The following is a 60,948-nucleotide window of genomic DNA, read 5'->3' as shown; positions in this document are numbered from 1 at the left end:
TATTAGACAGATTCAAAATTACCATAAAACGAAAAATGACCAAAATCACTATAAAAGGAAGGTGATTAAAGAAAAGTGTCTGCGAATGTGGGTCTCCCCCAGGATTTATCTGTCACTCCCCAGGTGAAATATGAACACTCCCTTAGTCTGGTATAGATGAACGTCTATTTCACACAGTATTTTCTCTTCCAGTTTTTTGTGTTAGAATTGCATGGAGAGCTATGGGTATCAGACAGCGTTTTGTTTTATTACACATGCAACTTTGAGGATTGGCTTGACTGCTGGAGATCATAAGGAAGCCAAAAGTTGGGGCGGGTATATGTTTTCCTCTCTTTACAACACGGGGAATAATTGACCCCCACTCCCCTCCTCCACCTGTTTCCCATGCCTATACAACGTAAACACTGTGATGTCTGTGCTATCTGACCGAGCATTTGATATTTGCTGAGGAGATTGGATATTCAAGATATGCGATACCTTTTTATTTCATCCTTCATGTGACCGGGTGAAAACTGCTTTAAAGGTAACCATGTAGAAACTGCTTTGAAGGTAAGCAGGTAGAAACTGCTTTGATAGCAAAGCTGTGACCTTTGACCTGTCTTCTGTTTGTAACACACTTTCTTGTTCCTCTCTCAAAATCATGTGCGAGTACAAAACGTTCAACTCGTCGTAAGGTATGAAGTGCTTGTTGACAATACGAAATGTAAACCTGACTGGAATTCGTTCGTCAAGCATAACATTGCATATTGTATATTGATGACAGGTTATGGTTGTAAAACTGAAGTATGCATTTCAAAATATTTTATGAATTACACTAAAAGTTCTTCTTTTCTAAAAGCTAAAATGGTGACAATGTCATGAAAAGATGTAGCTATAGTGACAATGCATCCTCACTTCGATAGGTAATGTCATGCAATGTCTGTTACGTGTATACATGTCAGGTTCAGTGAACAGTGTTGTTTGTTGTAACAAAATGTCTTCCGCAATTTTTTTTTGATCGGCGAGCGGGCAATACTTCCTTATATCAGATGAGCGGAGATTGATGTATTGAGGAGTTTTTCTGACCAGCTTGGAGCGGGCAGATGACAAAGCTACTGAGTGGGAGGGGATTGTGTCGGCAGCTTTTAGCAGTAGTTTTTTCCCTCTGAATATATGTATTTGTTTAAATTATGTAAGAATAAAACGTAAACTTCTTTGGTCCTATGTGAAGCGTTAGCAACTTCCACCAAAAGATGAAATAAAAATATTGTACACAATTACACACTTTAAGATGATATATGAGCGATTTGTTATAGTATGGAGAACAGTGTCATAATAGTGTGCACTAAGAAATGTACTGTTCACTCAATTTATTATGAAAATAATATACCATAAATACATATGGTAAACTGTAAAGTTTGACGAAACAACCAAATGTACAACGCAGCAGTGATTGTTTTTTATTGCAGATTGAGAAGAGACTCATTACGCACTGCAGATGAGAGAGAGAGAGAGAGAGAGAGAGAGAGAGAGAGAGAGAGAGAGAGAGAGAGAGAGAGAGAGAGAGAGAGAGAGAGAGAGTTTTGCCCAACAACAACAAACTCAGATCAGTCGATACTGAAACACTGAGCAAGCTAAGGAACTCAAGATCTTATTACCACTGAAATTTTGCAGTGTTTACCTACGATTTGTTTACATTCGAATCTAAATATTTTTTTACACGAGATCACAGGCTAATTTGACGTATCTAAATATTGACACCGCGTCTAAAATTTCAATTAACCAGCATCACTAACATTCCGATCTCGTAATAACATTTGGACAGTGTATTACATTGTAGGCCGGCAAGACTATGGAAAAATAGCAAAGACTAATATGAAATATTGTATTATTCCTCAGAAAACTGCGACTCAGGACATACATCTTATACTTGAAGACACACGATTTAAATCAACGATTAATGATCCATATCGTTCCGGCCGGGTTCAGTGTTCTTGCGCTATCTGTGAAGGTTGGACGGGCTTTTTGCTCGTCTAAAGACTACGAAACCTATGCCAACATGACAACACAGTACTGTAGAAATTGCATGTATCCTCTACATAGATTGAATTAGAAAGTGCTTAGAAGAAGTACAACTTGTCGGTTTGACAGCCACAAAACACCCTGTGATTTACATCCACATGTTTTAACGCTGAACACCCCCCAAAATACAGATGTTGGAAAATGGATATCTACCGCGGGCATCAAGTACACATCTTACAATAGCGGTGTATATGCTATAGCCGACGAGACAGAAAACAGTAAAGGCCAGGAAGAAAAAATAAATTGTTCATCGGAATCGCCGCTTCTATTTTGGCATATTTGGAAATTTTTTTTTTTCGATCGCGGCAAATTCGTACTTCCGCATTACAAATATTTTTAGTACTGCCGATGGTGGCGCCCTACACTGTGTCGGGTTTTCGCGGGCACGGGATTTGAATGAGACTTCATTCGTGTTCGGACTTAGTTGTCCGCCAACACGTTGTTGTTACGTCTGAATTTAGCGAATCACGACGCAAAGTGGGTCGATTTGGCCAGAAATTACTCGTTTTGTAAAGGTTAGTACACGTCACATGAGTATTAATTGATCGCCATCATTCGACGTGATGGCCAACAGTTAGTTCCCGAGACGCTGTTCAGTGCAGTGTTTGTCCTGATATTACGTTCGGCGATTTGTTCAACAAGATCGTGACAGCAGATGGACGGTGCATCCGATTGAATGAAAATTGCATCGAAAGTATAAAAATTTACGGCAATGACAAAACACATGGTTGCGTCGATGTTAAAGTACGATCTGAATGATGACTCACAGTCGCTTGGTGGGTTATAATTCAATCAATCAATCAATCAATCCTTTATTACTCAACACACACTGACAGAGAGTGTGGTATGGTACATTTCAGATGAAAGAACAACATGTCCAAAACTTAACACTATTCTACCATAGACGAGTGTACAGAAGCGAGAAACACCTCAAGTTGGGTGTTTCTCGCTTCTGTACACTCGTCTATGGGTCGAATAGTCCCAGAGCTGAATAGCCCACCAAGTGACTTTGGATGACTATATAACTTCACTCCGATCACAATACAGTGTTGTTAGACCATTATGTAAAATGTGTATATATAGACAGTGGTAAAGAGGCCAAAACATGGGGTCAAAGTAAATGAAAAAACTCAGATGCTAGGTCCCACCAGGACAATATTAAAGGACAATACTGAATTGTTGAATTTCAGTGATTTGCTGTACATTTCAGTTTTATTCTGAGAGAATGTTGAAATGCTCAGAATATGTTGTGCAAACACTAACTGTGAATGTAATGGCTATGTTATTGTTGGGAAATATAGTAGGCCTATTGAATTCAGTTACCAGTATCAGTGTTTCTTGTCTGAGATATTTCTGGTAAAAAGGGAAACAATTATCTTGCCTTGTCTGCATCTGTGCAAAAATGCCAGAGGATCGCGTTTACCTTCGGCCTAAAAAAAATAAAAAAAAAATTTTCGCTCGCCGCTCCTGGGACTTGGTCCAAAAAATCCGATGAACAAGATTTTTTTTTTCTCTGGCCTAAGGGTATTTTACTCGGCATATAAGCTTAAGTATCAAAACATATAATAAATTAATAAATTGAAGGACTAAAAATCAGCAGACAGACAGACGCGCTTATGGTAGGCTGTAGCGTAGATCGTGGGGTGATCGCCTTGGCCTGCTAGTAACTCAGCTGCCAAGAAAGGCCGGGCGACTGGTAGTCTCGGTTACCCAGATTGCTCTGCGGGGCTCTCTTTCAGCCGCCCCGGAAGAGAGCCCCGCAGAGCAGTCTGGGTAACCGAGACTGGGCGACAGGCGGCCAGTCTACATATAAGTGGCAGAAGTGCTGAAAAGCCGTTAGCATCGATAGGGGACCGTTGATGATACCACAAAACATGCTCATGCTCATGCTTATCAGACAGTAGCACTTCGTTTACAGGTACTAATGTTTTTTATGAATAATTTGTATTATTGCAACATTCAACTATCTGGCACCTAACACCTTTGAGAAATTTTAAAAATATGAAAATCAAATTATCAAATTAGTTCCAATCGTGTTAGATCTACTTTGATTATGCGCAATTGCACTACGCCATGATAATCATGAACAGCCGAGATACGTAATATCACCCAAAATCTTGTTTTGAAACCTTACTTTTTGTTCCTCAAACAGTCGACTATTTAAATTTCCTGCGACCAATTTAAGGTATTATCGTAATGACATGGTCGGAATCCAGGGGTTTTAATATCAAACGCCAATAATTTCGTTTTCCATATGCGTTAAATTATCTACGATCTTTTACATTCAGGCTTTCATTTCAGTCTAAAGCTTTATTCTCATCGCCTAATTCTAAAATGTGCAAACGATACATATATATCGTATGCTACCATGTCTCAAGTGTGATTTAAAAATATCAAACTTTGGCTTTTATGAGTCGTCATCAGTTCACACCTTGACCGTACTGATATTAGACAGTTGCACTTCGTTTACAGGTACTTTTTACCACCGGGGAGCCCATCAGGCTTAATAAAGAATCACACGAAAATAAGCAAAAAACAACACACAGACAAGAGAAAAGAAAAAAATAAAAGAGAAATAAGAAAATACAAATAAAACAAAACCAATAACATTAATACAAATAAGATGAAAAGATAGACAAACGATGCGACAAATATGTAAACTAGGAAAAATATGTATTTCCCTGCTGCTGAATGGACGCTACTCTCTTTTGAAGAATTATTCTACGGAATGATTCCCATCTCTCTTTGTCATAGTGTCAATTTTCTTGATATCGACCAATTCAGAGACACTGTGAGCCGTGTGGTTCATATCTACCGGACGGAGAGATGAGAGTGAATAGGTAAATCAAACTTCAGTTTTCAAGACTCGTGTAACTTAAACATAATATAAATTATCTAACACAAGGCGAAGGGAATGTATTACAACTTCGTCCATCGAACCTCAAAGGATTTACCAAGAACGTTGTTCTCTACCCAACCCCATCCCCAAAAACGAACAGGTGAATCCTGCATAACACTATCCATATGGCAATAAACGCGGACCCAGAAAGACATTCGACTATAAAGACTCATACGCCGTCAAGGAGCAGTCTCTTTCATTGAAGATTGGGGCATTGAAGTAATGGAAGCCTTACCTTGTGAATGCGCAATAATCTATTACATCATCGAAAAAATAGAAAATAGAAAACTAGTAAATAACGCATGAATTACTTCGTGCCCATTGAGCACATTATGATGATAGAGGACAAAATGGGCACATCGACAGCAAACGTGTGGTACTTTGAAAAAAAACAAGAGCAATAAGATTTGTAGATATCAGAGGGCGCAAATGCAGATACCCTATTTGGATAAAGTTATAACGAACAAACGAACAGTAACCTTTGACATAGTATATAAAGCCACGTCTTGTTTACAATAAGATGTTTTCCCGAGATTTTAAACATTTTTTCAGCTGCATCAACTGCATTTTGGTTTAAATGGTAACAAGCAACGTCAGATGACTGGTTTTAGTAGTTGTTCGTCATCGAAGACACCCAATGGTGGATAGATAACTGTAAAAGTCGAAGGCCGACTGGAAAGCTTGATTCGGATGCACAGCTGCTCAGTCGTCTGTTCACAAAACACGTAAAATATTCAGGGAAGATTTCGATAATTACTTGTTGATAACATCATCGTTTTAGACAGCATTTATCGAAATGTTGAGGAGGAGGAAACAGACGTTGAAAGTTGTAAAAGAATTGGATGCATTTCCTAAAGTCCCTGAAAATTATCAAGAAAAATCATCGAGTGGAGGAACCGGTGAGTCAATAATGCTACGCAGTCAGTCTCTTCCTACCTCCATGGTCTATGTATGTCAACCCCCAACCCATCCAACTTCAGGGCATTGTGCGGGAGTTGGAAATTAGTCTTACGAAAATTGTCAAAAAATTCCCCACCCCTTTGGCAAGACAATCTGGAAAATCCCCACCTAAACAAGTAATCTCCCACATTTAATACCCCACCAAATGGGTGGGGCATTCATAAATTCTGCGCTTTCCATGAAAGCATGGAGGCTCCTACCACCTCCATGCATGAAAGTGACTAGGGGGATCAATATCAGGCAATTGCCCCACCCCCACCCCCTCAGGCATAGTTCATGGCAAACACGGTCGCTAATCCCCCACTTTTGTTGTATCACCTGAGGTGTGGTCTCTTGGGGAATATGCGACAGTCAATGTTAACCCCCCACCCTCCCCACCTCAGGGCATAGTGGGGGATTTGGAAATAAGTCGTATGAAATTAGTCAAAGACTCCACTCCCTAGGGCAGGACAATCTGGAATATCTCCACCTAAAACAAGTAAATCCCCAACTCCAATGGTTGGGGCATTCTTAAATTCTGTGCTTGTCTGTGAGAATGACTAGGGGATTAATATGAGGCAATTGCCCCAACCCCTCGGGCATAGTGTCATGACAAGCAGTCTAATCCCCCACATTTGTCCATCAAAATGTGTTCAATCATTGTCAATGTATAGCTGTTTTTCTAAAATCATTAATTATGCAAATGAGCAAAAAGTAAGTAAGCCACACCCACCAAAACTAATCAGTTCTTGCCATTTGCTAACTCAATCTATGTACCAGATTTGATTCTGATCTGATGAGCCATTTTTGAGATATCGGACCAACAGACAGACACACACAGACAGACAGACATCGCTGCGACATATACTCCACGTGTGTGAACACGTACATAAAAATGATGTTTTCCAGTCAGGGTGAACAATCCCTCTAACTGACAGCAATTGTAAATTGTTTTAGTCCACGCAGGTATGTACAATGTATTTCAGGTGATTTCTTCATGCCAATTTTTACCACTATTGCAATCTATAAAGTTAGCTTCAGTCGAAAGTAAAGTTTCTTGACAGCTAGTGAATTGACCAAGGGTAGATATCTAGGGATGAAACCATCGTATTAACCCTTTCACTTATAGTCTGGCTGAAACCAGTTGTCAACAATGGTGATTGTGAAACTGTTAGGATATTGGGCATGAACATGTTAAAGTATGCCAAAGATGTCTATGTTGTGAAGGGAAATGTACCAGTGTTTAAAAATGAATCTCTCTGTCAGTTCAGAACTGTAGACCATAGACACTTAAGAAGTGTTTCTTGAGAATCTACTGAAACAGAATTAAGAACTTGTCAAATGTTGTCATTCACAAATTACAGACTCGTCAAATGTTTCCATATTCAGACTTTGTGTTTCAGTGCACATATTTTAATGTTGCATATCATTAGATAGCATGTAGTAATTTTATGGAAATGTATTGCACATCCTCATCCAGCACATTGTGATTGTAATGTTGTTTTAGGACAGTTTTAACTTTATCTCCCAATATTGACACCCAGTGACCCACTGGACTTGTACCTACACTGTTAGTCTACATGTAGCTGCAATTGGTTGGTAGGAAATGTCCAGCGGTACATGTGTCAGCCCAGATACTAGTGTTTTGCTGTAATTCTCTGATGTTTGATACATGTCAATTACATTAAATGCATTATTTCTGTATTTTTTTTTGACAGTTTCCATCTTAACATTCTCACTGATTGCCATCCTGGTAATATCTGAGATTCGTTATTTTTTGGACACTACGATGAAATATGAATATGAAGTGGACACCAACTTGACCGGCAGACTGAAACTTAATGTTGATATCACTGTTGCCATGCGCTGTGAATGTAAGTTGTAATATTTTACAGTCAGTCTCTAGTTTCTTTCAAACATTGTCTTGCAAGTTGCATACATGTATGTTCTTTGAACATGCTGTGCCTTTTTTTTGAATAACAAATAGTCGTTGGAACTGCGCTCAAAGGTCGTATGGGACCCATACGACCCATGGCAACAATGTATCCAAGGCACAATGGTGATTGATGACAGTTAAAACATGTCTGTCATAATCTATCATCGTATAATTTAAATGTTGCAGCAATGATGATGAGGTGCATCTTGATATCGTGCACGAAATACATTGTTTGTAAACAAGAAACTCGCACAGGCGCAGTTCCGACGACTATATCCCAAATATTTAATAGACTACCAACTGTATGTTTTGATGAATTTTAAAGTATTCTTCTTGTATTTGAATAACACATGTTTTGTGGAACTCCCGAAATGATGTTACAATGCCTAGTGTTCAGTTTGTCAACTCAGCAGACAAAGCCCATCAAGATATTTGTATTCAATATGTCCAATGTTATTGTTAACCATTGAATTAAAGCCTTGATTGGAATTCACCATCAACAATACTATGGCATGTTGTAAACAATGGGTGGTGTTTGTGATGCTAATACTGTTCTTTTCAACTCAGCAATATACACTTGTTTTATGGCATGAATACAATGAAAATATTATCCCAAGAGATTTCTGTTATCCCTCAATAAATCAATATCACCAAGGTGTGTAATTCATACATTTTAATGTTCAACTTTACACAAATAAGCATCTGTGGTATCAGTAATTTTCTTATTTGTATCTTTCCACAGACATTGGTGCTGATGTTTTGGATCTAACAGGGGAGACTATTAGTGCCTCTTTCAGTTCTCTTAAAGAACAAAACGTATTCTTTGAACTTTCCAAGAGACAAAAAGCCTGGCAAGGGTAAGTTTACAACAACTATTTAGATTACCATGTCTTTCAGTTTGTTTATCATTACAGTCATTGTGTTTAGTTGTTTATTGTGAGTAATGAAGCTTTAAAAATAAGGGAGAAAATAATAAATATTTCCTATTGCACTTTGTGGTGTGCAATCGCAAATTAATTTTCTTAAACCTGACCATCACTGTTTCCTGAGTCTGACAGTCTCTGATTTTATACTACTCATTGCAAATTTATCTTTTTGAAGAACACTAGTTCAAAGGCCAGAAAGATTATATTTTAATGAAAAAAAGAAATATTTATATAAATACCGGTATTTAAATTCTTGTTGTTTATTTGTGGGCTGGGAGTAGGTACCACAGTTTTTGTACAGAATTACCATGGACTGTTCAAATTTACGAGTACCAACTTTGCAACTTTTCCTGAAATGGAAGGTCAAACGTCTGTATTGTTGCCAAATACTGATGCCAAAACTGTACATTTTCTTCAAAATAAGATATCCTGTATATTTGGAGTAAAAAAACATGTCAAGATCAAGAACAATAGTCAAAACTCTACACTGTATCAAACGTTATGTGGCTAAAAGTTTACATTTGGCAAAAAAGACTGAATTTAAAAGCTTTTTCAAAACTACAGTACTCAAATGTACATACATGTATAACCAACAAACTTTTTCTATGCCTGTGAAAAAAAAACCAGTAAATTAATCCCAGTACAGTGTATGATAGTGAAAAAGTGAAAAAAGATTTCTGTCAGGCCATAAGAAGAAAATAGTTTGTTTCTCATCCATGTACATCAATCTCAGCTAGACTCATTTCAAAACATGATGGTATTGTAGGCAATTCACAAAACATCAATGTCTGTTGTATCACATACCAGTATACACTTTGTACAGTCTATTAGCTCATAAAAACAAGGAAAATAAATTATAAATAGATTTTCTCTAATAATTTTTGTGAGAGACCTTGGATGATAAGCAATTGATGATTGTTTTTCCAACTTTCAGAAAACTTCAGGCAATACGTCAGGCATTGAGCACTGAGCATGCAATACAAGATTTACTCTTCAAAGTTGGCTTTGATAGTTCAGCGACCTCAATGCCAGAGAGAGAAGACAAACCAGAAGGCAAGGCTGATGCTTGCAGGATACACGGCTCTGTGGATCTACATAAAGTGAGTTTTCAACCCTACCCACAGAAACACATGGTTTATTCCTATTGTGTTAGAAGGTGTGGAATAAACTATGTATTGGAAGTGGGTGTGTGAAAATTATAATGATGCATTCTGAAGCAGAAAGTTCAGTTATTATGTCTAGCATTTATGAAAATTGTACCATATTTCAGTCTGAGTTTCATTTGAAGGTCTCTGGTTTGTGTCTGGTCACATTTATTGTTAGCTCACATTTGGCATATGCATAATGATATATACCAAAGAGAGCTTATATGGCGAGTCGGTGGAGTCTGTGTGTATGTATGTATGTTTATGATTTTAGTTGTAAACTGAGAATCTGTAAAGTCTTTTTACCTACTGAAAGATGTATATTGACATAATTTCAGGTTGCTGGTAATTTTCACATCACAATAGGAAAGTCAATACCACATCCAAGGGGACATGCACATCTCTCTGCTTTCATCAATTTCAATCGTAAGTTCAGTTTTATTGTAGCTTTTGATCAAGTCTGTTAACTCATTGTTGGACTCAAAGTTTAAAAAAATATCCAAAAATTAAAAATGTTTTCTATTTCCTGACATTCAATATGCTGTAAAACAGAGATCATTATCTCATTTCGAACTTAAATATGACAAATTTATTTTTCCAACAGAAACATGAAACCATGAACTGTAAATTCTGCAGTTGCATTTGAAAATGAAATCCCTGTTGTACTGGCTAGACCTGTCTCATTTTTGTTGCGGCTGATTTGAAATGTGTACAACACAATACATACCTGTTCATCTGGAGAAAGTGCTTTTTGCATTACCGTGTCTGTCTACCACTTGATTTAAGGTCAAAATTAAAAAATGAATATGATTTTTGTGTAAATTATTTTTGATTGATTGACTCATTAATTATCCTTTACTGTTTAGGAATTCTACAGTACTGTTCTCTTAGGTACCCAGACTAGCTATACCATCTATTAATATTACAATAACACATATCACATGTTCATAGCTGCAGCAAGAACATTGCATTGCCTTTCATTCATAATCAAATCTGTGTCAGTCTTTGTTTACAAGTGTCCCCTAGGTCATGGGTTACACAGTAAATTACTTTGTGACTCACTTCTTGGGTGATACTGACCAATTTCATATGGTAACATAATCCTAGGGCCCCCTAAGAAGACCCCAATTACTTTGTTAATGAAGCTAATAATTAACATAATGGCCATGGAGTGAAGTCTTGCAGTTTTTAGCTCTGCTGTTTTTGGCACAGAGCTAATCAGATAGGTGGTTGTCCATACTGTCATCCATTGTCTGTTGTTATCAGTGTCTTTGGTTTCATCTGTCAACTTTTCACATTCCAAGCTGCTTCTCCAAAACAGCAGGTCTGATTGCTTTGATAAATAGTTGACAGGTTCCTTACGGTGGGTGACCTTTGTGAGATTTGTTCAAACTGTGTAAGAAGATGCATATTTGTAATTTTGGGGCAATTTCCCTACTTTTGATGAAAAATCTTCTCTAAATGCTCTTGTCCAATCGCTCAGAAATTTGGTGTATTTGATTTGTAGGTGATTTTAGTCAGATTTGTTCAATTTTTGGCAAAATCTGCAGTACCAGTATGGTATATTTTGAACATATTTTGCCAATTTCAAAATCTTCAGAAATTGTCAATCAGAATGTTTTGGAATATTTTGTCTCTTTTGATTAATAGAGAAAGCACCTCACAAAAAAACCTGTTCATCTGCTAAAATGATGATACTTAATGTACAAAACCCTTCACAAACATTTCTCACACATGTGAAATCAAATACATGTATCACAGCAGAGCTCTATTGGTTTGTCTTTTGTCTAAGTCATGACATCATTTCATGTTTTGCTGTCTGTATTGCTTTCCAGAATACAATTTTTCACATCGGATAGATCACTTTTCATTCGGCATTCCCACTCCAGGGATTGTTAATCCATTGGATGGAGATCAAAAAATTACAAAAGAGAGTAAGTACCATTGAATCAAGCCCTTTTTCAGAATACTTCCGTGGACTGGTTGCAAACAACAAGAAGCTACAAGAAGTAAGGTGTGAAATCAGCGCCAGTTTTCTCAATGTCATTTGTCACAATATTTATAAAATTTGTGTCACTAACATGTCTAGGTGGTTTTCCTGTCAAAGCAATCTACAGTTTTTCATTCAGTACCTTTAATTCCTCAAAACACACCTTATTGTATTGTGTGCAGACATACCGGTAGTACTGGTATGCACACACCAGTACATACATACCGTGTGCAACACCTTACCGGTATACCATTAACATCGAGTGAGTCAGTACAGACTGTCTTTACAGTTGTAATATTGCCCAATTGTACATAGAATAATGCATGATTTTATCAGAGATGCATGAAATATGATGTTACAGTGGTAAAATACTTATTAAAGCACCTGTGGATCAGAAAGAGATAAGCCATACATAAATGAATTTATATCTGTGTGTCTTGTTTCAGGTATGCGTATGTACCAATATTTTATACAGATTGTACCAACACAGGTGAATACAAGAGTTGCTAAAGCAGACACACATCAGTATGCAGTTACAGAAAAGGTTTGTCTATTGTTATCATCCTTGGATAAGTGATTGTTGAAGCAGGACAGTGGTTAAAGTTAGCAGTGCATGTGTAACTCCCTTTCACCCAAGTTTGGTTTAGTCATAGTATCAGGGAGCTATCCTGAAACATACATGTACCTTGATGGTAGAATGCAAAAAAATGCCACAAATGACATGGTGCATTTACATCACCAACAACTTAAAGATAACTTTTTCTGCTGATGTGCAGTGTGCTAGGAAGGTTATATCTGATTGGTCGATTGTCACTATTCACAGCAACTTAGAGAGTTTTTTTGTATTATTTAATTATAATGGTAAGATTCAGCCACCCAATTGGACATCAGCTTCTGAGACGCTACACATCAGCCCAACCTTTGACTTTCTTGTCATGTAAATTCCCTTATACTGCAGGACTTATAGATTAGGTTCTGTATGCCCATGTGTGTGATCTTGCATCCGTCCAAGCAGCTATCTCAAACATGCATGGCCCTATTTCTTTCAAACTTGGCTCAAGGATAAGACACTATAGCATACATATATGCACACCAATTTGTTTTGTGATTCGATCAATATTTGTGCAAGTCAGCCATTTTCTTGGAATTTTTTAATGTCCAGAGCCATTGCTAAAACATGCCTTGACATTTTACTTTTAAACTTGGCACAAGGACTACACATCATGACTTACATAGGCATGTCAAATGTTCTTCATGAGACGATCCAATATGGATCAATTATATGGCTGCCAGGCAGCCATTGTGTTCTGATTTTTTCATGCTCACTCTGATAACATTACATATAAAATGACATGTAGTATTTTTCATCATAACAGAAACCAGTTGTTGTTGATCACATTTTTAAATAATGTATCATATACACAGTTTTGTGAAATTCATGTTTGTACCTTAATATGCTCTTCAATGCTGCAATTTACCACCTTTGTCATCTACAATACCTGACCTTGCCAAGACAATTCTCTTACCAGCATGCCACGAGAACCTTAAAATTGACCCAATTCAGTACACTTTGAACCTACAAGTAGTCATTAAAGATTGTATGTAATAGCGCCCTCTAGAGCAACTTGTGTATTTTCCATGTTCTGATACCATTTATTTTAAAGGTATACTGTCACCTGTTTCAATTTTGCTACAGTTCATCCTCCACCGTTACCATGGAAAGAGAAAATCTAAACCAATCACAGATTTTGAGTGGATGGCCGCTTTTTAAAAAACAGCGCCTTCACATGGATATTTTGAATACCAAGGAACGCCCCTTTGATCATACCGGTACATGTGCATATTTAGATTACAGGTGACTGTGTACCTTTCATGAGCACAAGGCACTTTCAGGATATATCATCAATTTTATTCAAAGAGTAAAAAGAAACATTCATTAGCCTATTTGGCACTTCTGGACTTGGAAATTGTATTTACAATCACATTTGTAAACTTTTACAGTTTCACATTGACAAATTTATATTTGGCAAGGACTGTGTAATTTACAATGACGTGTTCAACATCATTTAACCCTTTGCACCCGGCTCGGACATAAATGTCCGATGACGTCATAGAGTACCAGGGGGTTCAGGGTGCAAAGGGTTAACATTGCCAGCCTGTATTGTGTGGTCCTAGGCCTAGAGGTAAAAATGATTGATAAATTAGTGATTTTCTCTGTTATTTCAGGACAGGGTGATTAACCATCTAGAAGGCAGCCATGGAGTTGCTGGAATTTTTTTCAAGTACGATTTGTCATCTTTGTTGATCAAAGTCACAGAGGAATACCAACCAATATGGCAGTTTTTAGTCAGATTATGTGGAATTGTGGGAGGAGTCTTTGCTACATCAGGTTGGTATTCAACACAGGTTGTATCTTCTGGGGAGTGTATGAATTTTGATAGTGATCCCTAACTGTTAAATCTGCTTTTGACAATACAAGTAAATGATCTAGCTTCAAAACTGTCAAACATGTTATGTATATTGTTTGAATATTGTCAGAGAAGTTCAATATTTTCTTCACACACATTCTGAAAACACCTCTCTGTTAACGTTGATAGCCAAAGTTTTTCCTTGCTATCAAAGGATAACTGTGTTCAAAAATTAATATATGCCTTTAGTTTCATTTTGACAGAGATACACATGTAACTTAAAATACCAGTATCTAAACTGATAGGTACCCACAATCAACTGACAAATCCAAACCCATGTATAAAGCCTGACCCAGCAAGTGGTGAGCTAGCAATGTATAGCCTGTGGTAGATTCAGAAAGGGCAGCCGTCTTGCTCCAGAAAACAGACTTATGATGATAATGTATATCCTAGGCAATGAGAATCAGCGGGCAATATCTAGACACATATTTTTCTATGCTATGCTGCATGTACCAGACATTTTTTGCCACATGTCAGCCTTGCTGTTTGGTAAAGTGATCACATTTAAACAGAAAACCCTTCAGCCTAGAACTTGAAGATACAGACTTGTAAACCAGCTTTGTGTAGGCTGTCTCAATATTAACAAGTTGGGTCATTGTATGATAATTATTTGTCACCTGTGACACTCTTTCATTCTCAAAAAAATTAACAAAAAATAATTTTATCTTACAGGCATGTTGCATTCATTGATTGGAGCTCTGTATGATCTTATATGCTGTCGATATCAACTAGGAAAATACAAACCAAAACAGGTAATATTTTGATTATCTCTCATTTTATATTGCTATGATTCACCTGCTGCTTCACTTCCTCCTCTAGTAATTGTCAGACACTTGACACGCATAGCTGACACCTGTAGCTGGGTTTTCTTTGAGTCTGTAGAGTACCCTTTGTGTTTATTAATGTCCCTCAGCCGATACACGTACTGTCTAGCCTTGTTCGTATGACAGTGGTTTGACATTACCATTGTTAAGGTAATTAACACAGTCAATAATATACAGCAATGATCAAATGTCAGATTATTACATCTGACATTACAAAATTTTAAGGTTATTTACAAAATACTATCAATATAAAGGATCCCTGCTTGGGACATGGGACTTGCCAATGTTTGCAAATACGTACCGTGTATTGTGTTTCCTAATATGAAATGCATAGAAATGTTTTGTAAAAGTTGACATTTTCTAAGAAAGGCTGCAAATGATTGCATCTTGTAACTATGAGGAAATGGACTTGTGTGACAACTGAAAGTAAAATTGCTACAAAAACAAAGTGCATACTGCAGAAAACAGGTCACCACACACCCATACAATTCTCACACAATTCTCAATTTGTAGTATGATTCCTACCTTCCTTTTGGCATGCATCGATGTCAGCCTCTGACAGTATTAAATGAAAATGTTATGCCCAATTGTGGATGAAATAAATTGCATTTGTTTATCTCTTCATAAAAGTGTATGTGTAAACATTCTTTTAAACATGTACATTCCCAAGTAAAAGCAACTGAGCATCCTTTGTGTGTGCGTATTGTACAATGTTTAACTGTGTTATATACAAAGTATCACATCCCTAAGTCTTCAGGATCTACATTTAATATCAGGAAGCTTCAAAGGAATGTCTATTTTCTTCCTTACTCTGCTAATATTATGTAATTCCTGTTTTCATATTCTTTCTGTTTTTTGTAATTACAGATTGATTCTACCAGTGTTCCTGTACACAAATTAGATCAAGGAATACAACCTGTCACACCACAAGTTAACTTTGTACCTCAATCAGACCAACAGACAATACAACAATAGAGTTTCTTCACATCCTGTGTTTCTGCTTCATTCAATAAATCTGTAAATTCTAAGATGCTGTCAGACAGAATTAATAATTGGAAAAGAAGAATTTACAACTTTTGTATTTTTACAACTTTTTTACTCTGTTCACATCATTCTCCTAAGCTATGAGTTGCTTAAGCCATGTTGTACTGAAGTGTGAAGTATATTTCAACCAGGTGTTTTTTACCTTGAAATTACGTCATTAAAACTAAGGACGATAGTATCTGTAAAGACCTGAGGAGAAAGGTGACAGGTTACCTTGCCCAATACAAGAAAAATAAATGTCTCTATTACAGGGCTAGTAGCTAAAACTTAATGATGTTTTTTGCAGTTGTTTGCTTTTTATGTCAATTACAGTTTAAAAGTTACTGTGTTTCCAAGGCATTCAGCCTGTCAACTTGGCTTGTACATGTGTAGACTGCATTGTTATTGTTGACAAGTAAATTCTGCTCAAGACTAGAATTCAAATGTGATCAATAATAGTACATTCTACATGTCTAGAAGCAGTGCAAGCTAAATACAGGGTATTTCAATATTGTTTTGCGATTAGAAGTCATAAGAGACAAACAAGTTGTCCTTCTAAAAGGTACTTCAACTGTATTTTACTACTTTTTACTTTGTTCACATTATTCTCCTAAACTATGAATTGCTTAAGTCATGCTGTATTGAAGTGTGTATCTTTCAACAGTGTGTTTCTATCATAAAATTATGTCATTAAAATAACTGAAGATAGTTTCTTCGAAGACCAGAGGAGAGATGTGACAACTTGGAGATCTGTGCCATGTATAAGAACAATAACTTACCCTGTTATAGGGTCAGTAGCTATATCTTTTTATGATCCCCCCCCCCAATTTTTTATTTTAATGTCAGCTGTAGTTACTTACACTTCTCCCAAAGCATGTTGGGATTTACAGTATTAACCCTTTGCATCCTGACCCCCTGGTACTCTATGACGTTATCGGACATTTATGTCCGAGCCGGGTCCAAAGGGTCAAGCTTTTCAATTTGTAGTAACATGTTTAGACTGAATTGTTATTGTTGATAAGTATTTTTGGGGCATTCTGCTCCAGACTAAAATTCAAATTTGATCAATAATACTGCATTTTATATGTGTAAAGGCAGTGCATTGGCAAGCTAAATACAGATTATTTAGGGAGTATAAAAAGAACTTGGAAGTGACCTGTTAAAACATAGTAAAAAATCATCAAAAGTTCAGCTACTGGCCTGTTACCTACCAATACATGTCTGAACTGACAAACACTGTCCTCTCTTAAATGTACTGGAACTGTAATAGAAACATAAACGATGTAATATACATGGCTTTGATTTGTGATATCTTAGACTTTTTTGTTCAAAGCTTTCATTTGTTGAATAAATCTGAAGTCCTTCAAATCTGTGTGTGTAAGTGTGTTTGGTTTTTATGAACAGAGTTAGAAGAATACACTGAGAACTGTACGTATTGAAAGCATTATGTTAGACAACTTTTTACTAACTGCTTCATAAATGACAATCAAACTGGTAATCAGAGTTTATTTTCTGTTTGGATTTCCAGAGGAGCATTCAGACTGCTACACGATGTATGTGACAAAGAATGTCTTTGAAATGATTCACAATTTGCATCTAGCTCCAAAACTCGAAATTTGCTCTGAAAAGGAATCCGTTATTACAGCAATGTTAAGATGTATTTCAGCGGTAAAAGAGTTTACATGTTACCCCAGTGCCAAGACATTGCCTTTACTGTGTTATTGATGTTGGCATATTTTAAAGGGAGGCAGTCGTCGGAACTGTGCCTGTGTGACTTTATTGTTTACAAACAATGTACTTCATGCATGAGATCTAGATGCACCAAGTCAACAGTAGCTACACAACATTTAAATTTTACGATCTTCATCATTAATAAACACATTTTAACTTTCATCAATCGCCAACATACCCTAGATGCAATGTTTACATCGGTCATTCGGGTCCCTGGCAACCTTTGAGTAGAGTTTCCGACGACTGCCTCCCTACAAGGCACCGTATTACTAGTCAGTTTATTCTCCTTTGTCGTCTGTTGTCCATCCTCTGCAGTCAACTTGTGACTGCTGCTCGGGAATGTACAAGTCTTACTAACTGTTGGTTCATATGATGAAACTTCCACATGTGTTTTGAGAGAGCGCTTGGTCTACCATCAGTTTCTTATACCACTGGTCTGACAGCTTCCAAATTTGATATGTAGCTTTACAGGGATGCTCTCAAATAGTTTAGTAAACATAATCAGAAAGTTTGTTTGAAAATCGTTTTAGTTCCCTTTTACCTTTGCATTTTCCAATTACAAGGTTTGTCAGATAATTCAAAGAAAAATGAATAACATATAAATGTCATCCAATTGTTTTAATGTTAGTTATAATTAAACAAAATCTAGAACCAATTTGTCACATTTCATGACTTTTGTCTCGAAAAAATCTAAACATGTCATGTATGATATTTCGTAAAAAACCCCCCAAACAAGTGGGCTCAGCAATGGTGCAGAAGCTGGAACTGTTGATAATTTGTTTTCAATATTTTTATGCAATATATCAAATACAGTTTCTTACTGACTTCCTACCCTATGCTGAAACACACAATATTCAGTTTGTCAACAAAGACTATATATATATATATATATATATATATATATATATATATATATATATATATATATATATATATATATATATATATATATACACATATATATATATATATATATATATATATATATATATATATATATATATATATATATATATATATATATATATATATATATATATATATATATATATATATATATATGTATTGGATGATAATTGAATTAGAGTCCAGACTGAAAGTCATTTGTCAATGTAAAACTTTAAACAGTAAAGACTCTGTGCAAAAAAAATGTGTGACTGAATGGAATTATTTATTTTTTACCAAATTTGCCATTAATACACCAAAACATTTTAGAGATTAAAACTTTTATTTTATGGAATATTTCAACTTTCAAGTTTTGTCAATTTTTAGCATCATCTTAAGTTGTATAAGTCCTGTACCTTTGAAAAAATATTGTTTGGTAGGCCACTGTGCTCTGATTTTCGCTATGACAATTTGAAATATGGCTCTACAAAGTGCTGATAATAGGAGGTGTCGAACATCTGCAAATAGAACTGCCCAATACATGTTTATTTTTTTCTTTGCAGGCATCCCCAATAAGCTATATGATAATTTGGGGGGGGATACTTGAACAATTTTGAGGTTCTTAGGGGGATCTGAAAAAAAAAGATGTCAGTTGCGATTCCTCCAGTCCCCTCCCCAAACGTTATTTGTGAACGTAACCTTACAGGCGCTCATTCATTCAAAAACAAGACATTAGATTTGTTAAATCCATTCACTTTATTGGAAAAAAAAACATCGCATTGCCTTAAGGCGGTGTACCAGGGTGTACCAAAATCAAACAGTATTGATTTCTTTATGAATATACAGTTTTAATTCCCTTTGCTGTAAATTTTGTAAAATATATGATTTGGATGGTCCATGGCCGGAATCAAGAATAACTTTTTCTATGAATTAAAGAATTACATACTGATAATACATATAAAGTATTGGTTGTTTTTCACTTCAGGCCTTCAGCCAATAAAATACAAAATTCAACGATGAACAATAAAAGTAAACAACAAATAAAATGCAAAATAGTACAAATATGCCAATAATGAATTAATATATTGTTTAAAAAACCTTCAAGAAAGATGGGAATGAGAATCAACACAGCTGTGGATCGACATGTTATCGGTATTCAATGAAGGTTTACAAAATGTAAAGAATAACTGAGGATAAAATAAAGTCTGAAAGTGGACATTCATTTTAAAACTGAGATTACATGCTAAACTTAAAGAATTCATACTCGAAGTAAAACGTTTACAAAAAACAGTACACTTCTTGTTATCTTGTTTTATATATCATTTCAAATCACACCGTATTTTCATAAATGTAATTTGAGCATAAACGAAAGTAGTTGAGAATATTGATCGGTGAGGGCGCTACTCATTTCCCAAAGTCTACCAAATGCGTGACCAAGTGCATGAACAAACTTGAGCTCTCGGGCTCCTAAATTCCGCTCCTCGACAATGTCGCGCACTGCCATGTTGCCAGAAAAGAAGGTAGAAACCACAATAAATCTTAGCTAGGTTGGAAGATTATTGAAGGACCATTTTACAACAAAATTACCCAATTGTTAGTTCTATCAGTCATTGACTCTACCCTTCAGCAATGAAAAAACAGAAGTCAACAGCTTGAATACGATGCGAATTTCTCAATCTTTTATCGGCGGTCCTCACGTAAAACTTGACAACTCTGTATCAATAAATCAAAATAATGAAAATGTTTTCCATGACTTTGTGAAAAAATTGTAAAAAAGTTCAGACCGGGGGAAAAGTGTTTGCATTTCCCGTAACCTAATCTACCACCCAACTAAACCTGCCGCGTGCCGGCTCTCTACTTCTTTTCCCCCCGACCTTTTCAAAAGTGGTGGGCTATGAATTTGCAAACTCTATGTTCTCATAAAACACGATGAGTAAAAATATGCAATATTTACGCGGGGTGTGCTACTGAAATTTTTTATTTCACGATTTTATTAGACCAGAATTCTTCCTACAGTACATTCGTGGCCAAGTCAAGGAAATAGTCAATCTGCACAGTCCCCTATGGTCTAGGCTAATTCCGCTCTGAAAGGCTTTAGTTCCACCAAGTCAAATTCCTTTTCAATTATTTTATGTTTCTTTGTATTCTTTTCTTGAGATTCTTTTTATAGTCATTGTTTTACATCGCAAAAGAATACTTTTTAGGCCTAATTCGTTTTGACCTCTGTGAAGGGTTGTGCACTGTATCCATGCCTGTTGACGTGACACAGTCACCTGTGGTCGGTCTATTTCGCTAGGCGTCGATACCCCCATAGACTTATGTAGGCCTACATATGCCTACTTCTCAGGCATATGTACACACGTCTATGGGGGCATCGACGCCGAGCAGAATAGACCGCCGATCACAGGTGACTGTGATCGTGAGCAGTAAAAACAACTCCACTGTATCTCTGAATAGTCTTATTCAGAAAATGTTCATTGAGTAATAGAAATATGGCATCCTAGAATAAGTTCAGGAACAAAGCAGCAAACAAGTTAATATGAAAACTGAAAATTAACATTATTGCCGACTCTACTCGTGATCCCCTGAGCCGCCCACCCTGATTTGCGGCACTGTGACGTCAGTTTGTCGGTCAGCTGTTCATAGCGCCCTCTACACTAACTGAGTTCAAAGCAAATCGGAATGGCTTCGAGCCAACATCATGTCCGCACCAATCGTGGATTTTATAATATATACAGAGGTGATTTTGGTTCATCGATTGGAAATCTTATAACCATACATGACAGAGATAACAGAGGATATGCAGGTAACCTTTTAAAACATTATTTTGCACACACAACTGTTGATTCGCCATTCTCTACGAGTTGAGATGTGATGGGATCAGTTCTGTAATCAGTAAGCTTGCATTGCAGAACACACCTCTTGACAAAATGACTCAAATATTTCAGTACGAATTCTCCAAAACAACTCACTTTTGGTATATTTCTATCGAAGACATGAAGTGACATATATGTTAAATATTTCCGTTCAAAATTCTGTTTGGAAATGCAGAAAATAACCCCCATATTAATTTGTTGACATGACTCAGGTGTTGTGATGTTGACAAATCACCGTCGATTGTCGTACACTTCTCGTCAAATTTCCTCGATTTTTTCACTGAAAATGTATCTGAAATTATTAAATTTCATCATGTTCAAACTCTAGAGATGTAGCGACAACAACTTTGAATATTTTGCCCCCAAAATATCGGTTCTAAATGCAAGAAATAACCGATTATTAGTTTGGAGGGTGATGTAAACAGTGCAGGCCGATCGTTTCGTCACGCTTGAGTGACGATTAAAATTAGCGCGTCAAAACTTTTGAACAAATTTCAATATTTTGATGAAATTTAGACATTAAACATCATCTTGGTGTTTCTGTCTACTTAGAAAATACATAGATTTCATCGCTGGGATATCCTCTAACAGCAATTCTATCACCGTCGGCGGTCACTGCCATGTACCAGGGTAGTCTCACTTGACGATGGAAAAGATGACCTATACAAGTTCTATCTTCACTCCAAATCGAAATCCTATCATTGTTGTGATCACAAACATAAACATGATCAGCGCCATCAACGGCAATGCTGAGTGGGTGGGACAGCTGACTATCGCCGTGACCACGGTGACCGTATTGGTACAGGAAATTGAACTGAGCATCAAAACACTTGATGCAGTGATTGTAACAGTCAGACACCATGATGACATCCCTACTGTTGACAGCAACAAAGTAGGGGAGGCTGAATGGTGTCTGCCTATCATCTTGATGACCACCAAGACACTCTGCAATGTACTGTCCAGTCTGGCTGTACTTCAGGACACGATGACCGTTGACCTCTGTAACAATAACAAACCCCTTTCCAAGAGCAATGCACCGGGGATCTGAGTCTGTAGGTAGGGTAATTATTCTGATAACTTTATTATTTTGATCACAAACAACTATTTGCACATTACTGTCATCAAGGATGAAGTAGAGGTTGTCCTGAGAGACAGCTATGGACTGTGGCTTGAATGGCTTGGCAAACTGACCACTGAAACTGCCCAACTCCTTTTCACATGTGTAATCTTTGTTCAGTATGTGTACAATATTGTTGTCTCTGTCACACACCAAAAGTTTATCATTGTGGAATGCCAGACCTCTCACATCTTTGAACTTCTGTCCTTGATGACCATTTATGATCCTTCTTGACCACTGCCCTGCAAGGTCAAAGGTCACAGGTCAATAGATATATAATACACAACAGAAATGATAGATGATAGGCTGTATTGCAGTAGAGTAACTCATATTCCTTGGAAGTGAGAAGAAATATTGACACAAATTTAACTTAAAGACAAAGTCAGTCATTCAGCCAAACTTTTTAGTGTGTTTATTGTCATCATTTCTCAAAGTTTATCTGTTTACCATGGCAACACAATGACAATATTTTGTCAAATATGGTCATTTTAAAATGTTATTAGCCTATGTTGACACATCATGGCTTTTTCATTATTTTTATGACATTATTATAGTGTCATAGGGAACTTTGTCAGATGTAATTGATTAAGTGACCGCCATGTTGCCATAGCAACTCTTTTTGTAGAGTGAAGTACAACATATGTCATTTGTGTACGTATGTATTTTCCTAAAAAGGTCAAAGGTCAAAGCAAGATAAATAGGCAGTACAGTAACCTGTATGTCTGGGAAATGAGATTAAATATTGAAAAATATTGAAAATTACACAGCCAAGCTCATTGATGTATCTACTATTTTTTTTTATTTTTTTAAATTCCTTTTCACCATGGCAACACAATCAGTGCAAGTTTATTACTGAATTTGTTTTTTCTAGTGTTAGAAAAACCTTTTACTCTTGTATGCATGTTTTGTTTGCACCTGTTTGATGTGGTATTAATTGTACTACGTCAGGTATCCCTAACATACTCTGACTTTATTAGTTCACAGAAAGCCATGTTACCATAGCAATGCGTTTTTAGACTGTGGCTCAAAAATTATCATCTGAATATATTCTCTTGATTTGTACAGGTACATGAACATCGAAATTCTTTCAAAATGGGCTTTGGATAATAGCAAACCAATTTTTTCTTAAGCAAATCAGTGACTTTACTGATGACAGGTACAAATAAAATGCCCTTTAGGTACAAAAATGATTTCTTTGCTACTCAGATGACAATAAAGTTGAATAAATCTTTTGTATTGTTATTTGAAAAAATATTATTACCATTTTTTATGTTTTCTGTAAAATTCTCATTTCATATTTTGAAGAGTTTACAATAAAGTCATTTTTGTGATTAAAAGAATATCCTGTTGCCAAATTATTACCTTTCTTTCATCAAAAGTCAATGTTGTGATCAAGCTTTTCAGAGTATTTATGATCATTGTGGTATCATCCAATGTTACCATGGCAATACAGAATGAATGTTTTGTGTAAGAAGTTGGACAGTTGTTAACACTTCAGCTCGTTTCCCTGTTTTGTTAGTTTTATTATTTCTGTATTTTATTATATTTGTATAAATTTTTTTGGTATAGAGTAGCGTTATGGTCTGATGTTTTTAAGAAGGGAAAGCTGCATTGGCATAGCAACACTTTTATGGCTTGTCATTCAAAAATTCTTTTTCAAGTTGTAAATATCTTCTGTATTTGTTGAGTCTCAGTCAAATTCCATTCAAACTGTGTTGCACAAGAACTTCAAAATGGTTTCCTTAGCCAATCGATCACTTTACAGTTACATCGGTAACAAAAAAAGCAGTATAGTTTTGAAATTATGCCATAAACCTAGAAACCTCACATCATTTCAATTTTGTCATCCCAAAATTTTAGTGACATTTATTGTTTTTGTGTATAATGCACTCATTTCACAGCCAGTTCATCATCATTTCTGTACAATGCTGACATTTTATTGATCATTGTAGTTCATGTTACCATATCTACACTGTTGTACACTGTTGAAAAATGTTAGTATTTATACAGTATTTGAAATTGTCTAGTAATAACATATGCAGACATCCATTAATACTGTATTTCATCTACAAATATATCTATATGCTTATGACCAGAAATCATAAAATGTTTTCCAAAGATTCAAAACTGAACAATTAAGTAATCTTGCCAGGATGAAATAAAACTTTAAGATAAATTCAGATTTCTTCACCATGTAAACTATGCCACTTCGAATCAAACTTTTTTTTTGCTGTTTTGAATTTTAGCAGCAGTACGATAAGTAATATTTGAAATTAATTTCATACATAAATTAATTTTTCAAAATGCAAATATCAACTTTTTCATAACATTCATTTCTTTTCTGTTTTACATACTCTGTTTAGTAGATTCAAGCAACATGATGGAATCCAAAGTGCAATATGATGGAGTCAGAAACTGTGCACATTGAAAGCTGGACATGAAGGAGAGCAGTGGAATCATTTATGTAATTGTAAGTAACATTTAAAATTTATTTTGAACTGCCCTGTAATTCTTTTGCAACTGCTATCTGTCAGAGATATCCTGCTTTTAAATGTGTATCTTCCATCGTTTGAATATGTGATCAAGATTGATGTCTGACATTGCACTGGTATTCAGTCTAAAGCTTCAGATCTCTGGGACTTTTTCATCATTTGTTCATCCAATTGCATCTCAGGGTTTTGTCTAAGTCATTATTTTGACAACTGATGCATATATAATCTATTGTTGCAAAGTACAGTGACATATTTGCATGATATGATAAATTATAGTTGTTTTCATGTGTGTACCGGTATACTCAGTGTTTTTTCAGATACAACATACCGGTATACTGTAAAGTTATCACAGTTGTGATAGTACTGTACATGTCAAAGTGTTTTTAGTGTACATCAGGTGAAGTGCATAAGACTCACAAAGTTCCACTCATGTACTGTCTGTTTTAGCTAATCTCTGGTGTCAATGTGTTAAAAATTGTTGTGTACATCTGGTGATGCACATGTGTATTGCAAGCAATCCAATAATTGCATGTATTATGTCTTCTCAGTTTTAATATCAGTCTGGTTTATTTCCAAAATTGGCGATTCATTACGTATTCTGACTATAAGCCAATCATCGACTAGATTACATCATTAATAAAGTAGAGGTCACTCCAGGGTCACAAATCACCTGCCAAGAGTGAAAGGCAGTTTTCGGCCGCTTATTAAGCCTCTGTCTTATGAAGGTCGATAAAATTTCGACTGTCAACATGATCCACATGTTCTGCACAAGATCATGGCCACCAACGAGTCCAGTAATGGAAAAAATAGTCAAGATATTTATGATTCATTTCTACCACCAGTTTATAATTTCTCTCAAGTACCGAGAATCATTTTGTAGATGTTTGTTGTCTCTATTAGAAATACTGTTTTCAAGGTTATTTGTGTAGGTACGCATATGGCATTTTGTTAGAAGTAAGAGCGATGTCATAGCTTTAACCCTTTGAGCGCTGTAATTTTTCCCACCAAAATTACTGTGCAACATTTTTCAAATTTTCATAAATTTTTCTGTAATTTGTAATTTTGGAACAAATGGATACTATATTTCATTGGCTACAATATTTTACCAAAATTCTAGCAAAATCTGAAAAAAATTGACTGGGGTATATTTTGTGAAGGTGACAAAAATTGACTTTGGCGCTCAAAGGGTTAAAATGGTACCTAACTTTTTGTTGTCTGACGCAGACTGAAAATGGTACATGATTTTGAAATGTGTGTTGACAGAGTGGCCACACAACTGTTCGAGATTATGACAGAATACTGCGTGATTAATTGTTATTTCACAAATGACATCCGTATTCAGATTCCCATGAAATGTGCAACGCCAAGTGTTTTGGCAAAACCCTTCTTTCACAACTTACAATATTTTTGACACGGATCTTCATTATGGCATAGCGTCGCCAAATTTAGAAATGACCCGGACTGAATATAGTCATCACAGTAAATTAAATGTTTTGGCATTTCTGGTGCTAGTGTGGTTCGTAGTGTACATCACTTATGTACATGCATCCACTCTATCTGCATGTCAGGGATATTTATAGATATTATTCTCTAATATTTTTCTTCGTTCAAGAAAGTAAAATACAAGTGATGTAATGAATTTGTCAACTCTAGTTGATGATAAGTAATGAATCAGTTATTACATCAAAAGTATATCCTAAGCCAAACAAGGGAAAATATTGCAGAATAATATACTTATCACATGCACAAACTGATAATTCATTATTTTTTGCAAAATAAGAGAGGTTTTCCACAACAAGAAATAGTATCAATATGCTGTGGGAAAGCTGTCAATCATTTCTATGGTAGTCATCCGTCACCAGAGCAAGGAACATGTCATGTAGGGAGGCAAATGCCAGATAACCTCTTTGTCTGCAAAGATGTACATAATTTCAATGATAACATAGGCCAAGAAATTTACCTCAAACAAAGTTATGCTACTTTTCACAAACAAAAAAAAATCAACTGGTACACAATGTCATGCGCTACTCTGGTTGCAATGCCAAAACCCACGGTAATGTGACCGGCTTCAAGTTTGTTGTTTCTCAAATTGCTTGGTACAATGTACAGTGTTGTCCTTAGAAGCCGGGTGCCGGGTAAATAACCCGCCTGTTTTGCGTGTTTCCCCGGCTACTCTTAACTTAATTGGATTATTTTTATAGACCTATTAATTTCGGGATCGCACTGCTAGGTGTCAGACGGCACACGTACGATTAGAAGTTTCGCAACTCCTTTCCCCACTTGGAACTGCACAAACATAAAACAGTTTCTAAATACTCATTTGTGGCTTTTTGAGCCCTATCTACTACTTGTTAAATAGTGTGATGGGATGATGGACGTGCCTGTGGTGTTGGCTTTGATCAAAGATCGTGATTGGTTTGATTAGTATTAAGGTCATCTTAGGTCATGGCGTCAAAAAGAAATGTGGCGTCGGCCACTGCACTGGCACCTTGCCGATGAAATATTTTTTTTCCGAAGAAAGCGGCCTGTTCATAAGGTATACTCGATTCCAACGATACATTTAGTTTATGTATGAAAAACTTCAATTTCTCTGAATTTGTGAGAGAAAAGCACCGAAAAGATGTAATTTTGATCCGCGATTTGAAGTTCACGAGACTGGCAAGCTAGTTTTCCGCCGCTGCACTGGCTGCAAACGTCACTACGAGTATGATAATCTTCTCAACAAATCAAGTTCTTCTCAGAGCAATATCAATGCATTTCCTAGATTAAAAAAAGAGCTAGAATTGAAATTTAGTTTAGAACCAACTGTTTATTTGAATGGGTATTTTATTTCCATTGATTATTTTTACGTACTATAATCCACGGTCACAGGTATGTGTGTTGCCGATCGTTAATTACACAGTCACAGGCAGTTGTGTTTCCGACTGTTTTACGCTGTTCTCTCTGACAGCCTCTTATGTATACGCTATACGTGTCTGCGTGTATACGCACTGTTAAAATTAAGGGTATGTCAGGATATTTCATTTTATTGGGTGTCATCTTTAGATAATAAGGTTCATATATAGAGTATGTTACTAAACGACCACGTCAAAAGATCGATGTCGGAGAAAATCTAAATTCTTTAAAAAGTTTTTCATCCGACAAAAACAATATTCTAGTTTGATTTGGTTGATTATTCTTAGAAAATGATGATGTAATTACATATTTTTGCTCCCTACATTGCCGTAATTGCAACTGGAAAACTTTTTTTCTAGTTGTCTGAAATAGACATTGTTATACTGGTGCGTGTGTTTACATACAGTGAATTATCTTACCGACTTTTTAAACAAAAGTAAATGTGTTTTTCATTAAAATACTGTCATTATCTTTTATTTTCCATCCTGATTTTGTTTTAAATATGATTGGAATTATCACAGTAAAGAAATAATGGGAACATCTGATAATGTTCATCAATGAAGTGTGAAAGAATTGAGTTTTTTATCCGACATCCATCTCTTGACGTGGTCCCTAAGTTAATTAACTCTTTTCTTATTGAATTGAATATCATTTTTATCACAACTGGAAGTTGTGATATAGAGGTGGTTTCAACCGGTGTTTGATGTCGTCCATTTCCGTAAACGACAAAAAGTCAAAAACTGCTGAACAGACTGCGTTGATATTTGATACCGATACATAGACTGGTTCCAAGGTTCCAATTCGGAAAAATGGAGCCAAACGGAGCGCCGGTTAGATAGTTTTGGGAAATTTCTAACCCCCCTTTTTATCTAATTGATTTTAGGGGTCTTTCATATATGTAGTTTTGGAATGTACACCAATCCTGCATTGTGGACTGTTTTATGAGTTGTTGAACAGAAATGAGGTTTTGATGAATGTTAGAAATATGCAGGATGGCTGATTCGAAGTATAAGAGATTTCTATGGTCTTTTGGGCATCAAAAGCATTAAATAAAACATATTTCATAGTTTAGATTCTCACTTTTGAGATGACCCTAGGCATTTGTTAAGTAAACATCCTTGAGTCAATATACAGACTTTGACATTCCAGAGATTAAGTATCCACAACCTCACATGTTACAGTCTTTCACTACAATGGTATGGCCCAAACCCATTGTTATCAATGGAGAGTGTGGACCTGTCTACAGGAAATTGGGGTAAACAGGTTAGACAATGACGTTACAAGTTGTAGGTTAGTTATCAAGGTAGCACCAGCATAGAGTCCTGAGCATCTGTCCATGTGTTCTCACAGCAAATTACAGGGAAAAAAATTATTTGAGAAGTTTCTCTCCTTTAAATAGAAGTATATTACAATTTAAACCTGTCATGGATAGATTGCTCTCAAATGATCTGAAACACAGTTATTGCCCATTAGCAACAAATCTATAGCAAGATTTATGTAAAGTTCATGAACTTACACAAGGTATTAGACAAAAGATGACCATGACTTTGCTACTTTTCAACATTTATTTCAATCAGATTTCCCCAGCTTAGTGTATAATTTTGTAATCTTAATTACTGTCAACTTAGCTTTACTAACTTATTCATACCTCATTATTCTTACACTACTGTTATACCTTATAACCACAAAATTTCAAGAGATGCATATATGATTGTCACTTAACAAACAATTTACAAATATGTCTTCTGCTTTTTCTCCATATACATATACATGTCTCTTTTCTCATAAAAATGAGCTTAAAATCGCAATGTGAAAAATAGTCTTTCAGCTATATGTTGCTCATTGACTTCGTGGTCTGTCTAATTCACAGTGAGTGTGGTTGTTGATAAATGCCGATAATACTAGGCGGTCATTATGTCCAAGCGCCATTGGCGGTATTTTTTAACATAATGACCATAGGTCATTATCACATCTGGAAGTTGTGATATAGGGTTAGCTTCAACCGGTGGTGGACAGTGTCCATTTTCCGTAAACGACAAAAAGTCAAAAACCGCTGAACAGACTGCATTGATATTTGGTAGAGATATTCAGACTAATTCCAAGGTTCCGATTCGGAAAAATGGAGCCAAACGGAGTGCCGGTTAGATAGTTTTGGGAAATTTCTAACCCCCCTTTAACTAATTGATTTTAGGGGTCTTTCATATATGTAGTTTTGGAATGTACACCAATCCTGCTTGTGGACTATTTAATGAGTTGTGGAACAGAAATGAGGTTTTGATGAATGTTACAAATATGCAGGATGGCTGATTCAAGTATCAGAGATTTTCATGCGCTTTTGGTAATAAAATTGATAAAAAACAACATATTTAATGTTTTAGATTTCTCACATTTGTTATGACCCTTAACATTACAGACTTGATGACATAACTAGCTGCTGGACCTGTTTACTGGCGCATTGATTTAAAGACAAAGATCGCTTTATTTTGTAATAAGGACGTGTGATTTCGTTAAAACATAGTCTATTAGCCTGGAAATGTGATTTTTGCGAATATTGCTTACCCCACTGACAAACAGTGTGGTTTGAAAATGGCTGGAATTCGCTACTTCGGGACTTTGTTTTCTGTGTGCATTTACTGACAAACTCCAAAACCCGCAGCACCTACCCATTCAGTATTTCATGTACAGGTGTACCCAGAGATAGAGTAGTTCACAATGTGCCAGTTGTGATCAAGTGCCATTGGCGCTATTTTTTTAATATCATCATGAAAACAGTTATATAGGTAGGCCAGATGGTGAATACTTACTAGAATTAATTTAACGTAGATTGTACTTATTATACCGGTATATTCTTTCTGATTATATTTTAACATTTTTAGTGAGTCCAGGGTTATACATGACTTACTAGTTATAAAGAATGGGAAATGAGCAATGAAATGAGTAGACTGTAGGTGACTTTACTGCAAATAAAACCAAAAGTACCGATATATCATAAATAATACAAACAAAACAAAATCATGTTTGTTTTGTTGTATGTGAGCCATTAAAGACACACAACAAAAGTACTGTTTCAGTTTCAGCTAAATGTTCAAAGTATTAGTCAAATGTCACCTCAGATGCTACCAGAGAACACTATTTCCACTCCAAAATTTCATTTTCGCCTTGCGAGAGGGGGGAAACTCCCCTCTTGCACTCTTCCCCCCCCCCCCCTCGGTCACTTCACTCCCTGGCAGTCCACCTGTCTACTTTCTTATATTACCTGGCTACTTTTAAATATAGGACAACACTGAATGTATTCACAGCATTCCTTAGTATTGTATGGGCATTACACTCTTGTGTTTGTTTTTCGGATTATTATTGTCATGGTCTACGAAAAATATTTTTATCTTGTGTTTTAGTAAAACTCATGAAGGTTTTTAATACATCCACTTATCTCAACAACAGAAACAAGGAGAAAACCTGACAAATCACATTAGTCTATGAAATATTTCTCTAAATTGCTGTTGTTTTGATATTTTGTACATAAAGTTTACTTTTGTCTAGTGTTTATTTGCTTTAGTCTGTTTGATTGACCTCTATAAAAAGAAAAGTAGTGTTTATTTGTTTTCGTCTGTTTGATTGACCTATATAAAATCGAGTTCTTTGACACTGAGTCACATTGCTGCTTGAAAATACTTTCATGCACTGTCACTGTGTTGCTTTGCTGACTGAATGGAAATTGACCTAGAAATTGTATTGACGTGACGTATTGACGTGAGAGATTCAATATTGTACAGCATGATATTCTTTTGTTTGTAAGATTTACAGAATTTGTCATCATACAATTTTATATTTGCCATTAAAGGCTGGGGTAAAAGTTGACTACCAGATGTATTCTTGGAACCACTTATATTTTGAAATGGATTTTGTCCATGCACTCAATCTGACACATAAAGTTCGTTTTTAGCCTCAGTATATAATCTTTTGTTCGCTCTCAATTTTTTATGAACTAAATGAATAAATTTACTGTTCGATAAATTTCATAATAGAGTGGACCCTAAAATTGACACTCCTGCCAAAAAACGGATCGCAAGAAAATCAATCGATTTTGAAATTGTAGATCTAAGGGGAGTAAGTATTTTTGTTGATAAACAAGCCAGCGAATATATCTGTCATATAAACGGTTTTTAGGCCGCAGTACATACACAGCTTGAAACAATAGCATTATAGGTTTATGAATTTCCATGTGTACACACTCCACCTGCTGTTACTATTGTATTGTAGTACCTGCTATAAATATTGTTAGAATTCACTTCACCAGGTATTCATGTTTTATTGACTTCTTCATGATTCATATTGGCATTCTCATCATTACAATGACAAAAATAGCATCACAATACCATTTCAAATTTCAATAACCAAAGGCAGAATTTAGTAATTTAAAAGTGTTCCATTTACCTGTACTATCTTTAGTAACTGAAGTTATCGATGCTTCTGCTCCATGACTTGTTTTGATTCCACTGTCAGTACTTCGAGGCTTTTTCTCAGGTAGTGCTTCTTTCTTTTGATCTGCCTCCAATTGACGTTTCCTGAATGTTGGCATATCGGTATGTGGATGTGTTGGATGACCATGCTGCTCATGTTCTGTCTCCATCATCCTAGAATATTCTGTTTTACTTCTCTCGGTTTCATCAGGTTGGTGAAGGCCACTTGCTGAAAATTCATAAAAAACAATAAAGTAAATTTTGATATTCCAATTTCTATGGTACTGTTTTTAGTTTATGGAAAGTCACTTGACATTCTTCATCGTACTCTCAACACACACATGAACCTAACACATTCTAACCCTGGCACTGATTCACAATGCACTTTGAAGCTTTGGTATGTAAATCACTACACAACAGCGAGTCTGCTTGATTGTCACCAGTAAATGATGAGTATGATACATTCTCACCGTGCTCGGTGAGAATTTCCAGTCTCACCGATGAGAATCTGTTATCATACTTTATTCTCACCAAGGAGTGCATTTCTCGCATCTCACTGGTGAGAATTTAAAAAAATTCTCACTGACAGCGGTGAGAATCAACAAGACATTCTCACCAAATGCGAGAAAGCGTCACTTTCTCACTCCAGTCTCACAATTTTTTCCTATAGTGAATTGAAAGATTGATACAACAGCTCTTAATCCTACAAATTGCAACTGGAAACGTCGCTGTGTTGTATGGACAGAAAGAAATAATTTTGAGAGGTTATTTACTGAGACATGATCCTCATGAAAACAATGATTACAAAATACAAGTAACAGCATTGCCAGTACATAAGCTTTCAAAAAATATAGACACAGGGTTACAAACTCAGCTTTTTGTTTTTTGCAGATAATTCATTGTGTTTTGGAGAGCCCAAACTTGTTCTTGATTTTGAAAGGTATTACTGTAAATGTAATTTAGGTTTCCTTCAGTCCATATGACATTATGTAGAGTTCACTTAATTTGACTTATTAATGTTACCTTCTGTTTCTTTCTTGGCTGTGCCATACTGATGTTCAAACTCTTCTTTTGGTTTGCGAAGATCTAATGGTGTCAAATATGGATCTTCCACTTTTGATAGTCTTCCTAGTAGATCACCTATGATCTCCTCTTTCTTTAGCAGCTCACTTTGCATATCAGAAGTTTGTCTGATAAACTCTAGCTCTTTTCCTTCTGATTTTTTTAAAAGATCCCCTATCTGCTCTTCTAAAACTGCTTTTTCCCTTTTAGCTTCATTTAGTTGACTCTTGAGAATTCTCTTTTCTACATCTAACTCAGACTTGCTATCTGATCTTTTCAAAAGATCTCCTATTTGCTCTTCTAAAGCTGCCATTTCCTTTTTAGCCTCATTTAGTTGACTTTCAAGAATTCTCTTTTCTAGTTCTACACTATCTGATCTTGTTGAAAGATCCCTCATTTGCTCTTGTAAAGCTGCTTTTTCCCGAAGAGCCTCATTTAGTTTACTTTCAAGAATTCTCTTTTCTACATCAAACTCAGACTTGCTATCTGATCTTTTCAAAAGATCCCTTATTTTCTCTTCTAAAGCTGCCGTTACCTTTTCTGCCTCATCAAGTCGACATTCAAGAATGATCTTTTCCATACCCATCTTGGACTTTGTCACTGTTTGGCCTAATGCTAACAGATATCCAATCAAATACTGAGTGACTTGAATGTCACTAGTTTGGAACAGAAGTAAACTTCTAACAAGTGAACTAACTCTTTCATCTACATTTTTGACAGGAATAACCTGAGTGCCCTCCTTGACGAGTTGTTCCTCAAATTCTATCATGAGTAGAAAATGGAAAAGAAAGGTAGGGTTATATATACATTGATGTAATATTATCACAATGGATATTTTTCATACTTTGAATGGCATTTTGAAGGTTTTAGTGATTCATATACCAATTATACAGTACCAATTATACCCAGTTGCGTAAACTGTAATGAGTTGAGCGAATTGTTGTTGTACCGGTAAAATCTGGACATCAAACCACCCAATCTATCTGTACGGCAAAATACGGGTACATTGGTTCTAGGTTGTGTCGTCATGATTGTCACATCATCAGTCAGAGTAGACCACGTTTTTTGATGTTGTTCATGAAAAACGTACAGCATATAACCAGCAGAAATGTCAAAGAGTTTTCTAAATTGTCATTCTCAGATTTCTAAACACTGACAAGTGTGGTTGGTAGACAGTTGGAACATAAGAAGATATTGTATGTAACCCATACGGTACTTGTGCTGGATTAAACATTTCATCAAGACAGACATTATCAGTACAAAGTTCTAGGTTATTAACGTTCTGACATCCACGACACTTAAAGGTGATTTACCTTGAGTATCCATGTTCTGAGTTGTTGCATCAGTCAAGAGATACCTTGTAACACTCAGTAGTGCTAAGACATCCTGTCTACAGGATAGGATATGTTGAACTGTGTCTGTATTTGTTGTCAGAACTTGCAGCATATCACACTGCCTTCCTTTCAGTCTGATACACTTCTCAGCTTTGAACATTGTCTGTACACTAGTCTCAGTGGATAATTTGATTTCATGTTCAGGATCAAGTGAAAGCAACAACAACTTTGACTGTCCATTACCTACACAGTAAATGTAAGAGTGTATAATGTAAGTTTCCAGTCTTCATCTCTTGAAAATTTCCCTGGACTGAGAACCATAATATCATAAGTAAACATTCAAGCAAGAGAGAAGTATATTCCAGTACTATGATATGTAATCCTAATTATGCAGGCAAAACACGGGGATGGGATTGCACTATTTTTATTGCACTTTTAAAGTTGCATTTTTCAAACTGATGTTAGTCACCAGAACTGGGACAAAGGTTGGAACTACTGCTTCTTCAAAATTAAAGTTTACGTGAATGCATACTCACTTTGTTCCAGGTTTGTCTTGCATTTTTCAACAGCTTGACCACCAACTGCTGCTTGCTGCTCAAGTTGAGGTTCTTCACCCTTAAATGAAATCGCACACATCAGGTAAGATTATTGATGTTACAGTAGAAAACTCCACAACAATACAAGAGTACCGTACTTGCTAGTGTTTTCATAACTGACATACCAGTGCATTTTAACAGCATTTCCTGAGGGTAATTGTTACATGCATGATGCTGTGCTGGGTAGGCCAGCGTAATACAAACAATATTAACACACAAGAACTGAATCTAAGTAATTGATAATATACAGGTAAAGTAATGGTAAATTACAATAATTATGGAATGAAGGTTGTCATTTATTCAGTGAAGAACAAGATAGTACAAGTTATAAATCTGGACAACTGCATGATGCATCAACACTGAGTGCCAAAATGTCACTTCCAGAAATAATTATCAAACTTTTACCAACAGGTGACCAGTAAGCCAGTATGCATTCAAAAAAGATTTTTAACTCTATCACCACTCAATATCCTACCAAGTCCAGTTATCTGGCAGATTTATATTTCCTTCTGTATGATTATTAAGAGTAGCAAATTGATGGAGACAACAATTACTTGAAAATATATCACTGCAAAATGCTTGGCACATGCTCACTAATGGCACTTTGTTCTTAACCACGTTTTATACTTCAGTTTTGTAAAGATCTAACCTGGAATTTAGACGTTATTCAAATTTGTTATCATGTGATCCCAAGGTGAGCAATGATTACAAATTACAGATTACAGCATCTATCAATATCTACTGTAGGCTTTCAGACAATGTATAGTGCGGCATTTGTAAAGAGGTACGAGCTCAGTTATTTGCAGAAGTGTACATATACCGGTATGAGGGGCCCAATACCAGTGTAGAAAACTTATACCGGTATAGCAACAATGCATTCACAAACACCATACCGACCAGTAAATGTTAAAAAGTCTATAATATCTTATCTAATACGTAATCTAAATTCTCATAAACTAAGAGAGTGATAGTACTGTTGTGTTAAATGAACCACTTATCACTCCTTTAAGGTAGTGAAAGACTTAATCTTTTGCTCAAACTTTCTTCATGCAATCTAACGACAATTCTCTTTCAAAATCAAGAATGAAAATCGGGGGACACCGTGCAAATTTTGGTCCTGAAAAAAACAAATTACTCAAGATTTACCGACATTTTGAATTCAAATTGGCCTCCATCCTAGTGTTAACTTTATGGAAAAAAATGAAATTTTCAAGTTCGGTAAAACTTAAGACTGTTGCAAATTTTTCTGACACCTAGAACTTTAAAATGAACCTGCACTAGTGGTAGATCAGAAAAGAATTGGAAAAGTTTTGGAGTCCAATATCTGTTCCCGGAACACAATCTACCTTACATGTTATTCTCATTGAATCGGTGGTTGGTTTCATCACAATCAAGATTTCATCACATTTGATTTAATGATTGAATTTCTCCACGATACAGTCACATAGTGTATTTGACTTACCAAATAAAGATGATCATCAGTCTGTTGCATAGCATCATCATCATCATCATCTTGAAATTTAATAGGGTGAATTCCTCCACCATCACCTGTAAGAAAAACATTCATTTTATTCTATCAATATTAAGCTCAGGTTTTGATTGGTCTTTGTGGAATGCAGAGTTACAGCACATGCTGAATATTTATTTCCAATCATGTACTAAGAAGAGGTTTGGTATAAAGAGATAATTATTGACAATTAGTCTCAATATACTGTTTTTGGGATAGTAGCCGTTATCCTGTGAACTGCCCATTTCTGTTTGTGAAATAGGTCAATATTTGTTTCTATTATTTGACTTTTACATTACATGTGCAATGTTGGCCAAATCATCATTGCCATGTTCAGCAGCCTAAAGTAACTACATACCTTATAGACACTTTCAGATTTTTATTTTTTTCTCAGTTATAAAAGGTCCAAACCAGAATACAGTATATATTTTTTGAAAGCCCTGACATTGGGAAATCTGACCGTGCACAATATATATAGTCGTTATTGCATAATAGTCACGTGACAATCGTTTTGCTAAACCTTCCAAAAATCTGTTTGTCCTCCCTTTAGCTAACACGCTGCAAGATATTCGGTTGAAATTTGTGCATTGAAAAGTCCTGGTAATACCCTTCAAATCCGTGTTTTGGGATTTCCTTTATGCCTTTGTTTTCTGTTAGGCACTATTGAAGGTGTTAGATTAAGGTGCTTTCCAAGGAACTGTAATTGTCGCGCCATAAAATTTGAATTGAGACGTGGAAAAAACTCGCAGACACGGATTGAAAGGTATTGCTAAGACTTGTCGATGCATAAGTTTCAAGCGGAATCATGCAGCATGTTCATTAAAGGGAAGAAAAACAGATTTTTGGAAGGTTCAGCGAAACGCTTGTCATGTGACTATTATGAAATAATGACTACCATATATGTACTGTGCACTCTCAGGTTTTTCAATATCAGGGCTTTCAGAAAATATATACTTTATTGGGTTTGGGACTTCTATAACTGAAAAAAAAAAATCAGAATTTGTCTATAGGGTACATGTATGTAGCTATCCTAAGATTACTTGTAATTTTCTCTAGAAACTCTCACTTATGATGATAATAAAATGTTAATACCAGGTGTGTTCTCACATTTTAAAATTAAACTTAACTGTAGGAACAGGCACACTGAAGCAAGGCAAACAGCCTGTGTGTTGTTATAATGAGCATAACTAATACAAAGGGTCCTTACGATTAATGAAGAAATGCTCAATTTTTTTAAAAGTTGCTGTGTCATACAATGCTTTCAACTGCAGTTTGATTCCAACTTCTGCAGCAATGTCTCTCATTTCATCTGTTATCAGTAGTGGTTCTAGTGCTTTAGCCAGATTTCGAGATCTACAAGTCTGTTTCAGTCTGTAAAAATAATAGAGTGTTAAAATCTTCAGCACGATTCCCAAACACCCTGTTGCCAAAGTTTTTGGCGTCAGACCAACTTTCTCTTTGCAGATTTCCTTTACTTCATTGGAACTGTCTTTATGTGCCAGTACAGCTTGCACTCTGCGTTTCAGTCCATGTTCACATTTCACCATTGCAGCCTCCATCTCATTTCTCTTCATTTCCTGTTGCTGTCTAAGTTGTACCTCTTTATCCAAGGCTACTTTTACCAGGCAATCTGAGGTATCAATATTGATTACGGTAAATGTAGATTTAAGGAAATTATCCCTTGATTTTCATTTTACGTCTAAATTATGAGCAGTTAATGATAATTACGGCTATTTGGTTTATCTGTTATTTGCTTCTGAATTGTAAGCAAATAAATCCAGAGTTCTTTTGTGCAACTTGTCACTGTATCATTTCTGCCACTGTAAAGGCTGCGATCTCGATCTATAAAGAGTACAGCTTTGAGAAATTTCAATTTTCTGACCTACACATGTTTTGATTTCGAAACTGTAAGATATTAGGGCAGATGTGATGAAAGTAAAGTTTGAAAGACGGAGAGTATAGATAATCCAGCGAACATGTCTAGCTGAACATTATAATGCATAACCATACATAATGATTTGACTGTATATTATAAAAGCCAATGTAAAATGGTTACTATTCCTCTCAGGATCAAGTAAAGCATGAGTACCAAAGGTAGACCAGGACATTAGAATTAGCAAGCATATAATTGATATCATCTGCTTACACATTAATTAAACTCTGAGTACAATATTTCTACAGGGTGTCTTAACATAACTGTAATCGATCAAGTGGACCAGGTATTTCTGTGAATACAAATTCACTTTGATTGGTACATTGAACTAAAGAGAACCACAGAAATATATTGAAATATACCCGGTAATATGACTGCCCCTGGGCACATTATATCATATTGGTACGAAGAAGATGTATGTCATACCGGTACATACATTGTCCTTGTACTGCATGTAATCATAACCTAAATAAATTATAATTTAAAATGCTCGGTGAACATAATGACTGCTATTGTGAAGTAGCATCAATGATCTTGCTAGTATATGTAATTACCTTGTTGTTCGTCATTACAATTACTAGGTGTTTCATTTTCTTTCCTCTCAGATAGCAAAGTTGTTTCTTGGCCACTCTCTGCTTCCATCAATTCACCATATGTTTCTCCTGTAGTTTGAGATTGAATACTTTCATTTACAGTCTCAAATTGTGTTGGTGAATTTTCACTTGTAGATCTTGGCACTTGCTCCATTGCTGGTTTTGCATGAACTGTTACAGCAGAAGGAAAAAATAAATGAATTGGTTACTTTCTCACATGAAGCTTAAACATTGATGAAACATCAACTTTCATATGGCATGTAAATTACCTCCAAAAATTCATTTAAGTTAAGATATCTATTCATTTGTTTTGTGAGTGCCAGTTGATTTCTTGCAACATTCTATGAACATTCAATGTAGGAAATATTAAATCAAACTTCAATTGATCACAAAACGACTGAAATGACTTTAAATGCCTGAATTTTAAGTTAATTCCGTCACTGATCAACTGAAAACGCCGTAGGTTGTTGCTAATGCTTACTGCTTACAAATACCGGTATTATTGCCATCAATATTCATGATTTTCTGGATTTGAAACAGCAGAAATACAGTTTTTACCCATTTCCTCCAGATCTTTGCAGCTATCTGTTTTGGCAGGTCTCTTCAATAGAGCTGCAAATTTGGCAAAACTGTTAGTGAAATCTTCAGACTTTATCATGGCAGTTTTCAGAGCCTTGGCCTTCTTGAATGCCTCAGATGTATCTTTAAGGTGTTGTGATATTTTTTCTGTCAGTTTTCCTGTACCACGTCTTCCGACAACATAGCAATCAACATTCATTTTTAAATGTTCCTTAACAGCGTGAGCTAGGTGAGAATCATTATGGACTGAAGTAGGCAAACCAAAAACCATGGCTTCCAAACCGTAAAAGCTGTAATCCCAATAGCATGGTGCAGGAAGGCAAAGATGAGACTGTTGTAGCGATGTCAGTAGGGATTTTGTTGACTGCTCTGGCTGGAGTTGGGGATGTATAAGTTGAGTTTTTGATGCCTCTTCTAAAGAGATCTGCTCACTTTTTCCAGCTTGTTTAGAAACACCGACTATCTTCCACTCAGATGGTTTGCCACAACGCTTAGCTGCTGAACCAACTGAAGCTGCAATAGGCTTGCACCTTTCTATGGCTTCTTGAGTGTCCATCTGACCACAAGTAAGGATGTGGTGCTGTGTTACCTTCCTTTCCTTTGGCTCTTTCTTCCAGAAACATTTGTCTGGTAGTGGAAGAAGCTTCTCATGTGGAATTCCTGACAAGACTCTATCCTGAACTTCTGCCCCGTATGCATTGTGGAAGAAATTGTAGATGCGAGGTCCTATGGAAAACAGTATGTCTGCCTCACTTGCCATTTGTAGCATCTTTTCTTCAAATTCAGACAGACCATACTCTTCAGCTTGCAGGCAGTTAGGTTCTGGACAGGCATGATTGATTAAAACTAACTTTGCACCTCTGAAATGTTTTTTCCGTATGTCAGCTGCGGCTTGTCCTGTCTTTGGAGCATAACCAACAACATACTGAACATTTTCTAAATCACCAAGGTCAGGATAGTGGATTTCATGACTAAGCAGCCACTCTAATCTTGAGGGGTCATCTTTTGGTCCAATTCCCTCCTTTCGTTGTGCTGGAATCAAGGTAACTCCACAGCTCTGACGCATCTTTCTTCTGTCATCACTATTGTTTGACATCAAGTACAGTAGAGTAGGCTTTCAGAGTTTCTCCTGCTTTGGCCTTCCTTTCACAGAAATCTTGGATGATTGTTCTATGAAATCCTGTGAGCCCCAACTCGTTATCACTCCATGCATCATTAATGAATACTACTGCCGGCTGATCAGGTGGTTGATGGAGCTGGGCATCTTTGAAAAGCTTTCTATGAATTGTAGCTGCTGCTTCCTTGGTATTCGTAGATACTGGGATCACATGGTGTACGTTTTTTTCTAAATTTCGAAAACATGGATAGTAAACCTGATGACAGAGAAGCCAGTACATAGCAGGTTGATCTTCATAAGAGTCATACCATGTTTGTTTGGCAGCTGGAATCAAAGTAACTCCATATCTCGCCGCAGCTTTCTTTTGTTGTGCACTTGGTTCATCATCAAGAACAGTGCAGTACACTTCAGACAATTCAGATGACCTCATCTTCAGTGTATGTTCACAGAAATCCATTATCAGCTTCCACTTCTCTTGGCCGTATGATTGTTTCTTCCATGATGTTACAAACAGTGCTCCATATGGTCCTTCGCTTTTGTGTTCAGTAAAATTTCTGCTTGAAACGTGCACTTCAAATCCTAGAAACAAATTGACAATCAATACATGCTTCAAAATAGATTAAGTTACTTCAGCCAGGTGATATGCTCCATTCTCAGGCAAAAATTGGCTTATGAGCATGAGGAGAAAGACATTTCTCTGTCATTTTCTCTCGACAATTTACTTCATTATTAGAATAATACATCACTGTGAAACATACATTTACGCATTACTTTTTACATTGCTTGACAAGTGCAAATGAAGCTGGCAGACATGCAGTGAGTACTGACTGTACTATGTTTTACTGACCTCATCTGACTGTGTCTGCTATTTATGCTGTACTAAACTTCATCTGCTGTTCATGTTGTTAGTGGACTACATCATGATTTTCATTGGTGTACCAGTAAATTGTTGAGCGTATAAGGGACTGGTCAGTTTCTTCAGCCTGGGGGGGCCGGTGGATTCATGGGGGGGGTTACCCTGTTTTTGACTTTGGTGATAGGGGGGTCACCATGTTTTTGAAATGCCCAATAGGGGGGGGTCAGTGTGTTTTGGATTTTGACACAGGTTCATCATTGCCTAAAATGCTAGTGTCAGCCACGAATTTCATCATTCAGTTGTATTTTTCGGCGCGCCCTTCGGGCGCGTAACTTTAATAATCAGTCATATTTTTCAGCACGCCCACTTTAACATATCAAGCATACCATACATCAGAGATATCTGTATGTTCAATATTTTTCAGCATGCTCTTCAAGCTCATTACTTTAATATATCAGATGACTTTAATATACAAGGCATATATATCAGAGATATCAGGATGTTTCATATTTTTCGGCGCGCCCTTCGGGCGCCATACTTTATTAAATCAGAGATATTTTGATGTTTGTGAAGTGAAAGTGTACTATTATGAAATCTGCATTTCATATGAAAAGGATGACAAATTCCTGATACTTTTCTGTTCTATCTATGAGAATTCAGTATGAGAAAGCAACATGCACAAATATTTCACAATATATATTTGATACAGTGACTTATTTTAGAGAGAAAAAAATGACAAGATATCTTTCCTTCTCATTGATGCAATTATTTTCCTTTGTGTCACAGGTTTCCTGTAGAAAGATGCTTTTTTATGAACAAAATAACAGTTAAAAAAGCCAGTTTTTGTCATTATTAGCTGTGAATAAATTTTATGGTTTCAATGTTACAAGGAAAGGTCCTCTCAGACACTGTACACATCAGATTTGGCTAAAAAAGCTCTCTATGGCTCCTCAAGAGATTTAATTATATGGTTGGCATTAGTCTTAACACCCATCAAAGTTTTTGATTCACTGCTTTTTCCTCTTTGATATTAATGATTGACATCCATTTCTGTACAACAGTTCAGGGGACATCTGGTTAAGCATAGAAAGTGTGAAATACATTCACAGCTCATTCAAAATACAGCTCATTCAAAATGTACTGTATTCAAACTTTAAGATTGACACTTTTGAAATTCCTATCTTACAACTGACATGTCAACAATTTCATTAAAACATAGAATGACTATTTAAAATATAAATATATGTAAAATGTAAAAATATAATATATACCGGTATATATATATATATATATATATATATATATAATTTATGTCCACCTTTTGTTTTACCTATGTCGCGTGCCGGGGGGGGGGGGGTCACCCTGTTTTCAAAATTTGGAATAGGGGGGTCACCCTGTTTTCAAAATTTGGAATAGGGGGGGTCAGCCACTTTTTGACGTTGGCAAAAAATAATCCACCGGCCCCCCCCCCCAGGCCGAAGAAACTGACCAGTCCCTAATAAAATAGTAAATGACATGATACTATCAATTAACATTTCCCTAAGAAAAGGTAGAGTTCAGTTATTTGAAGTGTACCACACCTTCCTGGTCTTCAGCATGTGAGGTTGTTGGTCCTTTGACTTCAGGACTTGTTTTCCTATCACTGCCTGTATTTTGTGGCTTTTGCTGAGGAAGTGTTTCTTTCTTTTCATCCACCTCCAATTGACTATACCTTTCTGCACCGACTGTCTCAGCGTATTCTGCTTTAGTCCCAGTTCCATCAGATTGGTGAAAATCACTGGCTAAAAATTCATAAAAAGAAAGCAAAGAATCCCAATCGAATTCAATGAAGTTAATTTTTGGCCTTTTCATAAATCGTTGTACGGAATGGTTATACTGTCAGCACAAACATGTTATTCTAAAAATTCTACCCCAGGTACCCGTACGTAATACTACTATAATACTACTATAATAGATTACTTGCAGTTCACAGTATTTTAGCTTTGATGAAGTTTTATGCTTAATGAACACATTCTTGTACCCTTTGGTACTGTGGTACTTGCAACACAGTTCTTGTTGAAATTCAGAATGCTTCAAATTTGTAGGTTCATTTTTGTGATCAAAAGTGGATTCTCAAGTGATAAGTAAATATCTCTTAAAGTTTGCAGATGAAAAGTAAATAACGTAACCCTGTCTGTCGTTGTTTCACCAATTGTTGCATATGTATGTTGCCTCCCTACACACCGATACACTTCTCAGTGTAGTGCATAACCAGATATCATGTGCAGAATTAATAGCAGCATAATGGCTTATTAGGTTTCCTAATATCTGTAAAATTCTACAGTATAAAACCTTGAGTCATAAGCAGACTTTCTGACAAGAAAATCCTGATAATACTGGCTATTTTATGTTATGGCATTTCTCTCAAATTTATTGAAGTTTTTAATATTGCATTTTTTCGAAATGATTTTGGTAACCTTTCTGACATTAAATATATCAAAATTGTATCATACATTGGAAACAAGGACTTTCTTATGATACAACAATGATACCTTGGAATATTTGATGACAAAAATTAAATTTATTTCAAGTCATGCAAGAGTTAGTAGGGGTATAATCAAAGCCTCATTACAAGTGCTGTTGATGTACTTTCTATTTTTTCAGTGTTTGATATAAATTCTCTGCGAACACAAGTTTTAGGGTTACAAAATAGATGAGATTCTCTGAAACTATTGATCATAACATTTTGGTAATGTGATTACAAAAAATGTGTTTTCTTACCGGGTTTTGTTGCCTCAATCGGTCTGGAAGAAGTTTTAAGGGATACGTTTGTGGTAGCTGTACAAAACAAACACACAGAAATGTAATTTTAATAAGGAAGGCCAAAACTAACAGCAGATTTATTGGACTCCCACTAAATCTGCTGCAAGTAGACTTCTGTGTTAGTATGTCATCCCCACCATAGCTGTTAGACCAAGGAAAAAAACAAAAAGCAAATCTGCTTACCGCTCCACAGAATACAGGGCAAAGCTTACAGTGGTTTATGTAAAAACCGTTGTCAATGCGGAACTACATACACTAATACGAAATTAAGGAGTTTGCAACACAGTCAGGTACTTGTAACTATCGTCGATAATATCAGTGGATCTCAAAGAAATATCTTTTCAAAATTTGAAACATTTTCTGGAAATAGGTCAGGTGTTGTAACCTCCACAAATGTAATAATCTCCACAAATGTAATATCAACCACATTTGTAATAAAATCAACCACAAATGTAATAAAATAGTCAACCATTAATGTAACAACCCGCAACGACTGATGTAATAAACAAATAAACCATAAATGTAATAAAACTCAACCATAAATGTAATAAACTTGAACTTGCATGTGATCATTTGTTAATCAATGCCCTGAGTAAATAATAACTTTAAGACTAGTGTAATGTTATTGCATACTTTCCTGAAACTAGGTTTCCTTTCCGAAACACAGAATAGAATACTTTGAGAACTCTATCAGAAAACGGCGAGGTACTGATCAAACCGTTAGATAATGGAAGTGGAACAGCAGTTCTAGACACTGATAATTACATAATAAGGAAGCGTCAAAATAACTCGTCAACCAGTGATACCACACAAAGTTTATGACAGATGACTCAGAACAAATAACAGAGAAATATAAAACCTTATAACAGAAACTTACGACACAAAACATGTTGGCGAGAACATATATTTCAATCTAGTAAAAAACAATACGAACACTACCTTGAACACAGTAGAACAAAATTAGACATCTTGGCATCCCTAGTGAAGGAACAAACTTCAAGTGGGACAACATAGGAATACAGACAATCTATCGATTATTCCACACAATTTATCCACTGAAGACGAATTTGATGCGATTGATTAATAAAGTACGGCAATTTTCGAAAAAACGGCGTTAAACGATCGTAGTGTTATACAGTCTTCCCCACTCTGGAGTAGAGACTGCACTGACATTCAGATTACAGCTGTGTCTAGCCATGGCCAATCAGTTCTGTACACAAAACAGGGAAACGTAAAATACACTTTCAAATATGCAAAACACACTAAACGCAAACAATTAAGAAATGAATAATGTGTGGAGTTGCTTTCCTTATTACGTAGAGCAATATTTAAGGGCTAATTCCTCATTGCAACGACGAAATAGATTTATTACATTTATGGTTGACAAGTATTACATTTATGGGTGATTTTTTATTACATTTATGGTTACCATTTATTACATTTGTGGTTGGTGTTTTTATTACATTTATGGTTTATTTTATTACATTTATGGGCGATATTACATTGATGGGTGCATTTTATTACAATTGTGGTTGATATTACATTTGTGGAGATTATTACATTTGTGGAGGTTACAGGTGTTACATCAAAACAACACTACCAGATTCACTCAAACAGCGCGGTTTGTTTGTGTTCCGAACAGTTGGCAGGATGTGTGTTATTTCGACTACTACCGGTATGTGACTTCCTCCCAGACAGTGTTTCAACTTTTGCAGATTCGATTTCTTTATTATTGCATAAATGATAAATATGCCTGACACTGTTGGCTGCTCCTTTAATTTGAACGGTATGCCTATAGCTCCTGTATATTGCCAACGGTGCAACGCAGACCACTGTTAAAGTACTGGACAGGTACGCAACATGATATGTATCCATACTATATTATACTGGTATGTTAGAAAACAAATCATTGCCCTCCGGAAATGGTTGCAAATGGCAAATCATTGTTGAATTTGGCTTCTATGGTTGTACCGTGAGTCATCAACATTATATATAAAAGAATGTATAAAAGAATGGAATTTTCACTTAAAATGAAATGTTGACAATCTTGAAAAGCACAACAGAAAATTGTTTTAGATAAGTACCACGGTACCAAAGGGTCTTTGTCACAGTTTAAATTTTGTGAACTGCCAGTAATCTACATAGTATTACATACATGCCGGTATACCTTCGGTAGAATTTATGAGTAACATTTCTGTGTCAACTGTACTAATGTATAATGGTGAGTTAAAAAGCTAAAATTAACTACATTGAATTCAGTGTGGATCCCTTATTTCTTTATAAAGGCGGACAATGCATTACCAAGAAGGCCAATGGCAAAGGCTGAACACCTCATTATTGATAATTCAACATCAAATTTCTCTTCTTTATTTGAAGTAAAGATTAATACTTACAATTTAGTTTCATTGATTTACTGTACTTGGACTGAAGTGTCTCTTCGCAATCAACAACCATTGCAGCCATGATAGGTCGCTTTATTTGGTCAAACAAACTTTTTAAAAACGTTAGGTTACTCTCTGATATTATGCCACAATTTTCAAGTTCTACAAATAATTTAGCAGGCGTCGTTAATTGTTCCAACTGACGTTTATCAACTTTATCACCAACTAAAGATTTCAGTCTTTCGAATTCTTCATCATCAAGTTTATTGCTCAAGTCGTCATAGAGTTTACGAAGAGGTGCTAGACTAGTTGCCATGTTTAGCTGTAAGAATGGAAATTCAAGATATTGTCAAACACTTCTCTCTTAATATAAAAAAGAATGTATTTTTATTCTTGTCAAAATTTGAACTTGCTGATACATATATGAATTTACTAAATTATGGAAGCCTGTAATGTACCGGTAGTACATATTGCCTAAAAACTTGTGAACCAAACTGTCTTAGCATTTCAATTGCAAATTTGAACTGTATTCTCATAGTCTGCACTCTGTATGAACTGAAAGGTTGCCATAGAATGCAGTTATGGTCTACAGTGTCCCTCCACCATATGGCTTTCTTCTTCTATGCTACATGTAGCTTTGCCATGTGCAAGTTTCACTTATCACTGTCAGTCAAATGCTATAAGTAGCTTGCATACTGAAGAAAATTACCCATCCATGACTGAGCAGCAGCCTAAATCTGTTCTCAAAATATGTTCCCCTCATTGTTTGTTTGTTCTGTGACCCTGTTTCAAGATTCTATAATTCCTGTAATCCCATCAAACATTCGTACTAGGAAAAGTGTAAGGAGAACAAATTAAGGCATAAACCTATCATAGCAACTAGTTTGCTCACCTCAATCACACTACGAGCCAACGCTCACAAGTAATTACTGTGGCATACATGCCACAAAGAATCTGAAAACTTCATTTACTTTTGTGGTGGGGTTAGATAATACACTAAAATTATTAATACAGACGGCCTCAACTTTGCCAATAGCGGATGATCTTCCTCACGGGGTTGATAAAGATTCGCGATGTATACCTATTTGTGCTGCAAATATTTAGCCAGAATGGTGGTATGTGTGCAGCAAAAATACATGTTGTACAGGACCCAAGGTACTCTCTATACTAAAGTGCTGCTGTTATACTGATGGGCCCATACTGATTGCAAAAATTGCTGAATATATAGAATAAACACTAAATTTGTAAATGATGACAAAAAATGTTACTGTAGAGTTGTTAGAGTCAAAAGGTGAATAAATTTATCAAAATAATCAGTAAAACCATGTACACAAGTTGCAAGTTGAGCAAAGGAAATAGCATGATCTAGAGATACCATAATGTGCAAGAATCAAACTTGTGTTTCACACAGAAATCACAAACTTAGGATAGTAAAATTTAGCAATTAAATTGGGAATTTCTAGAAATAGGTGCCTTTCAAATATTAAAGCCAGAGCTCTTTTACAAATTCGTCCAGCAAAACAAAAGAGGAAGAGCTGTTTGTCAAATTTGTGTAAATAATATCAGTGGCGAAATATTATAGAAGAACATTTTAGAAAACATAGGTGATTTTGAATTTCACTGAAGGCAAAACTAGGACATTACAAACTCGTCTCTTTCATCATGTGTTGGTAGGCTTTCCTATTTCTATTTTTTTAACTGTGCATTCATGGTCATCCAATAAAGGTCATATCAGGTCATAGGTCACTTAAGGTTTTCTCTTTGGTGAAGTGCTGCCATTATGGATTGAAAAAATTGCTGAAAATGCAAAATGTAATTTTAGATTTAAGTTTTGAAGGTGTATTCCTGGACAAGGTGACCATGTGCCCGTCATAATGTATGGCACCAACAAAATTAGACTTGAGTTTGACTTTCAAGATTTCAATGGTGAAGACGTCATATTTTCAGGTGGAAGTTCATGTGATGCGGAAGAAATTATTTTCACAAAAACTTGAAAACCATAGGAAAATTAAGAAACATACCTGAGTCTGTAATTATGAAACTGTTACGTAGAGTTTTCAGAGTGAAAAGTTAAATACATTAATCAAAATTGGCAGTAAAACCACAGGTAGAAATTTTACAAGAGTCGGTGAAATTTTCATATACGAAAAAATACAGCAAATGGCTATGGTTCACGTGACTTGGAATCAGGCCAGGACTGTAAAACCTAATCTAAATAACCAAACAACATACTGAGGACAAAGTCCAGTTTTCAATATTCACTAGAGGGGTAGTCATTATGAGTGTATTGGCTATGACCCTTTGGATCTGTACTTGTTTTTGATGCTCTTATCCACCATAGTGACCATGATATTGCTTATTACGGTATATTATTTCACACAACATACGACTGAATGGCCTTGTTTTCACTTGAATAAAAGTAAATCTGATATTTGAAAGAAAGATAACATAATAGACAGTGCCTGTTTTGCAATCTCATCAGCTGTGAACACGAAATTTAGTTACAATAAATTCTACGTGTTTAAAACCTTAAAAAAATCAAATATTTTTAACCCTTTTTATTTGTTAATACAAACGTAGTGGTTCAGATTAATTTTTTTGATTCTTCAAATAATATCAAAGAGATATTTACTCTTTCAATTTCAGGTTTTCATTTGCGCATCTAGAGCCTCCTAAATTTACCATAATGTCAGTACTCAAAGGGTGCTTGAACTACACTTAAAAGTGAACAGAAGATTGAATGAAGCACCAGTATACTGAGCATCAGCTGTTGTGCTGAAAAGACAATTATTTAGTGCACTGGAGCCTGCATGTGGGACTTTGGTACCAATTTGAGAGACAAATTGTTCATGGTGGTGTATATATAGATCTCTGATATTATTTGGAGAATTAAGCGTCCATAAGAGTAAAATAAATGTGCAATTTATCTTTCTATACCAGTTTCGAAGTGTTCCTGAACTTAGTTTTGAAAATCAAGTGTACGCAAATCGAGCAAGGGAAATAGCATGGTCTAGAGGTATAATGTACAAGAATCAAGCTTGTGTCTTATCCAGAAATCACAAAATTAGGATTTATGTTGTTCAAGCCAAAGACTTTGCAAACTTCCAGGAGAACAAACGAGGAAGAGCTGTTTGTCTAATTTATGTAAATACTCAAGTATTTTTTGTGGCAATCTATTATAGGAGAACATTTTAGAAAACATATAGCTGATTTTGAATTTCACTGAAACCAAATCGAGGATATTACAAACTCTCTATCTTGTGATGGCAGGCTTTCCTATTTATGTTTATTTAACTTTGCTTTCGTGGTCATCCTATAAAGGTCATATCAGGTCATAGGTCACTTAAGGTTACATCTTTTGTGAAGTTCTGCCATTATGGTTCGGAAATATTGCTGAAATGCAAAATGTTATGTTAGATTTAAGATTTGAAGGCGTATTCCTGGATGAGGTGACCATGTTCCTGTCATAATGTATTAACCAGTTGAGTTTGGCTTTCAAGATTCAATGGTGAAGACGGGGTTATATTTTCAGGCGGAAGTTCATGTGTGTGGAGGAAATGATTTTCACACAAACATGAAAACCATAGGAAAATTGAGAAACTTACCTGAGTCTGTAATTATGAAACTGTTACCGTAGAGTTTTCAGAGTGAAAAGTTGAATACATTAATCAAAATTGGCAGTAAAACCACAGGTTGAAATTTTACAAGAGTCTGTGAAATTTTCATATACGAAAAAATACAGCAAATGGCTATGGTTCACGTGACTTGGAATCAGGCCAGGACTGTAAAACCTAATCTAAATAACCAAACAACATGCTGAGGACAAAGTCCAGTTTTCAATATTCACTAGAGGAGTAGTCATTATGAGTGTATTGGCTATGACCCATTTGGATCTGTACTGTTTTTGATGCTCTTATATACCATAGTGACCATGATATTGCTTATTATATTACTTCACACAACACACGACTGAATTGGCCTTGGTTTCACTTGAATAAAAGTAAATCTGATATTTGAAAGAAAGATAACATAAAACATGCCTATACACTCTACAAAATTAGCCTGTTTTTGCAATCTCATCAGCTGTGAACACGAAATTAAGTTACAATAAATCATACGTCTTTAAAGCGTTAAAATAAATCAGATGTTTGTAACCCTTTTTAATTGTTAATACAAATATAGAGGTTCAGATTAATTTTTTTGTATTGTCCAAATAATTCAGAGATATTTTCTTTTTCAATTTCAGGTTTTCACTTGCACATCTACAGCCTCCTAAATTTACCATAATCTCAGGACTCAAAGAGAGCTTGAGCTTGAATAAAGTTCCGGTATACTGAGCATCAGCTGTTGTGCTGAAAAGACAATTATTCAGTGCACTGGAGCCTGCATATGGGACTTTGACACAAATTTGAGACAAATTGTTCATGCTGGTGTATATAGATAAGTACACAGTTCGGTAAGATAAGAGTGTGCAAGTTGTTGCATGTCCATGCAGGCATGTATATTGCAGTAAATACATAAATTGTAAAACTGACAGTTGATATCAAGACAGTTTTCTAATTAAATGCTTTTCAAAGAATGCCAAGGAAGTTGAATATTGGTTGGATTTACACGTACTCTTGCATTATGCATATTATCATTGTTTCACAACTCCAATGTCTGCTATGTTTTTTGTCTGCTATTTATACAGTCTGTTTGACAACCATAGAATGCAAAGTGCCTAGATACAGATGGATTGTAAACAGATGTAAATCATTAGTGGTTTTGGTACCAGAGGAGGAACAGTAATACAATTAAAGTTGTGTGTAGAATAATTCTATTTAGATAACCATGGCTAAAATGTTTATGCCTGTAAAACTTACACATTTTTATAAGTTAAATGCAGCTTCAAGCGACATTTTCCATATGTTTTGTCGTTGTTGTAGTTAGTAGCCACGGTGTTGCCATGGAGATGCACCTTGAAGTTGGACAAAGTCTGACATGCAATGATGCATGGACATTTTGTGAGTCATTTACCGGTATATCAGTGATGTGTTGCAATTGTTTCTACAAATATAACATTACAAAGCATGGTCCAGGTACTTGTCAAAGCCTTGATTAGAAGTCATGTCCATCTGGTGATATCACATCTTTCAGTGTACATTGTAGTTTTTGAATCAAAAGAGTCTTCTTGCTAAGTTTTGCTGCTGAGCGAGAACAGATTAATTAAATGTAATTGCTTTCTATCATAAATGTATTTTTAAAAATGTGGGTCATTGTTTGTAGACATAAAGAAATATTGTTCATTTTTTGTATGGTGTAGAATGTTTTCTCTATCTATAATTTCATCGTCCCGCTGTACACAGTTTGGGAAGGTAATTTTCATGATATTCATTGATTAGTTCTGAGGATGAACTATTTGGTATATCAAACCAGTAAAGGCTATAGACCAGTACAGACATCAAAAACTTCTGGAGTGTATTTGCAATCGAAAGGAACAATAGCATGCATAGAATAAAAATATGTATGTCAACAAATATTCACAGCTTTCATGTTTTGAGTGTGTAAATGCAGTGCATTCACATGCTAAAATATCAATCTCAATTTACATAAAGTATATGCAAGTGTTTTACCCGCTGAACAAAAATGATCCAAACATGGACTTTTTGATTTGCTTAGAAAGTGTTTATTTCCAAATCAAGAAGCTGTAACTCAGACTCCACATTTTCCGTTATCATAAAATTCAGTCAGCAAAATACACCTGCAATTAATTGATGACAAAATTGAGTAAGTTACTAAATTTCATGTTACCTATATATACTTGGTGATTTACTAGGACACAAAATCTTATGTTTCCAATCAGGGCTAGAGATCTCCACATTGTCTAAAAGTGATATATTGAAATAAGGTTGCTTTGTGCGTAATTTTGTCAGTGTTGCAAAGTTACATGTATCCAAAACCTCATCTACATAATTCAATATCCTATCAAACCAGGTTCACTATTCAGCAATTCTTGTTGTATTGTGGAAAATAACAGTATTTCAGAATAGCTTTCACAAATGGCAAGAACGTTTTAAAATGAAAGTACTTTTTAAATCCAAAAATCCTGTACTTTGTACTGCTGCAAAGCATTAAAAATAGTAAATGTTTACATTTTTCAGTTGAATGTAACCTCTTTGACATTTGTCAGTTTCTCAAATCAGGAGAAACAAAAGTTTTTTAATCCCTATACAATAATGTCTAAATGTACCCCAACAATGTTAAATGTATCTACTTATTTGATATCAAAGCTAAATGTTTTTTTCTTATCTGACACCAGTTCTATACATTAACTCAACTAGTATTGGGTGACTACATTCTGCATAAAAAAGCAACAGTCTTAAGTAGATGATTCTACTTCACTTTGATATTTTAACCTATGATGTCACTAACGTGTGTGCTCAGCTGGATTGCATTGGATATACTACACTATTGTACTTATTTTTAATCAGTGAAACTTCTACACCAAATGTAAATGGAAGACTATCTCTACTTTAAGATATCAAGAAAACAGCAGTGCAGGATTGAGGATGTCTGTGCCTTGCACAGAGTAAACAAAATATTAAGTATTCATAGTAACAACCTTGCTTAAAAAAGTCAACTTTTATAAGGTTTAAAACATCAAGTGTTGGTAACATTCTCTGCCTGTCAACAACAATCAATTCATGGCCATGTTATATAGCATAAACTTGTAGCTAATATGTGTGCTTTTAGCAAGGATTAGCTGTGCCTTTCAACAATTGTTTTCTCAAAATTGCAACAGATTGCCTTTCTTGAAATAAGATATCGAAAATAATCTCTGGGTAAAGTGTTCAAACATTGGTCAAAATTTTGCCATGTTTTCATTTCTTAAATTTATTGTTTTCTCCAGATTTATATCCGATTAATAGAACCCTATGGCAATCTATAATTCAGTGATTCATAAAATGATATACAGTGACATCAAAATTATTTTCTATGTTGCCCATGAGAACTACCGGTATGTCAAAAGAATTATTTTTTATTTCTCTTGTTATTTCACAGATCTTAACCCGGTGTGCCTGTAGTCTTGTGACTATGATGGCATGATATTTCTGTACCTACCTACCAAACACCATTCTATCAAATGTTTTTGTCTAATATAAAGTACCCAATGTAAGGGTATTACAAAACACTGAAATTTTTCACTTTGAGGATATCACAAAACTCCAAATCGTGTAACTTTATGCACCAATAGGGTTCACATGAATCATATGAAATATATGTTTCACAGCACAGATGCTATGAGTACTTAACACAGATATTTCATCGAGCTTTCATTTTCATCGGTCTACATAGGGAACTACTTTTAAATACAGTTTTAAATATCCTGAACACAGTTCTGTATAACTTTTCCTAAATCAAACTCACTTAACACCTGATTGTTTTGAGTATAGAGACATTAGTATTCAAAGATGGAATATTTTCTATCATGATATCAAATTCATGTACAATTATGTGAATGTTTAAATTTAATTTGAATTCAGCATTTCAAGTCATACAAGCAATAAAAATTCCTTTGTTGGCTGTCATTCACTTAGGTCATAAACGAAGAAGTCTTATTTAAGGTAAGGTTCTTTATTTTTATATCTCGTACAGAGAAATTAAATCATGATTGAGATTGAGCCATCTACACAACAGTTGCAATCAAATCAAAACTGTGATTTTCATCAGATTGTAAGGTTTGATTCTGACACAGACTACCGGTAGATGCATACAAAGTTTTCAATACTCTCCCAAGTGTAAATTAATTTAAAATGAGGATTTTAAGTTTGTTACATATCTCTATTATTAATGGTATTCTTTCATCAGCATAATTACTTAATCACTTTGAGAAGTGAATGTGAAGCTACTGTTACATAGTTGTATGGATATACCATGTTCCAACACTTTTGCTCACTTAAAAATACTCATTTAGACAGCAATGTAAACACTTAAAATGCTGTACTATTACTGGTTTACTGACTTGGCATGTTTAAATGCCAAGACATTTTGAAATATGTCAAATGGACAACAAACAAATAATATCCTTGATATGAAACATCTACATCCATGGTGGTTTTATCAGCATTCCTTTACTGTATAAATTATGAGTTGTATAACAATAACGCATCACACCTGGTGATGCTCTCGTAATGCTACTGTATACCAGTACCGGTAATGGACGCTTATTTGTCTCCGTTCACGGTGTACGTGCTGTTCTCAACAACTGGTAAGATGTATAGAATTCCTGTGCTGTCAATTGTTATGAACATCTTGAAACATCTAACACTTGTACGTGTTTTGAGAAACTACCTTTGATTGGTAGTGTTTGCAGACAAGTCCATCCACCTGCCACCACTGAAAATGAAGATAAGAAATTCAAAGATGATGTTTCATCTGATGTACCAGTACAATATATATTGCAATATATGACATTTGTGTTCATAAAACTAATGTTTCTGCCTATAAGTAATCTAAAACAAATTTCTATACATAATAACTTCGATAAATGATTGATTTTATTAACTCAAGGCATAGTTCAAAATTTTGAGCAATTAGAGGGAAAATATATAGTTTAATGTTTGAAAACCCTATAATAGTGTGTGCTCAATGTAATTGTCCTCATATCTTATTCCATGCCAGATTTTCCAGTATTATAAACATATCAAATTTTCAAGTCAGTTATCTGTCAACTCACCTTGATATTTTCACTAACTGACACCAATCGTTTGCTGTCTGGAGACCACTGTATGTCAGTCACCCAACAATGATGTCGGGCACATTTACTAACAAACTTCCCATTCTTGGTTTTCCAAATCTGAAATTTGTACAAAACAGACACATGATGAAAGACCAAATCAAGACTAAAGTGACATCATAATCCATATATACGGTGTAAGAATTCTCAAATCTGCAGATCTCACCACATTGCTGATAATTACAAGTCTTTACAGTGTGCTAGTCCCACCACAGAATTAAACTCTTAATTGCAAGTCTCTATAATGTGCTGGTCCTGCAGCAGAATTGAAGAAATCCAAGACATTCATTCCCTTATACCTGGATAGTACCCTGTCATAACCTGGGGATTTATTTACCAACATGAGTAATAAGCTGAACAGAAAAAAAGCTTTATTCACTTATTTGAATTACCTAATGACAGCTTACAGATCTATTAACTTGCACAAATTAACCCCTATCGCCACACATCCCTCTCAGGATATTTGATCACCTACCTGAATTTCACCCTGATCATCACCAGTGGCTAGTAACTGACTGTCTGCTGAGAATCTACAACTTCTAATACAGTCTTTGTGGCCACGAATAGTGTAGAGGCGAGTTCCATTCTCTGCACTCCAGATCTACCAGTAGTCAGATAAAAAACAATACATGACTACCAACAAGTGTCACCCTGAATGTTGTATTGTCTTCTTTGGAGATAATTAACATGGTTAGAATGTATCATACTTAAAAACAACTGATAATTTGCTTTCTATCATTGAGCTCTGAATGAGACTGACCTTTGCGGTTCTGTCAACCGATGTAGAGACCAATAATGACCCATCAGGTGACACATCACATGACAAAACCCACTCTTTGTGTCCATCACAGGAAAAATGTAGCTTTCCTGATCTGGCATCCCACACCTAAATAAAGAGACAATAGAATGACGCATAATTCATACTTGAAGGTACTTTGGCTTGTCTTAGCAGCTCCACTGACAGTATTTCTATACCACTGTATGGACAGCAATACGTTGCTAAACATTGTAGCTACATTGTAGTAGCCAGTTAATTGCCTCTCTAATTGGATATTTGACATGTACCATGCATTCCAGTGGGGTGTATAAGTCAAAACATACAGTATATCTTACTCTGCATATAACTGACTTAAACTGGGTAATGTTTTATTGGTATAACTCTTTGCTGAACTGTTTTGGCAAACAAATCTCAATGTGTCCGATTGACAACATTTTTCAGATTCTAACTTTCGATACCTCCACCATAAACAGCTTGCTGACTTACCTTGATTGTTCCATCATGTGAAGATGACAGAATCCTAGTATCATTATCAAACAGTTTACAACGTCTGACAGAATCGGTGTGTCCGATACAAACAACAGGTTCACCTAACTCTTTCCAGATCTGCAATATAAAATAACACAATCTGTCAATACTGTCAATATTCACAAACTTTCGATTGTTGTTATTCTTCCCATGGTCAGTATCATTGTCAGAAGAAGTTGTTTATGCCGTATCCATCATGTCATATTGATCCATACAATGAATTAATCTGTGCCAATAGGGAAAGGACTAATAACTAATCAAAACATAATGAACAAACCTTGATTGTTTTGTCATCAGAGCATGTGACCAGCACTTTACCATCTTGTGTATAACAACACCATCTGACAGAACATGTGTGTCCTTGTGGAAAGTTGTGCAGGATGACTCCTTCTAATGAAATGACCTAGCAGGGAAAAAAAAAATATATTTTTACAGATTCATACATGTATACAACCGCTGCTGGAACAACAAGTATTTACTGAGATCAATCGTGGGATTTTATCTGATTTTCTGTCTGCGAAAAGCTATTTGCATGAGAGTAAATCAGAACGGTTCCATTAATCTCTGCTAATTAATTGCATATGATAAATATTAACAACTTTGCCATGATAATATATGAATCTAAGTTTATTAAAGTGTATTTCTACTCTCCCTTAATATTACTCCTTTTTTACTGTCAGTATTTGTTCATTCTACAAGTATGGCAGTTCATGAACATGGCACTTTACCTTGACGTGACCTTTGTCTGTACCATACGCAATCTCATTGGTTGATGAGATTGTACAACATCTGATTCGGCACTCTTCAGAGGGTGTCATTTGACTTTTGCTACGATTGAATTTGGAATCGCCACTGTGACCACATATGATCTGAAAGCAGAAAATGAGAAGTGAGTTCCAAAATGTGTAGAAACAATTGAAAAAGCAAACCAAAGAACTTTTCACAGATATTCCTTGAAACCAATACAAAGTCATCAAGAATTTACTTATTGTCACATAAACACTCATAATAAAATATCAATGGACATACCGTAATTATCATTACTTTGTACTCTGACATCGTTTACAACAGGAGAGAATAAAGAAGTCATCGCTGATGACACAGTCCCCACTTGCACCATAAATTGTGATGCACATGCAAACTACAATAAAATGTCTCCGTGCCAAGTTTGACCGAAGTCAGTTCAGGGATAGTTGAGTTATGGTTCAATCGCGACAAAATGGCCGGCCGGTGGCCATATTGGATTGTATCGCAAAATAAATTGACATGCATATATATGCCACAGTTCTTTATCTACATGTATGTACCAACATTGAAGAAAATCGGTTCAGGGATATGATGACTCAAAAACATGAAAAAATCGCAACAAAATGGCCGCCAGGCAGCCATATTGGATCGTATCGCGAAATAAATTATTAGCATATGTATGCCACAGTACTTTATCATTGCACACAGGTTGAAAAAAATTGGCTCAGGGGTGACAGAGAAACGGCTGACAAAGGACAGATAGACGGACGGGACCGCCGGACTGCATTAACGGAGACTAACAATATAAAACACCAAATGTATGATCCTGCAAGATAAGATCTTTTGAATGTGTTGATTACTACTGATATGAATTGTTCAATATTTGTGAGACATTCAGATATTACTGCACTTACTCTAATTCTATTAGCTAAGTCTGGGGCTACTACAACAATGTCATCACTTTCACTGTAAGTTGCAGCAAAGTCTCTCTTGAGTCCAACCAATTCTTGATTCTGACCACTCTCCACATCCCAGATCTGTGTGAATAAAGGAATGCAAATTGTGAATTAGAAAAGGATCTCTGTATTGTTGTACCTTGATTCTTGGCAACAGCCCAACAGTTGATAACCAAATATGATCACATGATTAATCATTATGGTTTTTCATCATAATTAACATTGAACCTGCAAAATATATACCGTTCAGATTTTATAATCTGCCATTTGTTTTGACGCATCTTTCTGAAGTGAAGATGACTGAAAGCATGAAATAATTCTGTGAGCAAAGTTGATTCTCATGCATCTGTAATAAGTAGGTCTGCGTATCACATAATGACAGTCCTTCTCTGTTACTTTGATACTGCTGTTTGGAAACTGAACCGATGAGATCGTTGAACTTACCATGGTTGTACCATCATCAGATCCAGACAGCAGTCTCTTTCCATCACAATCAAAGTCCACAACATAAACCCAACCACTGTGACCTTTAAACACAGCTAATGTGTCGCACGATGTGGCATTCCATATCTTGAAACCAGAAACATACCTTCAAATCAGTGACTACCTACTGGTATTCTTATGTTACAGCCCTCCTATATTCTCTCTAAAAGTGGTGCTTAACAACAATTTTCAACAGGAAGATAGATTGATAGATGGATACTTCAGCATGAAAGATTGACATTGAATGCTGCTATGACCTTCAACTGCAATATATACCAGAACATACTACAAATGGGAGCTGTGCAGTTTGGTTTTCGTATTCCTTTTGAACCTTCAAAACTTGTGAAATCAAAAACGTCAGAGATCACCTGATTTTTATTATTTCTTCAGAAGGTATCAATTGAAAGTTAACAAAAATAGAATAGCTACACCATGTCAGTGGAATCAAAAATAAAATTCATGTGATACTTTTTTATTCATCTATTAATGAACACATTAGGACTTGAACTGCGTGATTATCGTTCAGTATATTTCAAATTCAAGTGTACCGGTAACATAGCAACAGATTATAATGTCCATATATCAAATACCTGGATTGAGAAATCAGAGAGTCCAGCAGCAATCAGATCACCATTTGGTGAATATGTACAATGTAGAACAAGGGATGCTGTCTTTGATTCACAACTGTGTAGGTACTGTCCAGTGAGTGCAATCCAAATCTGAAATCAAAAACAATTTCTAAATACTAAGTTTATGTAATGGTAGGCCGTCCTTCACCACATTTCAAAAGGTTTTGTTCTACAGTCAAAGGTTCCAAGACACAGACAAAACCTTTCTGGGAAACTTTAGTTCCTAAGCAAATCAAATCTGTACACCCAATCACTGCATTGAGATTTAGCTCAGCAGATTCATACCCAGTGAAAAAAATCAAATTATTCTGGTTGAAAATTCATGACGTATTCAGTCTCTTCTACATGGACACACCTCTTCTACTGACATTCATAAAATCAAAAGTGTTTCTGTTTGTAATAATTTATTTGTGGTCCACCATATCCATTTAACCACCCATTGACTAATTGGAGAGTGACTAATTTATCTGTTAAATCTATCAAATATCTGTTTACACTCAGTCAATGTTTAGTCTATCAAATATCTCTTAAATATGTTAAATCAATTAAACAACCATTCATTAAAAGCGAACCGGTATCTGTTAAATCAATCAATCAAACATTTGTCAAGGCTATCTATGTGTT

General features: G+C 35.6%; 3 protein-coding genes across 4 annotated transcripts in view; 1 reads left to right on the top strand and 2 right to left on the bottom strand.

Moving 5' to 3' along the window:
* Window positions 1-5,423: 5,423 nt before the first annotated feature.
* On the top strand, window positions 5,424-17,579 carry LOC139141437 (endoplasmic reticulum-Golgi intermediate compartment protein 2-like). The gene is made up of 10 exons (XM_070711058.1): window positions 5,424-5,859; window positions 7,618-7,773; window positions 8,578-8,692; window positions 9,696-9,861; window positions 10,245-10,332; window positions 11,742-11,840; window positions 12,343-12,440; window positions 14,123-14,285; window positions 15,037-15,116; window positions 16,056-17,579. Exons 1-10 carry the CDS (start codon window positions 5,757-5,759, stop codon window positions 16,161-16,163), a joined length of 1,176 nt encoding a protein of 391 aa, XP_070567159.1. The 5' UTR covers window positions 5,424-5,756; the 3' UTR covers window positions 16,164-17,579.
* Window positions 17,580-21,246: 3,667 nt separating this feature from the next.
* LOC139145801 (uncharacterized) lies at window positions 21,247-41,337 on the bottom strand. The gene is made up of 9 exons (XM_070717178.1): window positions 40,251-41,337; window positions 39,654-39,863; window positions 38,374-38,796; window positions 37,122-37,207; window positions 35,600-35,678; window positions 35,043-35,306; window positions 33,691-34,491; window positions 32,642-32,896; window positions 21,247-23,062 (listed from the first exon to the last, which is right to left on the bottom strand). The coding sequence occupies exons 1-9, from the start codon at window positions 41,335-41,337 to the stop codon at window positions 22,248-22,250; spliced, it is 4,020 nt and encodes a 1,339-aa protein (XP_070573279.1). The 3' UTR covers window positions 21,247-22,247.
* Window positions 41,338-53,069: 11,732 nt separating this feature from the next.
* LOC139141359 (apoptotic protease-activating factor 1-like) overlaps window positions 53,070-60,948 on the bottom strand; it is a 16,591-nt gene continuing 8,712 nt past the window's right edge. For both annotated transcript variants that reach the window (XM_070711007.1, XM_070711006.1), the window contains 10 exons: window positions 60,286-60,414; window positions 59,657-59,782; window positions 59,171-59,293; window positions 58,238-58,378; window positions 57,787-57,912; window positions 57,468-57,587; window positions 56,964-57,089; window positions 56,679-56,804; window positions 56,144-56,263; window positions 53,070-55,803 (listed from right to left, as the gene is read on the bottom strand). In XM_070711007.1, coding sequence (XP_070567108.1) covers window positions 55,729-55,803; window positions 56,144-56,263; window positions 56,679-56,804; window positions 56,964-57,089; window positions 57,468-57,587; window positions 57,787-57,912; window positions 58,238-58,378; window positions 59,171-59,293; window positions 59,657-59,782; window positions 60,286-60,414 — 1,212 coding nt within the window. In that variant the 3' untranslated portion in view covers window positions 53,070-55,728. The remainder of the gene's footprint in view (window positions 55,804-56,143; window positions 56,264-56,678; window positions 56,805-56,963; window positions 57,090-57,467; window positions 57,588-57,786; window positions 57,913-58,237; window positions 58,379-59,170; window positions 59,294-59,656; window positions 59,783-60,285; window positions 60,415-60,948) is intronic.

This window comes from Ptychodera flava, chromosome 1 (assembly GCF_041260155.1).
Source record: "Ptychodera flava strain L36383 chromosome 1, AS_Pfla_20210202, whole genome shotgun sequence".
In the NCBI taxonomy this organism is placed as follows: domain Eukaryota; kingdom Metazoa; phylum Hemichordata; class Enteropneusta; family Ptychoderidae; genus Ptychodera; species Ptychodera flava.
This window is presented reverse-complemented; position numbering and strand designations above follow the sequence as displayed.

What these genes read in the sequence shown, in the direction of transcription:
- LOC139145801 (XM_070717178.1), bottom strand. Translation starts at nt 41,337, where the DNA reads ATGCGTCAGAGCTGTGGAGTTACCTTGATTCCAGCACAACGAAAGGAG. An exon ending in CAAAGATCTGGAGGAAATGG is followed by an intron (nt 39,864 to 40,250) that starts GTAAAAACTGTA and finishes CTGCTGTAACAG; the next exon opens with TTCATGCAAAACCAGCAATG. An exon ending in TGAGCATTTCTTCATTAATC is followed by an intron (nt 37,208 to 38,373) that starts GTAAGGACCCTT and finishes TTTTTCTTACAG; the next exon opens with GTGATGGTGGAGGAATTCAC.
- LOC139141437 (XM_070711058.1), top strand. Translation starts at nt 5,757, where the DNA reads ATGTTGAGGAGGAGGAAACAGACGTTGAAAGTTGTAAAAGAATTGGAT. An exon ending in AGACAAAAAGCCTGGCAAGG is followed by an intron (nt 8,693 to 9,695) that starts GTAAGTTTACAA and finishes TCCAACTTTCAG; the next exon opens with AAAACTTCAGGCAATACGTC. An exon ending in AGTATGCAGTTACAGAAAAG is followed by an intron (nt 12,441 to 14,122) that starts GTTTGTCTATTG and finishes CTGTTATTTCAG; the next exon opens with GACAGGGTGATTAACCATCT.